At 40.7% G+C, this 63,428-nt stretch overlaps 2 protein-coding genes across 6 annotated transcripts; both read left to right on the top strand.

Moving 5' to 3' along the window:
• Positions 1 to 3,579: 3,579 nt before the first annotated feature.
• Positions 3,580 to 11,118, top strand: LOC120307905. Of its 5 annotated transcripts, none has more exons than XM_039343159.1 (3): positions 3,580 to 3,767; positions 7,032 to 7,089; positions 9,812 to 11,118. In XM_039343159.1, the coding sequence occupies exon 3, from the start codon at positions 9,832 to 9,834 to the stop codon at positions 10,981 to 10,983; it is 1,152 nt and encodes a 383-aa protein (XP_039199093.1). In that variant the 5' UTR covers positions 3,580 to 3,767; positions 7,032 to 7,089; positions 9,812 to 9,831; the 3' UTR covers positions 10,984 to 11,118. The 5 variants fall into 5 exon arrangements, with proteins under 5 accessions (XP_039199093.1, XP_039199092.1, XP_039199090.1 ...); XM_039343158.1 differs by having other exon boundaries at positions 3,580 to 3,856; positions 9,929 to 11,118; XM_039343156.1 differs by having other exon boundaries at positions 3,580 to 3,856.
• Positions 11,119 to 19,447: 8,329 nt separating this feature from the next.
• RBM38 (RNA binding motif protein 38) lies at positions 19,448 to 59,322 on the top strand. The gene is made up of 4 exons (XM_039343249.1): positions 19,448 to 20,065; positions 29,051 to 29,174; positions 34,789 to 34,843; positions 57,895 to 59,322. The coding sequence occupies exons 1-4, from the start codon at positions 19,898 to 19,900 to the stop codon at positions 58,196 to 58,198; spliced, it is 651 nt and encodes a 216-aa protein (XP_039199183.1). The 5' UTR covers positions 19,448 to 19,897; the 3' UTR covers positions 58,199 to 59,322.
• The last annotated feature ends 4,106 nt before the right edge of the window (positions 59,323 to 63,428 follow it).

The raw sequence follows: 63,428 nt of genomic DNA, 5'->3' as shown, positions 1-63,428 counted from the left end.
GAGGTTTGAAGACTTCCAAGGTCCCTTCCAACTTTGTTGTTGTCTATTCTGCCATGTTCGCATGCCTTCTGCAGACTCGGGTGCCATTTGCCTGGCCATTGTCTAATACAAGGATCTTTCTCCTGTTTCTCAAGTCATTCCCACACGTTATTACATTCCTCCAACACAGAGACGAGAGAGAGAGAGAGAGAGAGAGAGAGAGAGAGAGAGAGAGAGAGAGAGAGAGAGAGAGAGAGAGAGAGTTGGAAGGGACCTGGAAGGTCTTCTAGTCCACACAGAACTGCCCCCAGGTCACCCAGGGAGCTTCTTTTCCAAGTAACCAATTTAATTAAAAGGCGAAAGCTTTCATGTTCTGCAGCCGACTTCATCAGATGGCTAGTGTGGCTAGGTTGATGTTGAATCCTAAAGTACCACCATAGATTAACTTGGCTGTCCTACTACTAAAAGCTGTGATGGCTCAAGCAGACTTAAACATTGGGATTTCCAATTCCTTAACTGCCATATCTCCTGCAGCTCTTTGTATTATGTGAGATGTATGTGGGGTATGCATTATAAACTCTAAAACAGGACTTGGTTTTGAAGGAACACAGTTTAAAGCAGTGTCTTTCAAACTTGGGAACTTTAAGATATGTGGACTTCAATTCAACATTGTGGGAGTTGAGGACCACACATCTTAAAAGTTCCCAAGTTTGAGAATCACTGTTCTAAAGGAATTGAAAGACAAAGGAGCATTCTACATAAGCGCTGAATAATTAATGTCTCCTGGAGCTGGATGCACATGCTAAGTAATTAATCATGAGGAGAAAATCTGTTCCCTTTAGGAAGGCAACAATGCCAGCTGTTGCATTTTGTGCCTGACTTACAAATGATATTGCAAGCCCCATAATATATACCATATGTTACAAGCTTGGGAGGGTAAGAATTGCTGATCTATGTTGGTGGCCTTTTCAAGCAACTACATTATTTTTGTAGGCATGCCCTACCTCAATTGCAAACCCCTAAATGCCCATAAGATGGCAGCAAGGGGACACTAAAACACTCTTTGGGGCCATTCAGAATTTCCCAGCTTTTTGTAGCCCAAATATGCTATGCTTATTTTTTCAAAGCGTATATTTATGATATGTAAACTGACTTTGAACTTGATATGTACTTGACTTTGAAATGTATATGTAAATTGACTTAAAATGACTTTGATGCCATTGTAACTTTGAATGTTCACTAAATGAATGGTTATAAGTTGACTTAAAACCATTTATTGATCATTCAAAGTTACTATGGAATTGCAAAAGGTAATTTATAATCATTTTTTTACACTGATGACCATTGCAGCTTCCCCTAGTCACATGATCAAAGTTTGGACACTTGGCAACTGGTGTGGATTTATGACAGTTGCAGTGTTCAGGGACCCTTTTGCAACCTTCTGACCAGCAAAATCAATGGGGAAGCCAGATTCACTTAACAACTGTGTTACTAACTTAACAACTGCAGTGATTCACTTAACAACTACAGCGATAAAGGCTGTAAAATGGGGCAAAACCTATTTAAGACTTGCTTAACAACAGAAATTTTGGGCTCCATTGTGGTTGTAAGTTGAGAGTTACCTGTACAAACTCCTAAAAAGCAGAACATAAAATGCAACAAACCTGGGATCAATATGTAGGATATTTCTATGCAGACAGTTGGGGCAAATTTCAGCTTGATTCACTACGATCCTTGGAAAGATATTTATAAGGCTGGTTTCACTGTTCACGATCAAATCATTTTAAAGAGGTCTACAGATTTGCTTGGGCATCAGAAGCACCTTGAAATTCATGTTTTAATGTGCCACAGTGATTTTCAGTGGTTTCTCAAGATGATTTATTGAGCCTAGTTTTATACACACAGTTAATTATTCAAGCCATGGAATAAGGATTTTAAATCCTTTAATAATAGAACATTCTTTCTTTTATTTACTGATATTTACCATCCACTATGTCCTTTTTCTGTTTTCTTTTATGTAGTCATTCATTTTGTTCCTTAATTTTTTTTTTAAATAAGTGAAAAAAAAATGTTTAAAAGCACATAGGCACACATAAAGAACAAAGGAATTGTGGAAATCAGCAGAACCCATTTAAAAAGCTATTCTGGTAAAGATCTAAAAACTCAGCAGGAATAACAGTTGCTTTACATCTTTAGCATCTCCCATTGAAAAGGGCTCCAGCTGGGGCGCTGGCTGATTAATAATTCTGGAAATCTCTAGCCAAAATGATTGGAGCAGAATCTAAGGCTAATAAATAATGAGGCAGAGGATGGGAGAGAATTACTGAGGAAGCCAGTCTCACTGTTCCCAGTCATTTTTCCTCCATGTAAGGTAAGGCAGAATAAGGAAATCAAAAGAAATCTGAGCACTCTTTACACATAGACTGGATGGCATGCATAATAAGCAGATCCTGTAAAGAAATGGAGAGCTAACCTTGGGGACGATATGAAAGGAGGGAAGAGGGAAGAAGCTTTTCAGGAGGGATTTGAAGATGAGATTATAACCTCCAGAGCAGTAGTTCTCAATGTGGCAACTTGAAGATGTGTGGACTTCAACTCCCAGAATTCCCCAGCCAGAATGCTGGCTGAGGACTTCTGGGAGTTGAAATCCACACATGAGAACTACTGGTCCGGAGATTGAAGTAAGGGTGAGGAAAATAAACTAACTCTGCCTTGATTTTGTTTTGTATAACATGGGACAGAAAGAAGTTTGGGCAAGCGTTCAAGATTCTGTTAATATATTTTACAATAATGCAGCATTCCTAGAATCTTTGCAATGTCTGTTTCTTGACCTGCCCTACCTCAAAGGGCTGGTGTCAATCCTGAAAGCCCATCCAAGGCTTGTTCCTCCCTGTTATGTCCTCCTCTACCAGGTTCTGTGGCTAACCATCTGAATTATATTTAAAATCAATGGGAAGCATGAATATAAGGAAAGCTGCTCTCTCAGAAAGAAAATGTCAAAAGCCTCACTGCTCAGAGAAATTTTTCTGGCACTTCAGGAGATAATAGCATCCCTCTGGCTTTTGGGCAAAAATAATAAAAAAAAATCCCAATTTGTGATAACATCTTCTTCTTCCAATGAGTTTAGGATGTTAAGAAGAGTCATTAGGCCAGATGTAGGCAACCTTGGCTCTTTTATGACTCGTGGAATTCAATTCCCAGAATTCCTGAGCTAGCTATGACTCATAAAAGAACCAAGGTTGCCTACTCCTGCATTAGGCTAAACAGGGATTGACCCCAAAGATCTATTCCTCCAGTAAGATCTTGGAATAAATAGGTGAACATGATGCTTCCTCCTGACCTCAGTGGTTCACACGATAGGCTTCTTGGCTGAGTATGGGACCTTAACACAGCCTCTACAGCTTACCATGATGTGAAAACAAGGTCACAGTAGGTTGTCCATCAAACTCTAGGTTTCCAAGACTTATATGGTGTGACATCTATCCAATGGGTGAAGTCCTCTTGTAGCCTTGTAGAAGACATCTGATTGGCCCAACCAAGACAATTCTAGCTTGACTCACCAGTGATGAATAACACAGGGATTCTGTCACAAAGGCTTGTGCAGAGGCTTGGACTAGACCACCCTTTGGAGATCGTCCACAGCTGCAGCTGGCGCTGTGGCTGCAGCTGGCAACACAGCCATGACAGGGAAGATGCTCTTCTGATTCTCAGCTTGCACGTTTTTCTTTTTCCCTTACCAACCATGGCTGTGCCAGGGGACAAGATGTACAACAGTTGCCTCCCTTTTGGTGAGACCCATCAGAAACTCTTAGCCACCATTCTGATTGTGTTGGGCCTTTTTGCTTTACTGGAATATGCCGTTAAACTGATTGCCTTGGTAAGCAAAATGAATCAGGTGGGTGTTACACATGTCCTCACAAGCTGGATGGGCTGCAGGGGATATTTGGCCTTCCCAATTGTGGTCATTGGGTCAGCATCACTGGGCATTAAGGCACTGAGGCTTATATGAGCTTCTCTACTGAATCTAAGCGCCTCTTCTGGATATAAGCCTTTCTGCTGAGATGCTTCTTCTCCAAGCAAATGATCATAAGGTTTGTTCTTTCCTGGGTGTTAGTGGTCAAAGCATGAACTGGGTCTAAGCCAGGGGTCTTGAAGTCCACAAGTCATAAAAGGGCCAAGTTTGAAGACCCCTAGTCTAGGCTTACAAAAGAAGTAAATAGCAAGCACTAACAATGATCAAGCTGCAGCATGTTACACAACAGCAAGCCAATTTGGCTAATCCCAGAAAAACTAAGTGGGCTCAACCCAATTGGTACTGGGATAAGATACCATTAGGGCAGTGTTTCCCAAACTTGACAATTTTAAGGCATGTGGACTTCAACTCCCAGAATTCCACAGCCAGCGTTGCTGGCTGTGGAATTCTGGAAGTTGAAGTCCTCATGCCTTAAAATTGTTAAGTTTGGGAAACACTGCATTAGGGGATCAGCACAGTAGACTAGAATGGGGAGCTAAAGAAACTTTTGGCAAGATGGCAATGCAAACCACTTCTAAATATGACTACCAAGAAGACAAAATGGACTTGAAGTCTCAGGTGTCAAGTTGACCAAACAAAGGTTTACTTTTTAAACAAACAAGGAGAAAAAAAGGTTCTGGTAAGAAAGCCTCTTATAAAGGTTTTCCCTACAAAGAAAATCCTGAGGTACTGCCTCAGAATCAAAAGAAATGAGACATAGAGGAGATACATACACAGATCGTCCAATAATTCAATTTTCTAAAAAAAAAAAAAAAGCCACTCAGGACTGATTGACTATTAACTTACCTATTACACTTTGCTTCTTCCTATGAGAGTCAGAGGAATGTACTTTTTTTTTCAACAATCACTTTAATAATAGTGAAAATATGTTAGCCTTTCAGCAATTACAAAAACGTCATTCCTTTAACCCACAAAACGCTTCTAACTCTTAACCAACACAACAGGCTTCTATTTGCCACCTTTTTGGTCCTGCAAAAAAAATGTGAATCTGAATTAAAGTGACAAAAAGCAGATCCAGATAAGGGAGAGGAATATAAATTGATTGATTGCATTTACACAGCTGCCGAACTCAGAGACAAATAGCAAATCCAGGAAAGGGAAAAGAATATATACAGTATTTGTTTTATTTGTTTGTTTGTTTATTTATTTATTTTATTGCAGGGATTTACACAGTTGCTGAACTCAAGCAGCATGGGCAGCATACAAAAATTAAACAAGAAAATATTCAAAAGCATACATCATTTGTAAAAATAACTCAAATATGCAAAATGACGAACTGACAGAATAGATTAAAACAACTGATGCTATAGGGCACGAGTATCCAACCTTTTGGCTTGCCTAGGCCACATTAAGTGAAGAGGAATAGCCGTGGGCCACACATAAAATACATAATATAGTTTTATAATATAAAATCACATGTTAAAACTTTATGATCTTGTGAGGGTCACATTACTAGCTGTCCATGGCTGCATGTAGCCTGCGAGTTGTGGGTTGGCCATGCCTGCTGTAGGGAATTCTACTGATCTAGATCCAAATGTCTGGGAAGACCCCAGTCTTCATTACCTTGTTAACAGGCAGCAAAGTTGGAACCAGTTGTACATTGGGGAGAAGACAGTTCCATTGGAAGGTGGCAACCACAGAAAATGCACATCGCTTTGGTATCATGAGATGGCAACCCTTAAATAAGGGGACCAGCACCATGGCCTCCCTATGGGAATTTGTAATTCGGGCAGATCGGCCCAACTTTGTGAACAGGTGGTCCCACAGTTATCCCAGTCCTGTATCATGGACGGCTTTAATGTGATACCAGCACCTTGAATTGCATCCTACTGAAATGTAGCTCTCGGAGCAATCGTGTCACATGGGTGTGATGACCTCTGCCCATAACTACCCAGGCTGATGCATATGAACCAATGGAGGATTCTAGTTGGCCTTCAAGAGCAGTCCCACCTAGAGAACATTGCAATAATCCAATCAGGAGGTAATTAAGACATGAGTCACCATGAATCAGGTCTCCTGATGTTATTTATTTATTTGTAAAATGTATTATACAGATAACTCTTATCCAGGTGCAACTGGACCCAGACTGACCCAGCTGGATCTCTTCTCCAAACTACTGCACTGACCCAATTCTAGGAAGCCTACAGTTGTTGAAAAACTAAAAGCAGAAATGTGGGAGAATCCAAGCTGTGATCTCCTGAATTTTCTAAGTTTGAAACTAGATAATGACTCTTGTTAATGACATTTTTGATAAGTAAAACAGGTTATGAGAATGTTCATTCAGTAGGAAGATATGAGGAACTTTATTGTCCCAAATGCTGGAACAGCCACTGACACTCAGAACACCAGTGTCAAGCAGAGGGATTAAACAGGCCAACTGCAAGCCATGCATTGGGTTTAAAAAGAAATATATACAGAGAGGCATCCTGCCCCCGAACTATACTTTTCAGCATCTCTTCTTATATACTATATTGTTGGGGAAACTGCGGATTGTAGCTGGATCCCCAATAGTTGGCTCCCCAGTCCTACTCTGGGCACATGCGGATGTGGTAATTATGTCTATGCAATAACTAATGTCTCTATGACTCTGTATTGGTTACTTAGTCTGGTATCCAAAAGCATCTACATTTTGTCCTTTTGTTAGAAGACAGTATTTACTTTCCATCCAGGCAATAAATAGGCGGAAGCCTTCAGGAATGTCCAGCCAAAGCATGGAAAGCATCCTCTGCTATGCCACCCATAGAACAGCAAAAGCCTGTTCCCTGGGTTGCCAATTCTTCCTATTGCAGCTAATTCTCATGTTATAATTGCAGGAGTTCTGGGTGGACACCTAAATGGAAAATAACCACAGCATCGTACCGTATAATTTGACTTACGTTCTTCCAATTTCACCCAAGAGCATCAGAAAAGTTGGTTGGAGGGTCTGTTGAGCAATGAACCATTGGGGGAGAGCAAACTATTTCAGTACATTAAGTTACTGTACTTAATTTAATGCCACATTTTTTTTCTCTTTCTTCAGTTGTGGATCACCTTTCCCCCATTCCTGAGGAAAATATATGATTCTTTCTTCAAGAAAGGTATTTTATAGATGCATAACAAGTAGGGTGTGGAAACAACAAAATTCCCTTTTCCTTTCCTACAGCCAATTCTTTTCTCTTCAGCCTTCAGACAACAAAAAACATCAACTAAAGTCACACATGGCACCAAGTTGTAATGAACTCTAGTTGGTTTTGCTTTAACATGCTCCACACAACCACCATAAACCATTCAATAAACATGGCTTAATGCAAGCTATGAACTAGGCCACAGAAAACTGGGGTAATTCATAATCAAAAATACCAAAAGATCCTAGTCAAAGAAACAGCGGAGGAGTGAAAAGCCTACATAAAATGTAACATTACTTTAACCATGGGTAAAGCTAAGGAAAATCCAAGATGAAGTGTCCTTGGTGCATTGAGTTTGGTTGTTTTGTTGCAGACATTTCATTTCCCAAACTAAGAAACATTAGCGCTAGTAGTCCAGCTGTCCATATCCACTGCAGAACACAGAATTCTACAGAAAGCCCTTAAGTATAACAACAGGTGCTGCCAATGACCTGAAAGTCTTAGAACAGGGGTGTCAAACTTGCAACGTCACGTGACGTGTCGCGACGTAGTGCGACTTTTTTGCCATTGCCGGCAATGGGGTGGGCACGGTTTCACTATGATGCATCCAGCCCACGGGCCACAAGTTTGACACCCCTGCCTTAGAAGGAGCATTTAAAACTGCTGAACCTCCCACAGAGGTCCAAGAAAAAATCAGACAAACCATCATTTCACAGACCAGAAGAAGACAAGAACAGCAGAGGATGGAGCAGCTCTCAGAAACCTTAAAAAGGGTCAGACCCTCATTACCCTACCAGCAAAGGCTGAACCACGGTTATTGTGAACGGATCACAATATTTACAAAAAACAAAAGAATTAAGACTACTATCACTGGCGCTGTTACCTAGTTTGGGTAATGAAACATCTGCAAGAAAACGAGCAAGCTCAGAGACAGCATCCTCATTTCAATCCTGAGCTGAAAATATTCTCCTTTATTGAAAACCTAAGACTATCTCACCTTTGAATTGACAACAAAACTGAGGCATCATGGGGAACTTGGCAGAAAACGATTGCCAACCCATGTTTGTGTCACCATTAGGTATAACACGTTAGGGAAAATGACTTGAGGGCCTTTATCTACTGATATAAAGGGCTGTTCCTTGAAATGGCAAAAAACAGCGGGAAACACGCTATCCCTATTGCTGATCCACATCCTGCCTCTGCCCTGACACTGCTGAACTCTGCCATCTTGATTTTGTCTCTGCGTGTGATAAGCAGTAACTGGTTGATTCCTCAGGCTTTGCTCTTCTCCTCCTGCTTATGTCCACCAATCATGGTGCTGCAGTAGAAAAGGAGAAATGTGGCTGCAGGACCCTGTCATCCTCTGTTTCTTTTTTATGCCCCTCCACTCCATTCTGGAATAAAGTTGGTTTGTTTAAAAGAAGAACAAAAATCAGTCAGAGTATAATGAAAGCAGCTGAGTCATAGAAACACTTATTTATAATAGTTCCATTCCCACACAAACACACACACACACCTTTCTTCATATAGGCACAAATGCCAGACTCCTTTATATTTTGGCAAGGGGGGGGGCAGGATAGTTTGGCCCTGTCGTTCCATTGTTACTATTTTAGCAATGTCCTAAAATGGTAAAGGCTGTAGATTTAAAGCACTTATCACACAGCCAGCCGAACAATGTAATGCTACTAACATCATCAGTGTTTCTACTATCTGGAAGAAGAATACTGGGGCAGATGCGGCTGGTCAGAGAGGGGGAGAGCTCCCCCATTAGTCTGAAAGAGTCAAGTTTAATTTCAATCCCACCCACAGTTGTTCACCTTTGACAGTTACTGGTGACAAAGTGTAATAGATCATGCACAACTTCTATCTGAATAGGGGAAATATTATTTTTCGCACAGCTAAGGGTGGCATAGAGCTGTCTCACTCATGACTGGAAAAGTTGTAGGGGATAAAGCCAGAAAAAAAGAGGATGCTTGGCAATGTTGGCATTATGGTTAGGTGCAAATGACTAACTGCCTTAAGATTAGATTTTGAACTAATTGTTAAGATCCACTTTTGCCACACTTGATGCCTTGCAGATGCTTAGACTACAATGCCCATCACATCCTAGCCAGATGACTGGTTAGGATAATAGAAAGAGCATACGAGTGATTCAGAGAGAGTGAATAAGGAAGTATCCACATTGTACTTGCTAATTTCCAATGGTGGCTCATAGCCACTTTCCACAGTCAGCAATTACCCCCATAGCTAGGGGTCATTAGTATAGGAGGTGGCTTAGCACATGATCCCGGGCCCAGGGAGATCGCTTTGCTGAGCCTATGGATCAGCTGTGGATTTGTTTCATGTTCTCTTCACTGCTTTTCCAGAGAGTTCTAGGAAACTGATCTTTCCTTCTCCCCCGCATCTCGCATTCATTGCTTCCATAATAGGTAAAATAATATGACTAGCTCTTGACTTTTGCTCAGTCAAGAATTCAATAAATTGTAGGTACAAAGCATTGAATGAGCCACAGCTCTAACCGGCAAACTCCCAGAGACTCTGGGAGATGTAACTCAGTAAGGATGTTGCCGAATTATACCTCTAGCATCCTTACATTAAAAAAAAAAAACCCTCTGCAGCCTCAGGCTGTGAGCAGCTTTTCATGGTTTTGTTGCCCCTTTTCAAGTTTTTTAGGCTGCTTCTCCTTGGTTTGCAGGCAGTCGACTGCTCAAAACCATGAAGATTCTCTCTAGCAGCAAGAGGCTATGGAAAGAATCGGCCCTTTTCAGGAGCCAGAGAAAGCCCTCAACCCTGCGCTTCCGTTGCATTGTAGATCCCGTGAAAGTGACTGTGAAAATCGGCAACCCCCACGAGTCCAAAGCCTTCTGCACTCAGCTGGGCAGGAAAAATAAGGCCTACTATTCTGGGGAATGGTCAAGCCACCATGACACAGACGACAAGAAAGCCAGTTGGTGCAAGAACCGCCAACACATCCAGGACAGCCAAGGAAGCTCCCACCTGTCTGACCCTGAGACCCCCCAGCCAGCTTGTCCTGTGGGATCCGTTGCTTCCTGGGTCCGCTTCAGCTTCAGCTCACCAGTACGCACCCCTGACACAGGATACAGTTCAGCCAACTATGGTGTTCTGGCAAGGAACCACCAAAGGGCCACGGGTGATAAGCTGCAGAGTTCAGAAGTGACAGGAGGTAGCTCCCAAGGGCAACGCTTCTTGACACGCTCGGTGGGCCTGAACACAGAGGGGCCTGCTCCCCACCATTTAGCTCAGCCCCATGAGCCCTTTCATCATCCATCCAGTGAGACCAATTTCATCCCCAGCCCAATCTTACCTGGTCCCCGGAGGGTGCTATATTCTACCTTTGCTCCAGATATGGCATCTAGAACCCATCTTAATGCTGAGGAAAATGTCTACCCACATTCTCCCAGAGGTCATCAGCCCCGTCTTGGCCTAGAGTGGCATCAGCACTTGCCAGCAGCACAGCAGGCAGAAGTCTATGTCTATCTGGTCAGTCCACCCCACCCTAGACCAGAACACCGTCCTGAGCAACCAAACCAAGCATTCCCAACCTCTCAGACCGTCTCCAGGAAGGAAATGTTGGAGAACAGAATCTCCCTTAACCAGAGCAGGGGCAGTAGTAATCAAGGACCTGCTGTCCAAGGGGGCAGCGATTCCAATAAGCCACGTAAAAGCATCTGGGAGAGAAAGCGCCAGAGAAGATCACTGCAGCCAACCCCAGACCATGAGAAGTTAGTAGGGAGCTGTGGTGGAGTTAACATCGGGAGCCATGAGCCGTTTTCTCATAGCCCGTCTCTCTTGGCGGATAGAGGGAAGGAAAGCCTTGACGCAACTCCACCCAACATTGCCAGCTGAAGATACCCAACTGTCCTTTTAGACCCTGGAGATCAGATAGAATTCTTGAGAAAGGAAGAAACAGCCTTTCCTGCTGCTTCCTTCAAAACCTTGCAGCATATCTGGGGGGTCATTAAAATAAAGGCAAAGCACAAAGCATCTATGGAGTGTAATTCATAAAGCACCATGTTGGTGTGATAAAGATACAGAACCTGTCCTGTTGATAGGCTAATCCAAAATGATAGCCCAGATCCTCAGCAACTAGGTCCTTTGTTGCAGAAGTTATTTGAGGGAAAGGGAGATTCTGATGGCTTTAAAGAAAAAAACAATAATCTCCCCTCCAACTTCTAAGAACATATAGAGTCCTGCTGTATTAGGCTAACAGACAATCTAATTCAGACTTGTGTCTCACACTAGTCAACCAGATGCTTTCAGAAAGCTCATAAACATGGGCAGGAGGGTTAAAAACTTTTCTTCCATGGGTGCTTCACAGCTGCTGGTGTTCAGGAGATGCTTATTTTTCTAGTGATAACAAACAGTTGTCAAGATGAATAGCATGCAGCCCCATCTCGCTATAAAGTCAGCAGATTCCACAACTTGACCATAGAATTTTAGCTTCTCTTTATTGATCCTACAACTGTCCAAATTGCCAACAATCCCAACTTCTAACTTTGTGTGTGTGTGGAGGGGGGAATCTATCCACATTTTCCACAGCACGGGCCATTTTGTCCTAATGTAGAGCTGCTCACATCACCAAATATAGATGTTTTCTAATGGATGTCACACATTGCTGAACCATTAGGATTGAAGCTTTTTTTTTTACCAGAACAAGAAAAAGGAAGTTCTGTACAGTAGTCTTGGTTTATCAGTTTTTGAATACAGCAAAACTTATAATCACACTTGAACCCAGAATTTATGTTGCTAAGTGAGAAATTTGTTGAGTTTTGCCCCATTTGCCCCATTTTCTTGACACATTTGTTAAGTGAATCACTGCAGTTGTTAAATTAGTCACACAGTTGTTAAGTGAAGCTGGCTACCCCACTGTCTTTGCTTGACAGCAGGTCGCAAAAAGGTGATCACATCACTCCAGGACATAGCAACTGTCATTAATATGAACCAGTTGTCAAGCATCTGAATGTAAATCACGTCACTATGGGGATGCTCCAATAGTCACAAGTGTGAAAAATGGTCATGTCACTTTTTGCAATGTCATTGTAACTTCAAACGGTCACTAAATGAACTGTTGTAAGTCGAAGACTACCTGTAACACACATATGTTTAAAGATCTGCATTGAGAAGAGTCTCAATTGCCAGATTAAAATTACTTAACTGAGCCATATATTTAGCTGTCAGAAGTTGGCAGTTATAAAATGAGGTTGTGGAATGAAGCCAAAGAGATTCTCAGCTGGATACTCCTAAGTTAATTGTTTCTTCATAATGGACTGCTGAAATCACCTGCTTCTCTTATGTTAAGGCCAGCAAGAAAAGAAACTATAGGGGCCTCTGGTTTTCAAATGAAGACATCTCAAATTTCAGGAACTGTTATGGGTCCTTTGTGAAATGGCTCTTAGTGGCACGCTCCCATTCCGATAATGACAGATCTAGTTTGTTATAATCCTACTACTCTCCCCTCCCGACTGTCTATACTTATATTCTACAACACCTGCTCATCTGTCTTTTTTCTAGGTAAGTAGACATAGCCAACTAAGCAGTAGATTGCATCCATCCATCCATTTTTATTTATTCAGAAAGCTTATGAAATTCACCTGGAGCCTAATGGGGTCCTTGGAAATGCAGAGTGTTCTAGAGATTTTTTATTTTTTACATTTTTATCCCACCTTTCTTTTCATATACAATTCAAGATGGTGAATATATCTAATACCCCTTCCTCTCCTATTTCCCCACAGTAATCCTGTCATATGAATTAGGCTGAGTGTGACTAGCCCAAAGTCACCCAGATGTTTTTTCATGCCTAAGGTGGGACTTGAACTCAAAGGCTTCTAGGCTGGGATCTTAAATCACTACACCAAACCAACTCTCATTTTGCAGAATGCCCGCTTGCCAATTTGTTAAAGTAACTTAAAGAAATAAAAAAAAAGCGAAGGAGGGGGTCCAAGGGAGATATGGGACACCAGACATAATCAGTCAATTCTTCCATATATTCAATATAATTTATTTTTCCTAGTGTCTTTCCTCCATCTTTAGAGGACTTCAGTCTTCTCCAAGAATCTACAAGGAAGCTTCACATGTTCACAGCCCCAAATTCTAATACCAGATCTCTTTCCTAAAAAGGAATGTAAGACTATAATGATGTAATAATCCCAGGGGCAGCAGTTATGAACTCTACTACTAGATTTAGTAGAAAGAACATAAGATCTAGATGGATGCTACTCTCCAGGCTATGAGGCATCTTGAAAAAAAAAAGTATTCTAAATCCTTTTTAGTTTAAAGCAGCAGCCACGCTATATCCAAGGGATTTTTTTCTTTTTGTCTCTGCTTTTCTGATCGCCTTGAATGCACTATGCCCTTTGAAATATCAATGCTGCTGCTATAAATAATGATAAAAAAAATCTGGTTTGTGAACTAGAAAGAGAAAAAAGCAATAAAGAGATCTTAACTTGATTCAGCTATGCTTCTTCTGAAGAAAGTTGGAAAGTTCATCCAAACACAGTCATTTCAGGCTATAAATCCCAGGAAGGCAGATTTAAAGGAAGAATTATAAAGATTTGCAACCATGAATGTAAGTAAATTATAACCACTCTTTTCTGCAGAGCACAAAGTCCTAGATTTCTGCCACACAAACAGTGCATTATACAGATGTGTAAAACTAAGAACTAATTTTCACATGATTTTTAGCCTGTCTCAAAAGTCCTTGATCTCCAACAAAACACTGTTCTGGTAAAAAAAAAAGATCTCCAACGAAACACTGGAGCCTGTCCGTCCCATGTCAGAGGAGTTAAAAATAAAACTCTATCAAGCTACATATGACACAAACACACCCCACATTGGGATCTTGACAAAATATAGAGTTTATTTTCTTCTGAGATGTTCCCCCATAAACTCACTCACCCACCCAACTCTGATTACCTAACAATGTCCCATATTCAAGTCCTAATCAAGATTTTGTTGAAAGAAAAACCTTCAGGGTCCAGTCCAAACCGGGAATAAACAAAATGGAGGCTGCTTTAGAAAGAATGTTCTAGTTTACTTAGTTGCTAGAAACTTCAATGACAGCAGCGTTTCTGGGGTGACTGACCACATATTGCTGGGAGTGGTGGGTTTTTATACCTTTTGTATTTGGAGTTGTTCCTATGGCATGAACTTTGATCTGAGGTTCAGTGTGCCCTTTTAGTATTCTGATGGTGGTGGGTTAATCCTATTTTGTCCTAAAGGTCATGTCCTGCTTCCCTGGGGCTGTGGCTGATGGCTATGTCCTGTGCTGGATTTTTTGGATAAGAAGTTGTTGGTTCTAGTGATCTTTGTCTTTCTAATTCCATCAGCTCTAAGCTTCCTGGCTCCAGTCTTTCTGAAAGGATTATCAGATCTGCATTTCTACAGACCTGGTTTCTGCTTGGGGTAGAGAGATCTGTGTGTGGGGGTTGCTTTTTAAGATCTTCTCCATTATTCCTTTGGGGAAATATAGTATTTTGCCTTTTTAAATATTCTCCCAAATAATATTTCTTTCTCTGGGGGGAGGGGGTGTGTGCTGTCTTTCTACAATTTGAAGCTGTGCCTGATGTTTACTTAGGTTTCATCCATATTCCAGATCCCATAACAGTCATTTCATAACATGCATAATAGCAGAATCATCCCAGGCCTTCAATCTAGTCTTCTTGCTTGCAAATTAGATTTTTTTAATGAGTTATCCAAGGCACTAACTAACCAAAGCCTCCATATTAAGTTAGTTGGTTAGTTAGTTGTGCTGTAAGTTTGGTTCATAAACATCTGATGGCTGCAACCTTTCTTCAAGCTAGAGAAAAGAAATAAGTTTGAAAAGTGTCCCCCACAACTATTGCAAATGGTTCCAGGCAGCAAGCCAACTATCACACTAAGCCATGGTTTCTTAATCATAGGTTTTAATTAAGCAAAAATGAGTTCACACAAATGACTGAGTGAAAAGGTGAGTCAGAAGTAAGTCTTCATCCTGGTTCATCCAAGCCGGGGATAAATAAGCAACATGGCGACTGCTTTGGGAAGAAGGTTACAGTTTATTGAAGAAGCAGAAAGATGGTCCTTGCAAGAAAGAGCAGAGGAGAGGAAAGAGGAGTTGAGCATATGAGCAGTAGGTTCTTATACCCCTTCTAGCCTTGTTTGGAATAGTGTCCTGTTTCTGTGGCATAAACCTTGAGGCTATTTCTGAGTGTTTTTCTAGGCCTTGATATCTGTGGTTTAATCCTATTATCATATTCTGCTTCCTAGGTAATGGGGCTAATGACTCCTAGATTTTGGGTGGGGCATGTAGATTTTTGTCTTCTTGATTGCTCTGGCTTCAACTTTCTGATGGTTTTACATCTGCATTTGTATGGGGCTAGCTCTTGCTTGGGGCAGAGAGATAGATTTGGGGCCAGGTTTGGTTTTTAAAAAATCCTTTTGAAGAAAAAATATATTTTTCTGCCCTTTTAATATTTCCTTCTCTGGGCTAACTTCCCTCAGGTGTAATTTACAAAAATGGCTGAACAAGCCGAACAGGCTAAGCTAAAACTAAATGTGTTCTGTTACTGAGTTCATACAGCAAGCTAAGCCACACAGCAGCTTGGTTTTACGCAATCAACCACATCAGTTAGCAATGCTAAAGATTAGTTAGTGCTCAACTTTGTCCTATTTTTCCCTGCCAGATGTGTGGACTTAGGTCACGATTACCTTGTGGGTTAGAGTACCGTGTCAACTCAAAGAAAATTAAAAAGAGGTGCTATTCTCTTAAAATAGTTTCGTTTTTTCTCCCTCATCTCACTATGTGTTTCTTAAAGTTCACGTGATATAACACAGTAAGTATATAAATAGTTCCGGCTCTTTAGTATCAAACCCTGTAAGAAAAATACGGTTTGGGTAGCTCCTCCCTTTCTCTCCTGCCTTTATAAAAATTAATGTATAGTTAAAAAGGCAAATAAAAAAGGGGGCAGAAGGCAGCTTCTCCTCGCGACCCCCGCCAAAATCTCCTCTGACCTTCTCCAAACGCCAGCGTTCGCTTGCAGTTGTTCGGCATCGTGATTTCCGCAAAAAAATTCCCCCCATCTTTCATCCATTTTATTTAAAAAGAAATGATTTCAAACAAAGCCTTTCATGAGGCGGTTTCCACCGGCGGGCTTCTCTACACAAACGTTTGCTTTGCAAAAGGTACATTTCTTAGTCAAATTAGCCGCTCCTTCCCGTCTCCTCTTCTCCCGCCTCCTCCGCCCCGAATGCAAATTGCTCGCTTGATTTCTTTGCTTGTAAAGCGACATTACACATTCGCGAAGGGGGAAGGAGAAGAGCCACTCCCGCGGTGGCTGTTGGGGAATGTAGTTTCAGAGAGAGAGTCCCAGATCCGCACGCGCGAAAATCCAACAGTTTAAATCGTTTTCCGTTTTAAGGTGTAGATTGGAAAAATGTTTCACTACCTTTCAACGTGGGGGTATCTGGCATGCATAGAAGCCAATTATCTCCTATTTTTTTTCTGTTTACATAGTTCCACAAACGGGAGCTCCTTTTCAATGTTATAAAACGCGTGTCTGCTCAGAAGGGTTTTCTTGTCATGGCCGCTTCTTGCACCCCTCCTTACCCTACATTGTGAAGTAGGCAAGGCTCAAACAGCACAGGGTGACTTTGGGAGGTTTGATGGGGGGGGGGGAATGATATGAAATTACCAAATCTGGCTTAAGTTTTCTGGGTTTTTTTTCCTGTTTATTCCCCCCCCCCCCATTTTTTCTGAATCAGTTCTATTTTAGAGCATACAGTCTGATTTACCAGGGAACCCCTGCTTCAAATTCAAATGATTCAGCTGCCACAAGGTCATGCAGAGTGGATATTGGGAATCATTCTCTCCTCCCCTTCACTTTTATTTTTTCTATTTTACACTTCTCAGGGCCTCAGCAGTTTGTAGGGACATCACTTTTGTTTCTGAAAAACAACTGAGCCTCCTCTTATAGTCCAATTCCTTAACGACAGTACCACGTTGCCTATCATTAATACACTTGCACTGTTTACTGAGTAATCCATCTTTTGGGTTTGTGTACACCTCATTGACACATGTCAGTGGAGATTCTGAGTGCCCAAGTAGAGTTGTCTAAACTTCAGGCTTGGCAATTGAACTTTTCTTTCACTCTGACAAATCAGCCATTAATAGACACATAGACATTAACATCTATAGATTATGCAAAAAAGACAATCAACTAGCCCCAAACAGAAAAAGACTCCAGCACCTTCCCAGCAGAAATCAGCACTCAGATCAGCATAGATTAACTCCAAAGTCAATTTCAGACCAACAATCAAGTAAACAATACCCCAATCAAGTAAACAATACCCCAAGCAATGAAACTGCCATAGTGCCATTAGTAAACAGCCCAACCAAAGAATCCCTAAGACTGCCCCCACCCACCCAGACAGGCAAGACACCAGAATATAAACTGACAGCAAACAGCACTCTTTACTAGCACTGATGATGTTACCTAGTTAGGGTAATGAAATGTCTGCAAGAAAACAAGCAAGCTTGCAACATTTTGCTGTTTATCCAAGTAGTTTCTTCAGCCTGAACAAGTTGGTTAGGGGCACCCTATATAAATCCTCCAGGATTTAATTTGCCACCTAATCTGTATAGGCTTAATCATTAAGAGTCATCACTCCTAAATCCTTTATCCTAGGTGTGTCCTCCCTAGTGAACCTGTCGTCTTAATCTTCCTGGGGAATGATAAAAGAACAGCATAAAAAAGGGTTGTGTCTGAGGCCCTCACCTCTATTGGGGGAAGGATTTTTCACTTTGGGATAAACGGATTCCTTCACTCCTCTCTTAAACCATCTAACTTTCATGTCCAAAATATGAAGATTATTGTCCTCAAAAGAGTGTCCTTTTCTTTTAAATAAAGGTACACTGCTGATTCTGGTCTTATTTATGAGACTTATATATTTATTTATGAGACTTATATACCGCTTTAAGTGCAAGCACTCTCTAAGCAGTGTACACCAGTAAGCAATGTATATATATATATTTACATTGCCCCCAACAATCTGGGTCCTCATTTTACCTACCCCGGAAGGATGGAAGGCTGAGTCAACCTTGAGCCGGTGAGATTTGAACCGCTGACCTGCTGAACACAGTCTTGTGGTATTGCTTCTCTGATCCACCTAGGAGAAAGGATTTAGGAGCAAGGACTCTTGAGGACTCTCTGCCTACTCACCTGATGAGCCTATTCAGATTAGGTGAGAAATGAAACCACCCTGGAGGAAATATATGGGGTTTTCCTAACTAACTTGCTCAGACTGAAGAAGCTATATCAGTGGTTCTCAACCTTTTTAATGCCGCGACCCCCAACCGGTCGTAAATCGAGGACTACTCAACCCGGTCATAAGTTGAGGACTACTCAACTGGTGCAGCACCGTTTGCAGAATGGGACTTTTGGCGGGCTCAGCAGGGCAGAGACAGCCTGGACAATTCCTATTGGCTTTTGAAAGCCAACAGAATTAGACTCTGTTCAAGAGAGTCTATTCTATTGGCTTTCAAAAGCCAATAGAATAAAAGGGAGTAGCACAGCTAAGAAAAAGGGGGAAAAAATGGCGGACAGCGTTGTTTGGCGACCCCCGTGAAATGGTCGTTTGACCCCAAATGGGGTCCCGACCCACAGGTTGAGAACCACTGAGCTATATGGATAAGCACAGAAACATTTCAAACCAAAAAGAAAAGAAGTCCAATTGCTGTGACTCAACTGCACTGAAACCCAAGCATTTGAATAAAAGTGTTTTTACACATCAGACCAAGCCAGTGTTTCCCAATCTTGAGAGCTTTAAGATAAATGGCCTTCGACTCCCAGAATTCCCCAGCCAGCATACTACATACTTTAGTATACCTTTCAACCTTAGTAATTTTAAGATGGGTGAACTTCAATTCCCAGAATTCCCCAGTCAGCTTGAAGTCCACCCATCTTAAAACTGTCAAGGTTAAATAACACCAGTTTAAGTACGCAACATTGCGGCAGCGAGGAACGTACTAAGTAAAAAATAATTACCCCTCACCTTTGAGCAGAACCCTAGCAACTACCTTAGAAAGCCCAATTACATTTTCTGAGAACTCAAACGGGGAACAGGAGTTGGGCAAATTCCCCCGAGTCAACCCGGGGAACACCACGGGAGGGAATCGGGCTGCTGTCCAGGAATGATTCCCTGAAATCTGAAAGGACCTATGCCCATTATCCTTGACCGACAGCGGCGAACTACGAAACCCAGAGTCCTCTGCGGCTACCCCCCCCCCGGCCAGAGGCGTGGTTGGATCTTGGGTGGAAGCGGGCGGGGGGCGGGGGAGAAGAAGGATGGGTACAAAGCCCGGTGGTTGCATCCGCCAGAAATTACTTTCGTCTTCGGCGGCGGCTCGGAGCGGCGATCTTGGCGCGCGAGTGGTGCGCTTTTGCAAAGGGCGTCGATGCTGCTGTTGCTGCCACAGTCGCAGCCTGTGCATGGGACGCGGGGCTGCAGGTCCGCTCCGTAAGCCGTGCGCCCGATCGCCCGGGGGAGCAGCTTTGCTCTCCCCGCCGTGGCCCGCCTGCTCGACAGCCACGAGCCGGGTTGCGTAGCGCCTCTTCTCCACCCTGGAACTTTTCCCTCGCGTCACGGCTTCCCCGCGCCTCTTTTGGATGCTTTTTTCAGCCTCTCCTCTTGCCCAGCACCCCCCGCCGCCGGCGGCGCTTTCTCTTCCCCGAGCAACAGCCTCCGTTGCCCCCGCCGCCGGGCTTGCTCCGCCAGAGGCAGCGCCATGCACACGGTGCAAAAGGACACCACCTTCACCAAGATCTTCGTCGGGGGGCTGCCCTACCACACCACGGACTCGTCGCTGAGGAAGTACTTCGAGGTGTTTGGGGACATCGAGGAAGCCGTGGTCATCACGGACCGGCAGACGGGCAAATCCCGAGGATATGGCTTTGTAAGTGCGCGAGGGCGGAGGGTGGACTGGGATCGTTCGCGAGGAGTCTGTCCCGAAACTGTCGGACTGGCCCCGTAATCGCCGGACACTTCTAACAAAGGGTCCGGTAAAGCCTGTGGCGACATTACTGAGCCGCCTTTCCCGGCCGGGTCCTGTAGGATGATTTGGGCTATAACCTATAATCCCCAGCTGCATATCAGGTTCGCTCCCTTTTGCATTTCTGTACCACCTGGCCTTTTTTTTGGGGTGGGGGGGAGAGGAACAATTGAAGGATTGGAAGAGGATCTGAATCTCCTCTTCAATTCCCCTCTGGCTTTAAGCAACTGCTTTCTTACTTCTTCACCCCAACTTGGCTCACTCTCTTTCTTCTCACTCTCTTTCCTCCATCCTGGATTTGAAGCAAACAGCATTTTCATTGTGACAGGCTTGTTCAAGAGACCCTTAGCTGCTTTCTCACAGCTCGTTTAACTGGACCACATTTTCAGCCCAATTATTGCTAACTTTAATCTGTTTTGCTGTAGCTTAGTTGTGTGTTTATTTGTGGCTTCCTTTTGCGAACCCACCCACTATAACTAGATATAACATCTAAGGTGTTAAATGAATGCAGACAGTGAATGAAATCTGTACTTGGATTAAATATATTGTCTGAACAGACACTCTCCAGTTCATTTGTATGGCCCCTGATTGAGTTGTGTTTCTTGTTCTGGACTTGAAGCAGGTGGGAAGAAACTGGGGAATGAGGAATGGACCGTAGTAAAACATGAGAAAGAATACATCGTGCATTAAGCATCCCCAATAGCAGCAACCGTCCTTTTCAAGTTTTCTGAAACGGATTGAGATGAGTCTCTAGGGACTGAGTTTCAAACGTGCTTGTGGTTGGCAGAACAGAGGCAGGATGAATCATTGATGATGGGTGGGGTGGAGAAGAGAATTGGTGAAGATAGTTGACTGTATTTTAAACAGAATAGAAAGTGAATAGTTAGATTCAACTATTGCTGTTCTTGAAAATTCTTTGGAGATTGTAAATCAGAATTATGGTCCATAATAATAGGAGACTTGAAGACAGTGTTGGGGCAGTTTGCTGGGCTAGCAAGTTTCTGAATAATTAGAAATATTTGGCTCATTGCTGTATCATCTAAAATCTGAATATGCAGCCTGAGGAGCACTTTCTACCCTCTGTGGGGAAGTTGTCTTTTGAAATAAGGTCTTATGAAGAAATTCCTTCTAATACTTCCAAGTTAGCAGCTAAACTCATTTTGCAGAATGGCAGGATGATGGATCGACGGGCCTCAAAAATGGACAAAGAGATGGGATAACACCAAATGTGGATTCTTTGTGGTGATATTCTCTTGAAAATTGGTACATTCTTTCGCTTGAAAAAAAAAGATGCAACTGTAAATTGGTGGTTGCTTTCCCTGATCCCTGAACAATTGAAAGACATGGTTTTGTGAGATGGGATGACTTTATATCTTCCTTGATGCAATTATATTCCAATTTTCTATACGTTGATGATGTCATTCTTTCATATCCCACAATTCTAAGCCATGAAGATTTTGTGGGTACAATACAGTACTGAAGATAGGTTCCTTGCCTCTAGTTGCTCCTAACCATTTTCCACTACTGTTTCAAAAAATTACAGGATAGGAAATAAGTGTCTCCAAAATGAGTTCCGGATCATTCAAAATGGTGGAGAGATTGGACAGGAACTCCTTATTTATTACTGTTCTATCTCTACATTATTGAGCTGCCAAGGAATTAATATCAGGAAGGCACTTAGACATGATGGTGAGGGAGAAACTATATGCCATGAGATGTTAATTTGGGGAAAGAGATATGTCTATCCTTTCAAGTATATAAGTAAGTACAGGAAAGTCTTATTGAATAAACTTCCTTTGGGGGCTACAGGCATATTGCTATTTTCACCTTCTCGAAGAATCTAACAGTCTCCCACGCAAATACTATCTGACTCTCTTTTTGAGATTGGCCAAAATAGTCAGATATTCATTCTCACCTAGCTGGATAATAAGAAAAATGGACACTTAATAGGCACTGAGTATTAGAACAAAGGTTTCTGCTGAAAGTTTCTCTCTCTTTCTCTCTGGGAAGAAGGAAACAAAAATAGTCAACCATCTGAAGGGAGGAAGATGCTAAAACTGATTATTAGAGGAGGAAGTGTAGGAAACCATAAACAGCCAGTAACAAAAGTTTGTTTGAGAGGAAGGAACATATACCATACTTCAGTTTAATTCCAAAGAAACAGTAACAATGACAATTGTTGACTATTTTTTGATAATTAAACCATGGCTAAGGAAGCACTGAGATATCCTAAAATCAATTTGCAAATTAAAATGCATCACCAATAGGCACAAACACATGTAAAACATGTTTAAGCTCTTTTTCCCTTAAGTGCACTAGACTAGGTAAAACAATTGCAGACAGCCAACACAAATGCTGTCACTTGCTTTTGATCCAATCCAGGGTAGTAGTATGAAATCTGTTAATTGGGTTTAACTATACAGAGAAACTGAATGAAAAGGAGCCATATTACAGCATTGGCCTCTAATATTATCTTTATTTACAAGAATGCTTTTGGACTTCTCCTAAGCATTCCTAGAATTTTTTTTAAAAGTTAGGTTTTCTTTGCCCTGTGATTTCTTTGGAAGGGTGCCATCTAGCAAACTCGCCTTACTCTCTAATCTTACTTTGATCTTTTTGCCTAGCAAAGGCAAAAAGATCAAGGTAAGATTAGCTAGTGAAGAGAATGGCAGGAAGTAACTTTGGCAGTTTACTTTCTTGGTAAATCAGTGTTTTGTGACTGGACATGTCCACCTTGATAGTGGACATGTTTTAAACAGGCAGCCCCCCTGCAACAGCCATTTTGTGAGCACACCTGTGACATTCTCTCAAACTTCCAAATTTGCCTATAGAAATGGCCACAAAGTTCACCCCTTCTTCCTTGATCAGATGTAAGTCTATAACTTTACCTTCCTTGACATAATAACACCCAAAACATCAGAACTTATATGATGCTGCTGTCATTATATTTCCATATAATTATTAGCAGTGACCAAACTTACCTTTATTGTGAGTATTGTAGCCAAAGGCCAAGCTAAAGAATGTCTTATTGACAGACTTACCAGAATGTGGAAAACAAGAATGAAATTCTCCAGAACATGGATCTTGATAAGAGATCTTTCAGTGATGCTAAATGTGCAGAGTGTTGGCTGAGTTTCTGGGGAAAACTCAAAAGCAGGAAGGCATGAAATGTGTGATTCCATGGAATATCCTAGGCTAGAACAGAAATGTTTTGCGAGCAGCACTTGCAAAGAATGTGCCCCACTATGCTGCATTGTGACTGTCCTGGAATCTTTTTATATAGCAAATGCTCTCAGACAGTCATCAGTGTCAAAGGACAAGATACTGGTTCTTTCATGCATGAGGAGGGTACAAATTATGATGATGTATTATCCCAGGTTCAGAAATAGCACACCTGTAGGTATGAGTTGTTTGGAACGTGCAGCAGGAGACAGACTGTAGCCTTGGCTGCTGCTGTTGGGCTTCTTAGAGAGCTGTTATTACTGGAAAGAAGATGCAGTTACTATGGATGAGCCTTATTCAAGAAAGCATGCTGAATTAGGAAGGTGGAGCACACTGCACCATCCTTATTGATTACTGTTCCATGTTATTCTATATTTTCTCTGTTGACCTTATCCAACATAGTATGTAACCTGGTCAAATGTCCTAGCTTATAGTCCCAATAACTGGGTCAACAGTTGACATTGTGGGACTACAGAGCTCTCATCTGTTTTCTTCAGGAAATGCCTGCTAACCTATCCAATGTTGTGCTTGTTCATTATTGGCAAAATTTTATTACTCATCATCAAACACCTCTTCTCAATAGGCATGGCTTGACCATGATCACTGAGTCAATCAGTGCTTGAGAGAGGTGACCCTTGGCTGTTCTCTGGTCTTGACAGAAAGTTCAGTAACATAAAAGCTTCTTTGTGTTCAGCCAGTACGTATTGCCAACTCTTTTCCTTATCATAGTGTTTCTCAGCCTTGGCAACTTTAAGATGCGTGGACTTCAACTCCCAGAATTCCCCCAGCTAGCATGCTGTCTTAGAGGAATGCCTCGATAAGGCTTGGAAAGTAGCCTATTTTTGATCAAGCAATACTGTTCATACAGTGTAACTAATCAAATGAATGTAGCTTAACCCTGACAAACTGTTGAGGATTAAAATAAACTCTCTCCGGCCCCACCGCTGACTGAGGTTCAGTGATTGTGTGACTCATCCTGCAACTGATTCGATTTGAGTGTGTTCTGCAGAGAGCGCCAGTTTGCTAGGCATTCAGAAAGGAACGTTATCCCCACACGCCTTCTTAAAGATGCTGGGGATTGTAGCTAAAGGCTTTTTGTACAGTTCATCCCTTCCCCTTGTTTTGATTGTTTTCTTAAAACTCCTGACAAAAAAAGATTGTGAAGAGGAAATCTATTGTTAAGAGCAACAGGTGAGGCTCAGTTTCCTGACCAACAAATGAACTCTTACCTCACCCCATGCAACTGTAAAGGTCCAACGAATAAAGTTTCACTTTATTGGGGAACTTGTAGTTTAAAATAAACAATGAAGCAATTTGGTGTTCTTCAAACCTACCCATTGGAGGATACTTAATCTACTACAGTAGGGGAGGGCTGTGTGTTCTGAGTCTGTGCTGACTCTTTGTGACTTCCGGGACTACTATTCTTGGCAAGATTTTAGAAGTGATTTTCCCTCACTATCTTCTTTCTAAGGCTGAGAGAGGGGGACTAGCTTTGTCCCTAAGGTGGGACTAGAACTCACAGTCTCCTGGTTTCTAACTTGGTGCCTTAACTATTATGCCAAATTGGCTGTCATACCTAAATAGCAATAGCATGTAGACTTATATACCATTTCACAGTGCTTTACAGCCCTCTCTAAGCAATTTACAGAGACAGCATATTGCCCCCAACAACCTGGGTCCTCATTTTACCTACCTTGGAAGGATGGAAGGCGGAGTCAACCTTGAGCCAATCAGGATCGAAGTCTGGCAGAGAGCAGAGTCAGCCTTTAGGACTGCATTCTAACCAGTACACCACCATGGCTTTTCTAACCATTAATGTCTTATTGATATAATTGGCATTTCAGCAACAGCTTATGTCTTGTTTGTGCAGGACTAGTCATAAATCATGGTTTATAAATGTAATGGTTAAGTGATCCATTGTGCTTAGCTCAGATCAATGATACACATATTAGAGCAATATGGGAGCCCAGCCTAGGTATTGTGCTTTAAATGTCCTTTTTTTTAATTTCAGTTCTAGGAGCAGACCATATGGTTTTACCTTCTAATTTATTCAAATTTTACTTGGATTTCTCAAAAACAAAATTTAGCAGATTAGACTTCCCTTATTTGCTTCATCGGAATCTTTATTTAGTATATTATAATAATCTTATAGACATAGTATATCTTGATTTCCACAGACTATTTGACAAAGTAACCCATGACATTCTGATTAGCAAGCCAGTTAAAGTGTGGGCCGAAGGGCTTAACAAATAAATAGATGCATACTTGCCTTTAAAAGCATCAGAGAGAACTCATGAATGGTTCCTCATCAAACTGGATTGAAACATTGACTAATGTCACAAGGTACCAATCAGGTTTCACTCTATTTTACTTCTTCAGATCAGCCAAATCAGGCTCAAAATAAGCTTTTAAGACATATTTGTACTGTTTTAATAAATCATAGTTTAGCCACCACAGTTGAAGATTTGAAAATAATTTTGAGCTGGGTAATAAATTACATTGGGCAAACCATGATAAAGGTAGTCCCCAGCTTAGGACCATAACTGAGCCCGGAATTACTGGCGTAAGTCATTGTTGTCAAAAGTCAAAACATCACATGAATGGATCCAATTTTTTGACATTTTTGTGGTGATTAAGCAAATGCCATAGTCATTAAGTGATTCAGTTTTACATAATGGGCGATTTTTGTTGGAAACCAGAAATAAATGCCCAAAATCAGCCACCCCAAAAGTCATAAATCATGGTCATATGACCGCAGGATTGCAAATGGCCATAAAGGTGAGCTGATTACTAAGCACCCAAATCACAAGGGGTGCATCCATTATAACCTCAAAAACAGGTCATAAATAGCTTTGGGGAGGGTCCATTGTAAACTTTGAACAGTCATGAAGTGACCAGTTCTAAGTTGAAAAATACCTGAAGCCCAAAAGCGTGAATAGGTTTTCAAGCTACAAAATGATATTGTGAGTAATTAAAAATTGAAAAAGCTTTCACTTTCCTGAAGGTCATACCTACTGAATTAAAAAACCCTGATCTATATTAGATGATTACTGGTAAACAGTGTCCAAACCAAGCTGATATTTACATGCATGGGGGATAATCAGGTTAAGATAATTTAAAAAACAAACTGTGATGGGTATATGAAGACCTGTCTGATTACAGTACTGTACTCTGTCAAAATGACAGCTGTTTGACATTGATGAATATAAATCACCTGGACCTGATGGATTACATCCCAGAGTTCTGAAAGAGCTGGCGATATTATCTCAGAACCATTGTATCATATCTTTAAAAAATCTTGGAGCACTAGGGAACTACCAGAGGATTGGAAAAGAGCTGATGTGGTTCCCATCTTCAAAAAAGGGGGGAAAAACAGACCCAGGAAACTACAGAACAATCAGCCTGACATCAGATACTGGAAAAAATAATCAAAAAACAGATCTATGAACATCTAGAAACAAATAAAGTTATAACTAATAGCCAGCACAGGTTTGTTGAAAACAGATCATGCCAAACCAATCTTATTTCATTCTTTGACAAAGTGACTAAATGTCCACGAAATGCTTTGGACATAGTATATTTAAACTTCAGCAAGGCATTTGACAGAGTAGACCACAACCTACTTCTTGGTAAGCTAGAAAAATGTGGAATAGACAGCATCACCATTAGATGGATTTGTAAATGGCTTACAAACCATACTCAATGAGTATTCCTTAATGGTACTACATCTAATGGGGGGAAGTAAGCAGTGGGGTACCATATGGTTCCATCGAAGGCCCAGTACTCTTCAATATCTTCATGAGGGAATAGAAGGCGATCTTATCAGATTTGCAGATAACACTAAGCTGGCAGGAATAGCCAACACCCCAGAAGACAAGCTCATAATCCAAAAAGTTCTTGACAGATTTGAACAATGGGCCCTATTTAACAAAATTATATTTAATGTGGAGAAAAGTAAGGTTTTGCACTTGGGCAGAAAAAAACCAAAGATACAAGTACAGATTAGGTGAAACCTGGCTCAAAAACAGTAACTGTGAGAGGACCTTGGAGTCCTAGTGGATGATCACTTAAACATGAGTCAACAGTGTACAGCAGCAGCCACAAAAGCTAATACAATCCTGGGTTGTATAAACAGAGGCATAGAATCAAGCTCACGTGAGGTATTAGTACCGCTTTATAAAACCCTAGTAAAACCGCACCTGTAATACTGCAGCCAATTTTGGTCACATCACAAAAAAGATGTTGAGAGTTTGGAAAAAATTCAGAGAAGAGCAACAAAGATGATCAAAGGCCTAGAGCAGTGGTTCTCAACCTTTTTAATGCCGTGATCCCCAACCGGTCGTAAGTTGAGAACTACTCAACCGGTCGTAAGTCGAGGACTACTCAACTGGTGCAGCACCATTTGCAGAATGGGACTTTTGGCGGGCTCAGCAGGGCAGAGACAGCCTGGACAATTCCTATTGGCTTTTGAAAGCCAATAGAATTAGACTCTATTCAAGAAGTCTATTCTATTGGCTTTCAAAAGCCAATAGAATAAAAGGGAGTAGCACAGCTAAGGAAAAGGGGGGAAAAATGGTGGACTGTGTTGTTTGGCGACCCCCGTGAAATGGTCGTTCGACCCCAAATGGGGTCCCGACCCACAGGTTGAGAACCACTGGCCTAGAGACTAAAACATATGAAGAACAGCTGCGGGACTTGGGTTTGGTTAGTCTAAAGAAAAGAAGAAATAGGAGAGACATGATAGCAGTATTCCAGTATTTGAGGGGCTGCCACAAAGAAGAGGGGGTCACATTATTCACTAAAGAATCAAAGGGCAGGACAAGAAACAATGGTTGGAAACTAAATCAAGGAGAGAAGTAACCTGGAATTAAGGAGAAACTTCCTAACACTGAGAACAATTAAACAGTGGAACAGCTTGCCTTCTGACGATGTAGGTGCTCCATCACTCGAGGTTTTTAAGAAGAGACTGGACAGCCACTTATTTGAAATGATATATATATATATATATATATATATATATATATATATATATATATATATATATATATATATGGACTCCTGCTTGAGCAGTGGGCTGGACTAGAAGACCTCCAAGGTCCCTTCCAACTCCATTCTGATTGATTGATTAATGGACTGCTCTGTTGACTGTCTTTGATCTTTGCATGGTTTTTGAAATTGACTCATTGCCACAACACTACAGTGAACAGATAAGTTTGATCTGGGGAGATCTGAAAAAATCAAGGTGGTAGGTACAAAAATGGGCAGGGCTTTGATCACCCATCACCTTGGCTTTGATTTTCTTTTATTATATATGAGTATATAGTTTGCAAGAATACTCACCCAACATACACACATACTCCTCCTGTGGACTCTCTGTTTTGATCTTATTTGATGGGAGAAACAGTAATGCCATGCTGACAGTGTATGTGGAAAAAAATGTAAATTTTACATTTATGTAATGTAAAACCAATTTTTAAGACAATGCATGTAATTTTAATGTTCCTGATTATGCTTTAATTTTAAGGTTGTTTTTCTTACATCTTGTTTTTAATTGTTACAAACATCCCTGTCGGATCCATTTGGAGTGAAGTCGTGCTACACATTTCTAAAACAAAATCTGTGCTTGATCTGTATTTCTACAAAGGGAAATTGTCTGCTTCTTTCCAGGTCACCATGACTGACAGAGCAGCAGCTGAAAGAGCCTGTAAAGATCCCAATCCCATCATTGATGGGCGGAAAGCAAATGTCAACCTAGCGTATCTGGGAGCAAAGCCAAGGAGTATTCAAACTGGTGAGACCAATAGCTCTTCTCTTACCGTCTGCTCCTCCTACTTCCTTCACTTAAATTATTTCCTGTTCCATGCCGGTGCTTCTCAACCTTGACAGCTTTAAGATGGGTGAACTTCAACTCCCAGAATTCCCTAACTTAAAGCTGCCAAGATTGAGAAACACTGTTTTATATGGACTTCAGTAGGGATAATCCAGTTCCAATATACAGCTCTAAGTGATTATTCCACTTTCATGCTTTATGCAGCATTCAAGTAAATCCTGCAGTCTTTTCTTCCTGTTTTCTACTGCTAAGCTTAGAGTATCCAAAGCCATGAACAGTCTCCTGGCTATCAGTGGAGGTGCTATTATGCAGTGCACTGCAGCAGAAGCCCCAATAAATAGCTACAGATTAGGTTCGGACATTGCACTAAGCCACTGTTTCTCAACCCCAGCAGCCTTAAGCCATATGGCCTTCAGCTCTTAGAATTTCCCACCAGTATACATTCAATACAGCTTAAAAGTGCTAAGGTTGGGAAACTTTGGGCTAAGTCAGGGGTCCCCAAGTCCTGGGCCATGGACCGGTACTTGTCCATGGCCTGTTAGGAATTGGGCCACACAGGTGGAGGTGGGCGGCAGGCAAGCGAGGCTTCATCTGCATTTGCTGCCGTTCCCCAGGGCTAGCATCACCACCTCGCTTCCACTTCAGATCATCAGACATTAGATTCTCATAGGAGAGCAAGCCCTACTGTAAACTGCACATATGAGGGATCCAGGTTCCACATTCTTTCTTCCCACCCCCACCCCCTCATGGAAAAATTGTCTTTCACAAAACTGGTCCTTGGTGCTAAAAAAGGTTGGGGCCCATTGCACTAAATCATTATGGGATTTCCCTGTTTTCTGGCCTAACTTTATGGATTTATTCAAATATTTATAACCTGCCATTCCATGTAAGAAGTTTCAAAGTGATGTACAAGAGGATTCAAAATGCAATCTTTATCTACAACCATGCTTTGCAAAACAAAATATAATTGAAAAATATCAAGCAGACCACTGTGGGTTGTTCAGTAAACATGGTTAATAATCTTGGTTTAGTTTGTGCATTACTGACTGGGTTTATACACTGTCCTAAGCCATGGTTTAAGTAATCCAAAGTAGTTGGATCTCCATATGTACATACATACCTATTGTTCCTTCTGGGATAGGTAACATTATTCCATGCATAGAAAAAAGAGTAAAAAGTAATAAACAACAAAATTAAAGACAGAAATAAAAGAAAAAATAACTAAATCCAAATTATACCTTTATATTTTTCTATTCTTGCAAGCCAGCCTTATACCCATCACACCTGTATATTCATTTAAACATTCACTTTTGTACCTCAAACATCATCCTGCTATCTTTTTGAGGATCTCATCAGCTCTATCCCATCATATAACTTCCTCTATCTTCCCTTTCATCTTGACTCATTAATTTTTCATACATTGTTTTGCAATTGGATTCTTATGCATTATTTTTTGCATTTCCTGCCTGGGACATGTGCAACAATATGTTCGCTCATAAGGTGGCCTGTAAGTGAGAAATTCTAGCTTGCATAGATTAGTATGTGCGTGCTTGGGATAAATGAGCATTGTTTTCACTTGTGCAACAAGCACTTGTTCACCATCCAGAGTCACTGGGTTGAGTTGGGCAGCTATAGAAATTAAGTTTAAATAAAATACTTAGCAAAATTGACATGCACTGTCCTTACTGATAGTAGGGAAAGTTGCCTGCTGTAAGGAATGAAGCTGGTACAGCTTAAGAAACATTTCTCAGATGATAACATCAGATCAGGAGCCTTCCAGGCCATCAAGAGAACAGCCAGCATCTTTTGAATCAGAAAGTTCAGGGTCAAAAGCCTGGAATTTAAATCCTGAAGCATAAGATTTATACATATTTATTGACTTCTGAGTTTTGAAGTGGACTTATCTTTTGTTTATATGTGACTTTGTTCTTATTGAAAAAAAAGAAGCTCATTCATCCAAATCATGTCTTAATACTTTCTCCTGAGTAAGCTGTTTCCTGAATAAGGGGTTACCTATCTGGAGATCTGAATTTTATAGTTGAGCCTGGCACAAAGCTTAACGGACATAGGACAGGAATGATTAAGGCTGGTAATTTAGTATGTAGCTTTTTCTCTGTTTTACTAACAGGCTTTAAAATGAAAGCTCAGTTGACTAAAATCATGATGAGGAATAAAGAACAAAACACAAAACAATGCCTGGAATTTATACTTAAATATAAAAGCTGATCAAGCTTTTGTTGCAGCTGACCAGCGTCAAACGGGGATGGGAATGTTCCCCTTTTTCATTTTTATCCCAGCTTTATACTTTTTTGCTTCGTTTTGTTTTCCTAAATCGTAATTGGTCATGCCATCCAAAATAGGCACATTCAAAGCAAAGCAGGAATTTTAATTTGTTCACCATCCCCATGAGCTCATCAATTTGATGCTTTAAAAGGTTTGCCTTTAGATATAGTGTTCTTGCTAGGTATAGGCCAGGGGTAGACAAACATTTCAATTTTAAATAATCTCTCTCTTTTTAAGAATACACAACATGCGTCAAGATCAATTGTTCTGAGCGCGAAACTCTCAGTGGCAAACTCAAATGTTTCCAAAATACTTGAAAAGGTTGCTTTGTGCTCAATTTGGGACAGTTCAGTTTGCAATGTTTTGCCCATCCTTCATCTGCTGTTCAAGAGAAATTAAAAAACCCCACAAAATTCCATGGGGATACATATTTTAAAATAATTGATTTTTCACAACTTGCAGAGTTAGTGTGCAAATTGAAACTGGTGAGAGCATGTCACAAGCACTTTCACAAAATGGCTGCCACGGTGAGTGAAACCAATCGCCTGTCACTCATTCCTTGGAAGGCAAACTGTCTGGATTGCTTCCCATCAAGTTAGGTAATTTCCCAGAATCCTCTGCACCACTTCCTCTTCTGTCTTCTTTCTCCTAGTGGGGAGAGCAGGCACACTTCCAAACAGGTGTCCTTTTAATTTATTTTCCAAGAAAGATTGCGAGCCAGAAACATTGCTGGAAAAAAATGATAATGCTTGACTTGGCACTTTGCTTTGATGCATGTCAGCTTCTCACTTAATTTCTTAAAATTAAAACAATCTTTGACTTTTCCCTCACCAGTAGATGAACACACTTCCAAGCACAGTGTTGGGCTGCAACCAAGCTACTATTTTAATTTCTTGGAATGCCCCTTGAAAGGTAGGAGCTTATTTGGGCTCTGGTCAAAAATTCAGAAAATACCTATTTTGGCTGCTGGCGTATCACCCCCTCTCCCCTTGAACAAAATAGAAACAATTCTTTGTATGTTCATTTATTTAAAAAATACAGTCCAATCATACATGGTGCTATGTACTGTATAAAGAAATGTCAAGTAATTACAAAAATAAAATACAAGTTAAAATAAACTCATTTTTGGAAACACCACTGACCATGCAAAAGTATACCCCATTCTCAAGTGGCCTCTGCAGCCTCGAAAGGTTGTATTGAGAACAAGGCATGCTTCTGAAAATAATTGTTGGGTGTTGGGGAATGCTGGTGTGTCGCCCAAAACAGCATGGCATATCACTTTTGACACATGTGTCACAGATTCACCATCACTGGCCTAGGAACATTAAGATGAGAACCCATGGGATTGAAGGAACTGGGTATGGTTAACCTCAAGAGTGAAGGGGGATATAATGCGTTCTTCAAATGCTTCAATGGATGTGAGATAGAAGAACATCAGAACCTGTTTTTTGTTGTTTCGAATGCAGGACACAAAATAATAGATTTAAATTTCAGAGGTTTCAACTGAAGGTTAGAAATATCTTCCTTGAAGAAAGTGCATTGGAGCGGTGCTGACTTTCTCTTTCTTGATGTGATCATGAAGGAGACTTTAATTTGGATTCTTGCATGAAGCTGAGGGTGGAATTTTGTGGATTCAATATCCCATTCCCATCCAACTCTGTTTTTGTGTCCCATAGGGTATATGCAGCTGTATTACTGCCTCGTTAATAAAAAGTTCCCTCCTATGTAGAATGCTAAATTGTGCAGTTCCTGAAAACAAGAGGATTGCTGAAAATTTCACAAATAATGCCAAAATGAGGGGAAACGATAGAATTTCATGGGTGCAGATGGGAATCAGCAACAGAAATCTTGAGCCCTGCACTTCAATTTACATTCTGTTTCCTCAGTTTCTAGAACTGCGTAAGACATGAAATAGAAACTACAAAGATGCAAGCTGAAGAGCTTAATTTTTTTAAAAAATAAAACAAATAGAAAATATATTCAAACATACTGCGGCATGAATATATATCTGCAATTTTGAAGATGCACTGAAAATAAATGCATTGTAAAAACAGAAATTGCTGCACAAATATGGACATGATTTCAATTTATATAGAGTTGAAAAACTACAGCCAAATATTTTCCAATTAGGTAGGAGTGGATTTGTATAAATCAGGTTCATGTCAGTGCTGCATTTGTCTACCAAAGAGTTGTTTATCTGCATAATACTCTGTTCTGTACATTTTTTTCTTTAATCATCTTTTTAAAAAACTTACAAAAAATAACATTAGGCAGATTTTGAATATGATTTTCTGCAATACATGGATTTTTCTACAAAATCTAACCAGCTCTTCTCACGATACACATTAGTTAAGTTCACAAAATACAAAACATACTAAACCTGATTATTGAATTAAACTATTTTTGTTGATGTGCATAGTTTATAGAAGTATGAGTTAACTCAGTGGATGGAGTTCACAATATGGTAAATAATTAAGGATAACCTAATCAAAATTGAGACTAATAAAGCCTAGGATGTGATTTAAGTGCATCTTCCACAATATATACTACTTCAGCCGGGGATGATTTTTTTAAAAAAACTTTCTTTGCCAAAAATAGAGAAGATTAAGGAGACCCTATTTTGAGTTAAAACACTTCAATATTTTATACTGAAGTTATTTTTAAATATTTATTACTCTGCTTCCAGAAAGTGTACCAAAAGGAAATAAAGATATAAATGTAATACTATTTCAGGATGAACATTAAGAGAATTGAATTTAATCATAATCTAAATAAGCAAATAAACTGGAGGCAAAAGCAATAGCAGGCTTATATACCCCTTCACAGTGCATTACAGCCCTCTCTAAGCGGTTTACAGAGTCAGCATATGGCCCTCAACAATCTAAGTCCTCATTTTACCGACCTCGGAAGGATGGAAGACTGAGTCAGTTTTGAGCTGCTCAGAATCAAACTCCTGGAGTGAGCAGTGAGTTAGCCTGCAGTATTGCATTCTAACCACTATGTCACCACAATAAAAGTTGCAAATGTGAGCACCAATATAGACATTTGGGGAGGATTGATCAACTGCAGTACCATTATTGCCCTCAAGTCATATTGTGTAAGAGAGAATGGAAAGTTTTAAAGAAAGGGAAGACATGCAGTATTATTATACATCTTTTCGCATAGCCCAAAATAGCTTAGTGGATACTAACAGTTGAACAAGTGAAAGCGATAAGATCTTATAGTTGCACTGTTGAAGAAGCAACCAAGTTGCATGATTTAGTTTAACTTTGCTTCAATCATTTTCCCCTAGGTTTTACCTTAGGGGCGCAGCAGTTACATCCAGCTCTTATTCAGAGACCCTATGGGTAAGTGGAACTTTTCTTTTTAATTGTGTTAACAACCAATCTGGATATGAATTAATAAAGCATCAAGGAAAGAGGAAACAAGCTCTAGGTTACAGCCTTAAGTATGGCTATAACATCTGAAAGAAGAATTTCTGGTCCTCACTTAGAATATGAAGCAAACATTTTGAAAACTTGCTTGGATTGGGTGATTTATTTGTTTGCTTGTTCATTCATTCGATTTGTATGGCTGCCTATCTCAGCAACTGACTATGGGCAGTGAATAATCTTAAAGATTACATTAAGAATAAATTTACTTCCTGATAAAGATCAAGGACACCATTTCTATTTATCTGGTCCTCTTCATTATGTCCCAGAATTGTTAAGGGGATGGATCATCTGTAAGCCCGTTCCATAATCTCCACTTTCGCTAAATTAAGTTCCTCTATTTCATGATTGTAGGTGGAGATGAAACAGAGCAGTGGTTTTTATCCTATCCTGGGAAGGAGAGCAGCTAGATTCATACATTTTTATTTGTTTATCAAATTTATTGGCTGGCTATCTTACTACAGGGTAATTCTACATACATACACTATGCTAAGCTCAAATGGGATTGAGTGGTCTAAAAATGTTTTGAGACTATGATATTAAGTTCTAATAAGTTGTGTTATTTAGGCAGAATGTGTAGTGGGTACCCAACATTTGTGCGATTTATGCTAAAGATTTAATGGTTGTGTATACCCATCCAATCTCCCCGTAATTCTTCCCACATTATGAGTCTAAGTTTGATCAGAGCCTAAAGACACTGTTTAACTATTGTTTATCTAAATGAGCCATGGTTGGCTGGATTTATACAGAAAAAAATAAAGCCATTTACATTATGGCTTAGCATAGTTCAGTCTTTATGCCTACATATCTCATGCAAAATGATTGCATTTACATAAAATGCTAACCCAAAATGTGGCTTGCTCTATTTTAGCTTAACATGCTACATCTTCCCAACATGAAAAACCTAACCGATTGAGGTGTTTTCAGCCTACTCATGACTTAGCCTGACGTGTGAACTCATGCATTTGAACTTCTATCTTGTCCCTAGAGTTGAAACAATCCTTAATATGATTCTCTGAGTTTGTATTCTTATGGACTACAAGACCTTGGGCAGGTCCCTTGCCCAAGGCGCTTATACTGTAGGACTGTCGTCTCTCTGGGCTTGAGGCACCTAAAGATCTCTTACAAAGACATGCCGTATGAGTTTTATAAAATCCAAGAAAAGCTTTGTTGTTTGTTTGTTTGAGTTCTAATTAAAATGGTGCTGATGCAGGAGGCCTTGGCAGCGGGTTGCATCTCATTGCTTTGGGCCTCATGTGGCAATTCCAGGCCAGAGAATAAATTGCATTCAAATACTAAATCTAATATTCGGTGAAAGAAACATTAGGTCAAAGACAGATGTTCTACAGGACTTGAGTAGTTTATAGAAATCAGCTATTGTCTCTACTTTTCAATAGAATATCCCAGTTCGCTTTGGTCTAAAGCATCCTCTTTTTATACATCTAATAGGATCTGGCAGCTGCTTTGGAAAAGCCAAGAGTGCTTAGAGACAACAATAGCAACTGTCATCCTAACTTCATTTAACTGTTTAATGATTGATGTAATTCTCTGAATCGCTCTCTTTCGGTCTCCAGCACTGCTTTCTGAAAATGAAAGCTTGTGTGTATGTGCCTGTTTTTTAAAGAATTTGGGAAAATTCGATTCTCGGGTGGGGAGGGGGGAGAAAATTTTGGGGAAGGTTGATGGTTTAAGAAACAATGGACCATTTTTTTCTTTGCCAAGAGGAATTAATATTTAATCTCCTCTGTGTCTCTCCCTCCCCCCCTTCCCAGAAGCCCACACATAGACTGTCTTTCTTTAGAGTTTCCCTCTCCAACTTTCCTACTCTGGATTATTCAACTGTTCTGATTTCATGATTCCAGTGGTGGTGGTGTTTTGTTTTTTTTTCTCTTGCTGGTCTGGTGGTGTCATAATAGGGAATTAATAGGGAGCCATAGTGGCGCAGTGCTTAGAATACAGTATTGCAGGCTAACTCTACCCACAGACAGGAGTTCGAAACTGACTGGCTCAAGGTTGAATCAGTCTTCCCTCCTTCCTAGGTTGGTAAAATGAGGGCTCAGATTGTTGGCAGCAATATGTTGACTCTGTAAACCTCTTAGAGCAGTGGTTCTCAACCTGTGGGTCGGGACCCCATTTGAGGTCGAACGACCATTTCACGGGGGTCGCCAAACAAGGCTGTCTGCCATTTTTTCCCCCTTTTCTTTGGCCACGCCCCTGGCACCCAGTGATGCATAAGTGGTTGGGGGTCACCACAACATGGAGAACTGTATTATGGGGTCGCGGCATTAGAAAGGTTGAGAACCACTGTCTTAGAGAGTGCTGTAAAGCACGATTAAGCATTATAGAAATGTAAGAGCTATTGCTACTGCTAACATCTGTATGGTTTTTGTATAAGGGCTCAAACAAGTTTTTCCACACCATTCTTAATACTAATTTTGGAATGCTCGTTTTATTCTGGAAGAAAAGTAAGAAATCTTTTTTCTTAATAGCCAAGTGCAAAAATACTCAAATTTCTGACGTGTCTTCTTATTGTCATCAGCAGCAACAGCAGCAATTTCGTTCAGTAAAATCTGTTACAACCTAAAACTAAGGAGAAATTTCCTGACAATGAGAACACTTAATCAGTGGAACAACTTGCCTCCATAAATTGTTGGGGCTCCAAATCTGGAAGTTGTTAAAAAGAAATTGGACAGCTATTTGTCTGAAATGGTAAGGGTTTCCTGCTTGAGGGGGGGATTGACTAGAAGACCTCCAAGGTCCCTCCCAACTCTGTTATTCTGTTATGGTGAAAAGATTGTTTAAAATTATAACAAGAGCCCTGCTCAATTCACTTGGTGCTTTCTGTAGCTGCGTTTTTGATAGCAACATTTCTCAATTGTTGATGTTTTCTAATTCTGCAGTTCCTCTGAAGAAGCCCAGATAGGCATTTGCACAATGACTTTGAGATGTTGAATCCTGACCTGTATATGAGTATATGTTTTAAATTTACAGTGCCCAGGAAAAAGAGGAACCGTAAGAGGCTATGAATATTAAACTTGCATTTGTTTAAAAATTCATTTTAGAGCAGCTTTTTATGGCATGTTTGGTACTACGTAATAATAAGAATGGTCTCACTCCCAATTTTGAGGACTTTGTTATGTAGCTGATAAAGCAGCGGTAGCAAGAAGGACATGCAGAATTAGAATTGTAGTCAGAGGAGAAAAGACAGGCCAAAAATCACTGTCATTTCCAGTCCACCCTGAAATCGTCTAGAAATTAGGCGCTGCAGGTGGATTTGTTGATGGGTAAACAGAGAAGAGCTGAAAAAGTATTTTGATGTTGGTGAGAAGAGTGCTTACAGAGGTAGCTTGCATGACCGGAAAAACTTGGAGAATTCTTTAGCGGACCTAACTTGATTTAATGAAAATAATGCAAATCTATTCGTCGGCAGCAAGAGTAGGAAGGCTAGCCTTCCCTTCCTTGTGTGACCTCCATGGGTAAAAGCAAAGGTGGCATCATGGAGAGCTTCTTCTGAACGCTGAAAACCTACCACCTCCAATCCCACTGAGAGTCTCTAGAGATGACAAGGAAGAGTAGCATGCTTACCTTTGGTCTTCCTGGATTGGAAAATTTCTGTAACTTGACAGTCTAGTTAACCATTTGCAAGCAGACGTTTCTTTCCCTTCCTGCAAGCATTTTGAATCTGTTCAGTGAGGCTCTCTTTCTCTCTCTCTCTCTCTCTCTCTCTCTCTCTCTCTCTCTCTCTCTCTCTCTCTCTCTCTCTCTCTCTCTCTCTCTCTCTCTCTCTCTCGCTGTGTGTGTGTGTGTGTGTGTGTGTGTGTGTGTGTATGTGTGTAATGCACTTGGTGTTCAGTTTCTTTCTAGAGTTCCTGAGACTTGTTTCCTTTTTGGCTTCTTCTTTCCTCACCTGACATTCTGTGATTTTGCTTGTTCCCATTTTCCAGCTTTACCCTTTACAGGTAGTCCTCCACTTATGACCACAACTGAGCCCAAAATTTCGTGTTGCTAAGCAAGACAGTTGTTAAGTGAGTTTTGCCCGGTTTTACGACCTTTATTGCCATAGTCGTTTAATGAATCGCTGCAATTGTTTAAGTTAGTAACATGGTTGTTAAGTGAATCTGGCTTCCCCATTGACCTTGCTTGTCGGAAAGTTGCAAAAGGGGATCACATGACCCCAAGACACTGCAGCCATCGTAAATACGAGTCAGTTGCCAAATGTCTGAATTTTGATCACATGGCTGTGGGGATGCTGCAACTGTCTTAAGTGTGAAAACAGTTGTAAGTCACTTTTTTCAGTGGCGTTGTAATTTCAGACACTCATTAAATGAATGGTTGTAAGACTAGGATTATCTGTATATAATTTTGCAACTGAATCCAAGATGGATTTAGTAAAAGAGTCTGCATTTTGCTTTTTCCATCAGGCCTTAATAAAATAGTACTGTATTTAGTTATAACAATAGAGCATGTAACTTGATCCATAAACTGGGATGTTCCATGAGCTTTATAGTGCACCATGCACACCAATTCCAGTGTAGATATCCATGTTACATATTATCACTTTAAAATGCAGTCATTTGTGAGAGTCTGAGAAGAACAGCAACTGTTTAGCAAGTTTCCATTTTTAACTGTAGTATATACAAGCTACGACTAAATAGACTGTGGGATGAATAGCTTTAACACTGCTCCTTGTTTCTATTGATTAATGGTATGACAGTGTGATATGGGTGACTCTGAGCAAAGAGCAGGTGTAACCATTATGGAAGTCTCACAACAATCATTCCCTTCAATAGCAGCTTTCATTAGCTTCAATGTATACTTAGAACGTAAATAAATAAAGCATAATCGAGCATACTTTACAACACATTGGAGAATAGAATCAGGCAGTCATGCAAATCCTATCCCGTCGGCTGACTGAATCCCAGAAAACCAGTTCATAATTGGTCTTCCAGCATACTGCAGAAAGTTGGACCCGGTGATTGTTGTGGGTCTTTTCATCTCTATGACTATATGCATCTTCAAAGTGCCAAGAGTGGCTTAGATTTAATTTGTCACATTTCTAGGTCACTCAGCTCTCAAACAACTCCTTGGATGCTTTCAAAGCACAAGCTCCTATATCAGTGGTTCTCAACCTTTTTAATGCCGCGACCCCCAACCGGTCGTAAGCCGAGGACTACTCAACCAGTCGTAAGTCGAGGACTACTCAACTGGTGCAGCCCCCTTTGCAGAATGGGACTTTTGGCGGGCTCAGCAGGGCAGAGACAGCCTGGACAATTCCTATTGGCTTTTGAAAGCCAATAGAATTAGACTCTATTCAAGAGAGTCTATTCTATTGGCTTTCAAAAGCCAATAGAATAAAAGGGAGTAGCACAGCTAAGGAAAAGGGGGGAAAAATGGCGGACTGCGTTGTTTGGCGACCCCCGTGAAACGGTCATTCGACCCCAAATGGGGTCCCGACCCACAGGTTGAGAACCACTGTCCTATATACTAGTTATTGTGGCCACCCCAAAGGGTTAAATAACAGCAGCCAACCTAAGCCATTCTTGCAGAAGGCTCCTTGCCATGAATCTCCGAAGGATGGCAGGGAGAAAGGGACTGGGGAGGACGAAGACTTTGGAAAAATAGCTGAGTTGAATCCCTGCAGATTGGCTGGGCTGCCCTGACAAATGGCTTTAAGATAAGAAGAGCCATTTTAGCTGAGGACTGAAAAGGAACAGCTGAGAGGAAGTACTTACGTAAGAAAAATGTGACAAGTAACTACCAATAGCTGTATCTTCCCCAAAATGTATGTTATTTCTCTTTAAAGCTGTCCTACTTTTTAAGTACGATATATAGTAGCACATAGATTGTGCAGTGCTTCAGATTAGTTTCCAAAAAGGTCCTTTGTAGCCTATGGGGCCCAAACATAGCACCTGTCTGCGTCATCTTAAGTCATCTGTAGGATTGCACAGCTACCAGGTGATTCCAGGAAAAAAGCACAACTGCTGTAACAAGTTGCAGACCGATACTACATTTGCATTCCTGTGGGAATGACTCTGAACCATAATGACAAAGCCATAGTAGCAAATACCGTAATATACTTATTCACTGTAAAAAAAGCTTCTCTGCCCTTCACTTCACTGGATGACACAGGATGACAATTCATCACTTGATACTTTTTTTTAAAAAAATCACATCCAACTACAATATACTTACCATAGCAGAAATTGCATCTGTCCCTTGATCTTTTTTTCCCCAGTTTCTGTTTAAAACTCTTTGTCTCTTTATTTCCAAGCACCATTTGGCTTCAAGCACGAGTAGACCCAGTATGTTCTAAAGCAGCTGCTGCTAGGATACCATTGCACATGGTTGCACAGATTGTTCAGTGTGAACAGCAGTCAGCCTAAAAAAGACCATCCTAGAACATGATGAGAATTCATACATGGTTGTGAACAGATCTCTGCACCCAGATCTTTCTGCTCACAGGTTCAAGATTAAGACTGAAAAGAAAAACAAATGTCTTTTGAAGGAAAAGTGCACCAGCCTTCACGTGGAGCTTATCACCTGTGGATATGCTTGGACATATAGATAGACCCCCAACTTACAACCACAATTAAGCCCAAAGGTGCTTTTTATTTTTTTTCTTCAAAAAAGCAACTGGAGTTTGTTGGAAAAACAAAGTCCAATTGCCTTTTGAAAAAAAGCACCTTTGAGACAACCATGACCTGGGTGACTGAGAATCTCCATAGACAATTGAGCCCAAAATTTCTGTGGCTATACAATACAGTTAAGTGAGTTTTGCCCCTTTTTCTTACCACAGTTGTTAAATGAAGCATTGCTGTTGTTAAGTTAGTAACATGGTTATCTGGCTTCTCCATTGACTGTGCTGGTCAAAAGGTCACAAAAAGGTGATCACATGACCCTATCATAAATACATGCCGGGAGCCAGGCATCCAAATTTTAATCCTGTGGCCATGGGGAGACTGCAGTGATCATAAGTGTGAAAAATGGTCATACTTTTTTCTTCAGTATTGTTGTAACTTTGAACAGTCACTAAAATCGTTGTAAGTTGAGGATTTCCTGTATTCTTTCTTTTATTGAAAAGTTTTATACAAATTTATTAGTACAAAACAATAACCCTCCCTCCCTCCCCCCCACCCCAACCCTCCCCCCCTCACTTCCCAGAGCTGATTACAGCAGTGGTTCTCAACCTTTTTAATGCCGTGACCCCCAGCCGGTCGTAAGCCAAGGACTACTCAACCAGTCGTAAGTCGAGGACTACTCAACTGGTGCAGCCCGTTTGCAGAATGGGACTTTTGGCGGGCTCAGCAGGGCAGAGACAGCCTGGACAATTCCTATTGGCTTTTGAAAGCCAATAGAATTAGACTCTATTCAAGAGAGTCTATTCTATTGGCTTTCAAAAGCCAATAGAATAAAAGGGAGTAGCACAGCTAAGGAAAAGGGGAAAAAAATGGCAGACTGCGTTGTTTGGCGACCCCTGTGAAAAGAACCACTGGATTACAGGGTTAAAAATAAGCAAACAAATTCTAACTAAACTTATCCAACTATACCAATAACCAAATCCCTAAAATACTTTAACTCAAATACAAACAAATCCCAATTTAAACTATAAGTTAATCAAAAATTAAATGATACTTTCTAATCCCATATTTATTCTATACAAAATTTATCCATCTTCTCCACACCGAGATGTATAAGATTTCCTGTATTCTTGTAAGGGAGCTTGGCATGTTCTGGAAATGATTTGTGACTTCCTTCTTGGATGTGTTTTGACTTTCCAGTTGAGCCAACAAGCTTGGGGTTCCCAGGCAATCTTCTTTTCAAGTACTAACTGCTTTTTTTCTTTTTATTCTTAAGCTGCTTCTTAGGCCAGCCAACATTGGCTAAATATGGCCACCTTCTCAAGTACATTTGTCTGTTTATACACTTTTTAAGTTTACTAACCAAGCATGTAATTGAGGATTTTTGCAACTTTTTTCTATTCCTGTATACAGAGAACTTTAGTCCATGAATAAGAATTGTTCAGGCATGTATTTATGTCTGCATAAGGGTGTGCACACAGACACAAATACCCATACGGTACCTATGCCTTTAGCAATTACCTTTCTAGATTTTAGACAACCACTTCCCCAATAAAAACCATCCCAGCTAATCCTTGGTCTACTTGATAGTGTTTGTTATAAATTATTTATTGGTTGCTGAGAGATGAGTGGAGGTAAGAAAGTTGTGGATATACCATTAGTATATATCATTTGGATCAGTAAACAAGAATTTCACCACATTCTGTTCCAGCAGTGGTTTAATTGTGAGAAATGCCGATTGGCAAGAAGACCCATGCCATTTGCTTGAGCAATCTCGGTTACTATGGTGCCTCTTTTCCCTAGCAAAGCATCAAACACTCGCCTAGCAACATAGGCTTGGCAACTGGCTCTCTTCTTGTCCAGTTGGGACAATTGGTAATATAGTCTTCAACATTAAACTAACATTCCTTGAACACTCAAGGCTTCTCCAATCTAAAAAAAAAAAAAGATCAAAATTTTTAAGCATTGTGTGGTTACAGATCTTTTAAAACAACCGTTCAGACAAATTTGCTAAAGCAATGCTTTCATAAATGATCACCAAGAGAATATCTATCAAAAATAGAATTTAATCCACCAAGCTTTTGTCAAATACATTTGACACCGTCAGGGTTAAAAGGCAAATGCCGGGGAAAGTCTTATATACAGTTGTTTAATGCCTGTTTCCGGCTCCTGGAGCGTGTCATCGGCCCCAGCTGATCGAGTTGAGTCCCAAGCACACGCCCCACATCAGCACCTATCCTCTTTCCATTGTTAATTTGCATTCTGTCATACGTTACTCCATTAGCTGTTTCAGGGTTGGTCCGGTTGGGGGTCAGGATCTTTTCTCCTCCCCTGCTCATAACTCCCCCACCATCCCACACACGGCTTCCCTTAGGGAGCGGGGGTGGGCAATTATTTAAATTGCTTCCAATATCCCTGCAAGCCCCAAGACCACTTTGATCTTGTTTATCTATCCCTCGGGGTTGTAACGCAAGCTCATAGTCACAGCCCATGCTATTCCTCCTCCCCTCCTGTGGGGCGTGTGCTTGGACTCAACTCGATCAGCTGGGGCCGATGACACATTCCGGGAGCCGGAAACAGGCATTAAACAACTGTATATAAGACTTCCCCCCGGTGTTTGCCTTTTAACTCTGACGATGTCAAATGTATTTGACGAAAGCTTGGTGGATTAAATTCTATTTTTGATAGATATTCTCTTGGTGATCATTATTTTGACAATATGAATACTCCCAAGAGTCGCATTTTTGTTTTTATTTCTAATCATATATATATATATATATATATATATATATATATATATATATATATATATATATATATATATATAATGTGTTGTGTGTGTGTGTGTGTGTGTGTGTGTGTGTGTGTGTGTGTGTGTTTTCTGAGGTTTTTGCGGGTGTTTGTATGTAGGTCTTTGGTTGTTCAGGTTTTCTCCCGCGTAAGACACTTCCAATTTTACGCGGGAGAAAACCCGAACAACCAAAGACATATATATATATATGGTTAAAGGAACCAGATTTTGTCTCTTCGGTGTCTACTTACTGATCCCATTAAACTGACAAATTTGTATAATATATGTGCATATATTTTCTCTTCTCTTTTGAGAGTCCCTCCGATGCTTGTTTTAAAACAAGGGTTCAACGCATTCATGATTCCAAAGGAATACAAATGTGTGTGAAGGCGGAGAGCTGACTTGACAGAAGAGAGTGGTCGCAATAGCCGGATCTTTTGTCAGTTGGTAGATTTATTTGCTGCATAAAATTGTTGCAATTGTTTTATCAATAACCAGTAGGAAATAGAATTATTGGAGATGGAGCTCTTAACTAGGTGATCTTAATTCTGAAGGAGATTAGTAAGTTGGTCCCCTAGCAGTTAACACTTATTAGCTCCTAGTAGATTCCGGTTACATGTTAGGAAAAAAACTTACTTAAGAATAATGTGATGATGAAGCCAATTACTAACAATGGGGCCCATCTTTCTTTCATTAGGTATCTCCAAGCAAAGACTGTACAGTCATTTTCCAGAAATGCTTTCATTTGAATTCTTGTAGTGATCAGAGACTTGGGCTTGATAATATTACGACCTTATTCCAGCTATGATTCCACAAAAACTAACTATTTTAACTTGCCTCTCCCAATCTCCACATGTGTTGGTCTCTATTGTCCCATTTTCCCTGCTAGTGTAATTGAGTGGTTGTGTTTCTTGAGAGATTCTGAGCATTGTTGTCCAATATTTTAGAAATGGTTCATCTAGCTTCTCTAGACAGGATTACTCATAAGGGTAACGTCTTAGGGTTGCAGGTTCAAAGAAAAACTTGCTACTAACAGTTTTGATTGAACTCTGTGGTTATGTTCATTTTTGTTGTTGTTCAAATGTGAAAGTTCTTTCTGAAGTGCAACAGACATAAAATAATGAGTGAATATTTGCTTTTTGCTATTCATATAATGTAGATAAACTGTAGAAGGGGCTGTAGCTCTGTGGAGAGGCAGGTATAAAATAATAGATTAAAAATTCTAGGAAGTAATGTGAGGGAGGGAGGAAAGAAGGAAGGAAGGAAGGAAAGAAAAAAGAAAGAAAGAAAGAAAAAGAAAGAAAGAAAGACAGCAGGAAGGAAGGAAATAAATTACAATTAACTTACTCTCGAAGTAAAAGTATTGTAAGAGAAGAACTTTACCTATTTGCCTTCTGGCAAATGGGTATTTTGTCCAAATATATGCCTCCTTGCCCAGAAAAGGTACACCATTTGAACAGATACTTTTTCCTCTCACATCCACACGAACCATTTTGTTGCACAACAGTTAACATGTTCTCAGCAGTCAAAAAAGGATTGTTGTCTCTTCAGAAGATCCAGTGGTGCTAAATGCCCAATAGAATCCCAACCTTAGAAATGGAAGATGGGATTGTACTACGCACACAAGTTGTTTTGAAAGAAGCTATAGCAACCATCAAGATAATGCACAATGAACCCAAGTAAAACATCATAAAACCTAAAAAAAAACTTGCTAGCTAGCCAACATAAAATATTAAAAATGGCAATCAAGCCACTAAAAGCTATTAAAAGGACATTCTTAATACCTTTTCTGAAAACTTAAGAAAAAGTCTTTCTGATGTAGACTTCCATAAATTTTCATTTTCAAAGCAGATATTGAAAGTTGAAGGAGATGTAAACTAAATATGAGGGAGAAAATAAAGAGTTGCAGGATTGGAAGAATTGGTCCAGTCTGAGGATGTATTAGGTCTTCAGTCAGAATGGCCAATTGCTGAAATGTGTAAGCTACTAAATCTTGAGCTCACCAGTTTAGGAAACTGAATTTAGCTGAACTAAATCACTTCTACAACTTATAGAGGAGCTCCCAGAAGGACAGAGATGGATGCCGAGCCCTCATAAACCAGAGTATACAAAACTTTTTCAGACTTCTGTGCCCTACTGACATTCAGGGCCATGCCCAGGGTGGTACACCAAATCAGAAGTAGATTCAGAATGAACTAATGGGAGTAATCAGAGCACATATTAGCTTTAATTCTGTAATACAGATCAAATGATTTAATAATTTTCTACCTCTAGCTCACAAAAAATGAAATTATGTGACAGCTTTTGGAGGGAGATTGGTGATTTTATTTTATTTTTTCAATTAAACAAAAAAAGCAGACGGGACATAGAAACTGGAACTTGGCAAGGGAAGTCCTTCTGGATCAGTTAGTGAAACAAATTATAATTTTGTTCACGAGTTCCTGTGTTTGGGGGTGGATTCTCTTTGCATGCATACAAGAGCATGTGTGTGTGTGTGTTTGTGTGTGTGTGTGTGTGTGTGTCAAAAAAGTCAGAATGGTGACTACAATCACAAAATCAAAACTACCATCTTGACTTTCTGATGTACCACCTCCTCACTCACCGATAATCAGGTTGCACAGGTCAATTGAACACTGGAAATAGAAGGAGTGATGATGATAATGCTACATTGATAGACATGGCAAGTGAAAACTTTTTTCATCTGTTTGTTCCTCCCTCTCCTTTTTTTCTCTTCTGTGTTGTAACTTTGGTTTGGTTGCAGTGTTACACGATCAGCTTCCTCCCTCTGTATGATGTTTTCTCTTGAACTCTTTCCTTTGCTCCGCCCCATCCACTTCCTGTTTAAGTTTACCTTAAAAAAAAGGCCCAGCTATGGATTAAAGGGAAGGTTTAAAGTCATGTGCAACTCTTTTTTCAGAGATGTTGTAATTAACCATTCAATAGTCACAGAGAAATGGATAGTTCTTCCACTAGTATCAGCTACGAAAATGTCTGGTTTCATAACTATCTTCTTAACTGTATGGTGGTGTCCACATATGAACATTATTTTTTCTGCCTCTGCAGACTGGAAAAGTCAGCCCTATTTATTTATTCTCTTCCTTCTTGGAAAAAGGGAACAAGCTCCTTCCTTCCCTCCCTCTCTTTCTTTCTTTCTTTCTCTTTCTTTCTTTCTCTTTCTTTCTCTCTCTCACACACAGACACACAATATTTCTCTTTCTTTCTTTCTTTCTTTCTTTCTTTCTTTCTTTCTTTCTTTCTTTCTTTCTTTCTTTCTTTCTTTCTTTCTTTCTTACCACTTGGCTGACAAGCTGTCTCTTTTTGCCTTTATATTTTGTTGTTTCATGCCGATTGTATCGTCCCTTTGGTTGCCTAACAACCTTTTGTAGACTTCCTAGAATCATTTCTGATTCTTCCAGCTTTTAATGGGTCTCACTGCTGCAGTGGATAACCTGCATCTAGAAATGAACCGTTGAAACGTCTGGCTGGAGGGAAGGGAATGGATCTGTTGATGAACTGACCTTTTAAATATACACTGTGGCCCTTCTGGGTTCATACTGGTTGGCATAGCCTTGCACATGTTGGATTTCCTAGTAGAAAAAGCTGGTTGGAAAGGTTAAAGGTTGGAGAAAGGGTGGGGGAGTGTTTCTAGGATTAAATGGATGGCTTTTGGGTGCCCATGAAGAAGAATGAGAAATTGGAAACTGCACAAATTGTATGATGCCCTGATGAGTCACAGGCACTTCAGGGCCCTGTTACAGGTCAACAAAAGAATCAAAGCTGGACACAAATCAAGGTTGCAGTGGCACCCTCTGTCCTTTGTAGAGAACTTCAGGTCCTTAAACCAGAGTTTTCATTTTAAAGCCCACACATCTCTCCCTGCCTTCTCAGACTGGTGCCCTTCCTGTGCATTGAATCCTATGCAATTCTCATCCTTTCAGGATTTGAAGAGACAAGTATCTAGCAAAGGGCTGACTCCAGATGTCTGTGTAGCCTGTGGCAAAGAAGCAAATGCCACCCACTGTTTATTCATGTCTTTGCCTAATCCTGGCAATAAATTAACTACAGGTAGCCCTCAACTTTCAACCATGGGTTCCCATGGAAGCTTCATGACCCTGCAGAGAGTAGGGCTGATATGAGAAACAGCAGCACTCCTGCATTTAGAAGAACCCTAAGAATTGTCCAAGACTGTTGACTTTCTTGGAACTCTTGAGAACATAACATCTTAGTAATTATCACATTTACTACACCCAGTCTCTCTTTCAGAGTGATAAATGTAGTGTTCCTTAAACACAATTCACAGAACAGCCCAAAACACGTATTTCAGCAGAGCAAAATTCCTGAAGATGGGCTCCAGCATGAATCCAAAAGCCCAGAAGAGTAAATCTCTGGTCCCAGTGACTGACCTGGATTTGATTCCGCATCATTCTAGTGGGACACGTATATCATAGTGTTCCTTCTTCCTATTTTTCATGGCAACAACTTCCCTGTGAAGTAGGTTAGGCTGATAGGATCAGTAACTGATCCATAGTCACCAGTGAATTTGCATAGTCTGGACCTTCCCACTTCTAGTCTATTGCTGAACCATTGCATCACATCTCCTCGATGGACTTGAGCCCATTTGATCAGGTGCACAAAACGATCAGAGTTGTATCATATATATGCATGTGGTTGCAAAGAAATGGTAAACAGTATGGTTGTAGGCCAATGAAATGCAAAAAGCACATGGGGTGACTTTGGGCCAGTTACTGCCAGACCAACCTGCCTCACAGGGTGGTTGTGATGAAAAAATAAGAGAAAGAATCATTCGTATATGTAAAATGGGATAGAAATCAAATAAGCTGACAACATCTCCAGGTGATCACTAAGCTAATGGTTGTAAAGGATCAACCTATTTTTTCAAAGCACCAGAATCCAATAGAAGAAACAATGGATAGAAACTAATTAAGGAGAGAAGTAACCTAGAACTAAGGAGAAACTTCCTAACAGTGAGAACAATTAACCAGTGGAACAGCTTGCCTTCAAAAGTTGTGGGTGCTCCATCATTGAAGGCTTTTAAGAAGAAACTGGACTTGTCTGAAATGGTATAGGGTCAGAGGGTTGGACTAGAAGACCTCCAAGGTCCCTTCCAACTCTGTTATTCTGTTTAGTTATGCACTGTGGCTTTTGGCTAAAACTAGCAGGTATACAGCAAGAAAGTTGAGGAGAAGAGAGGGGAGGGGAGGGGAGGCAAGGAAGGAAGGAAAGAAAGGAGAGAAAAACATGCCAGAAGGACTTATATATTCCACTTCTTCAATTAGATGCTTGGAGAGTTTATGTACTGGTTATTTTAGAAATGGAGTTAAATTTTCTGTAAAATTAACTGATCTTAAATTAAAACTAGGTATGTCTTATTTTTACAGGTATTGCAAATTTCCATGAATGTGTATATACCGCATTTGTGTCTTGATAATTTTTTGTGTGTCATCCGGCCCTGTAACTCCTGTCTCACCTTGATTGTGGCCATATTCTGCCTTCCTCATCTTGGTAGCAAGAGAAACCTGGCATGAGTCTCTAGTCTACAACAAGCCTCAATGGTTCTAATTTTAGGTTTGAGTTTGTTTCTCGGTATGTGCAGAAACTGTTTGTGGTCTTGGCCAAGAGTTAATCAGTAATGCTGTGAAAAGCTCCCAAGCTACCATTCAGAGGGGAGATCTGATGTGTGATGACTGTTTCAAGATGGATGTTTTTCATAACAGTGTTTCAGATGAAATGTTCTTCTGGCATTTAGAGTTGTTATCTAGGGCTGTCCTGGATTCCCATACTTTTTAAACAGAATTGCAAAACAGAGGAAGTTCACTTTTTCATTTTTAAAACATGAAAAATCAAAGAACAGCTTTTTCAGGTTTCGGTCTTGTACTTTTAACACATTCTGATGCATCTTTAATAATTTAGCCAGAAGATCATTTCTTCACATAGTTGGTGTGTTCTTTTAGTCCAGCGGTTCTCAACCTATGGGTCGCGACCCCATTTGGGGTCGATCGACCATTTCACGGGGGTCGCCAAGCAAGGCTGTCCACCATTTTTTTCCCTTTTTCCGGCGGGTGCCTTACCTCCCTTGGGCTGGGCCAGCTGGTGGTCGGCCTGCTCCGTCTCTGCCGCTTGCCAGCTACGCCTCGGCCGGCGCAGGGGGCGGCACAACGCATGCGTGGCGCTCCTGGGCAGGGAAAGTCCTCGACTTACGACCAGTTGGGTAGTCCTCGACTTACAACCGGTTTAGTCCTCGACTTATGACCGGTTTAGTCCTCGACATAACGACCGGTTGGAGGTTGCGGCATTAAAAAGATTGAGAACCGCTGTTTTAGTCAGAAAAAAAATAAAATAAAACTCAATGATCTTAGCATATCAATGTATTTTCTTTCACCCACTTAATTCAAATAATGGTTCTTACTCTAGGAAAATTTTAGCTTGCCATTTCTGTTTGATAATTTACTTTCTTCAGTTTAAGGCTTCCATCAACCCATTTTTAAATCAGGAAAGGTTTGAGATTTGGGTCATATTAAATTAATATGTATGCGTGATGTAAAAGGAATTGTAAGATTTATTCTAAGCATAGGCATTGGAGATAACATCCATTATTCCTAAGAAGCTTAGCCAGTGGTAAGAGATGCCAGGGTTTTGTAATACAGTAACATTTGAAGTTCTGCAAATTATTTAACTTGGTTATAATGTTTGCTTGATTAGAGAAAAAGATATGCAGTCATGTTGGAACAGTATGTGAATTTTTATGGTTAGGCGTGTAAAACAGAAGTTAGATTCAAAATGCTAAAACAAAACGGACACACATCTAAGAAACAGGAGGTGCGGGAGCTTTCAGACACATAAAAATATGTTTATTATGTTGAATATAATTCTAATGTCTATGGAGACATTCGTGGGCACAAATAGCTTCTACCTTTGGCTCTCTCTGCCTTTTCTATTCCCCTGGCAGGCTAAATATAAACTTGTTTAAGTACAAACCATATTAAACCAGCTGTCTCTAAAGGATGAATAAAGGAATTGTTTCTCTGTCTGGTCTAAATTAAGTCTCCCACTACTCCATTCCTTAACAGTATTTATGGCTTAATTGCCAACATTGGTTATTCATGGCTAAGGGCCGATACCAAATAAGATATGGAAACCACTTTTGAAGCTACTATATTTAACAGAATAACAGAGTTGGAAGGGACCTTGGAGGTGTTCTAGTCCAACTCCCTGCTCAAGCAGGAGACCCTATAACATGTCACACAAATGGTTGACTAGACCAGTGGTTCTCAACCGTTTTAATGCCGCGACCCCCAACCGGTCGTAAGTCGAGGACTACTCAACCGGTCGTAAGTCGAGGACTACTCAACTGGTGCAGCACCGTTTGCAGAATGGGACTTTTGGCGGGCTCAGAACGGCAGAGACAGCCTGGACAATTCCTATTGGCTTTTGAAAGCCAATAGAATTAGACTCTATTCAAGAGAGTCTATTCTATTGGCTTTCAAAAGCCAATAGAATAAAAGGGAGTAGCACAGCTAAGGAAAAAGGTGGGAAATGGTGGACTGCGTTGTTTGGCGACCCCCGTGAAATGATCGTTCGACCCCAAATGGGGTCCCAACCCACAGGTTGAGAACCACTGGACTAGACAAATCTCTTTTTAGAAACATCCAGTGTTGGAACACCCACAACTTATGGAGACAACTTAGCAACAATTCCAGGTCATTCCTTTCTATCATTTAGGACAGTGGCAGAATCAATTTCAGATTTTTTTTTTGTGGGGAGAGGTTGTAGGTGTGAGGAGAAATATTATAATCCAGTAGTGTAGTTGCAAATAGTTGTCCATGATGAAAAAAATCTAAACCAGCCTACCAAATTCTGGTTGTCCATCAGATATTAGTTTATTAGAAAGTTCTCTTGGGCAGTCCCAAATCCTTGAGGAAAGCCATTTATACAAAAATTTGTAGAACTGAAAAAGTGTGTTCCCTGATCTTATGATTCTGACGCTATTGCATTAATATTATCACCATAGCTGACAACTTCAAAAAAAGGGGAAAAATAGATCCAGGAAATTACAGACCTATCAACCTTGACCTCAATACCTGGGAAGATTCTGGAAAAGATAATCAAGTAACGAATGAGTGAAAACCTAGCGGCAAACAAAGTCATAACCAAAAGCCAACATGGGTTTGTTAAAAACAGATCATTCCAGACAAATCTTGTTGCATTCTTTGACCAGGTGACAAAATTAGTGGACCAGCGGAATGCTGTGGATATAATTTACTTGGACTTCAGGAAGGTATTTGATAAAATAAGCCACAACCTACTACTTGATAAGATAGAAAAATGTGGGTTAGACAGAATCACCACCAGATGGATTTGTAGCTGGCTGACCAACTGCACTCAATATGTAATCCTCAGTGGAACTGCATCTACATGGAGGGAAATATGCAGTGGGGTACCCCAAGGCTCTGTTTAGGCCCAGTACTCTTCAACATCTTCATCAATGATTTGGATGAGGGGATAGATGGGAATTCATCAAATTTGCAGATGGTATCAAGCTGGCAGGAATAGCCAACACTCCAGAAGACAGGCTTAAGATATAGAAGGATCCTGACAGACTTGAACATTGGGCATTATCTAACAAAATGAAATTCAATGGTGAAAAAAGTAAAGTTCTACATTTAGGCAAGAAAACCAAACGTACAGGTACAATTGGGGGGAGTACCTCGCACCATAGTAGTAACTATGGGAGGGATCTTGGAGTCCTAGTGGACAATCACTTAAATATGAGCCAGCAGTGTGCTGCAGCTGCCAAAAAAGCCAACACAGGCTAGGCTGCATTAACAGAGGGTTAATGCAGATTAATCAAGATCACGTGAAGTATTAATACCACTTTTCAATGCCTTGGTAAGGCCACACTTGGAATATTGCATCCAGTTTTGGTCATCACGATGTAAAAAAGATGTTGAGACTCTAGAAAGAGTACAGAGAAGAGCAACAAAGATGATTAGGGGACTGGAGGCTAAAACATATAAAGAACGGTTGCTGGAATTGGGTTTGTCTAGTTTAATGAGAAGGACTAGGGGTGACATGATAGTAGTGTTCCAATATCTCAGGGGTTGCCACAAAGAAGAGAGAGTCAAGCTATTCTCCAAAGCACCTGAAGGCAGGACAAGAAGCAATGGATGGAAACTAATCAAGGAAAGAATCAGCCTAGAACTAAGGAGAAATTTCCTGGCAGTTAGAACAATTAATCAGTGGAACGGCTTGCCTCTAGAAGTTGTGGGTAGTCCATCCCTGGAGGCTTTTAAGAAGAGACTGGACAGTCATTTGTCCAAATTGGTACAGGGTCTCTTGCTTGAGAGGGGTTGAACAAGAAGACCTCCAAGGACTTTTCCAACTCTGTTACCGTGTATTATCACTTTAGTTATCAAATACTGAAGAAGCAGATAGGATTTCAGACAATCAAAGTAGTATTTTAAGATCTGTGTAATAATTGCATGTGCAGTACAAAGAGTTTGGTACAGATAAGCCACCATTTGAGGGCATTTGGAAATCTGAAAATAGTTGGGTCTTGCCCTCAGAATGGCCACTTGGAGAGAAGAGCTAAATTAGTCAAAACATACCGTTTAACCAGAAAACCTACAAGTGAAGATGTTCTAGCCCCCTGGGATGCCCCCACCTCCTCCAGCCTATTTTTAGCTATTTCTTCTAAAAAGGAATTAATAGAGCATAGCGCTAAATGCTTAGTTACACTCGGTTACCTCTCTCTCTCTCTCTCTCTCTCTCTCTCTCTCTCTCTCTCTCTCTCTCTTCCTCTCTCTCTCTCCTCCTCCCTCCCTCCCTCCCTCCCTCCCTCCCTCCCTCCCTCCCTCTCTCTCTCTCTCTCTCTCTCTCATGCCCTTTCAGCTGAAACCTGTACATGTCTCAGCCTGTAGAGGAAGTAAGAAGGGTGTTTGTTTGGTGATTTCATGGAAATAAGAATGGGGGGGGGGCAGGAGGAAGAAAATTGACTAGAATAAGCATTTTATGCTTGACAACAGATGATCCCTGAAGTCATTGCTGTCCTGCAAAAAAAAAAAAAAGCTTTCAACGTTGTGCCAGTACATGTTTAAACATGGAATCCTTAACAACAGCCTGACATGGTACATAAACTTGAAAAAGACCCTCCTATCATTTAAGGCAGAATAAATGGAAGCTGTGCCTATCAGAGAACAGCCTGCATTGGACCCTTTGCTATTACTCATAAGTTAGGGGTTCCCAACCTTGGCCACTTTATGACTTGTGGACTTCAACTCCCAGAATTCCTCAGCCAGCCATGCTGTCATAGGTATTGTAGGAAGAAAATAGAAGAGGCCATTTGGACAGAAACCTCAATATCAAAGGCATTGTGCTTTTTCCTCTTTTTAAAATATAGTGTTCCAATATACACTTATACCTCTTTTTAAAATATAGTATTCTAATACACACACACACACACACACACACACACACACACACACACACACACAGGTCTTTGGTTATTCGGGTTTTCTCCCGCGTAAAATTGAAAATGTCTTGGCGACGTTTCGACGAAGTCTCATTCGTCATCTTCAGGCTGGTGTTTTCAGCTTCGTACTTCGTGCATGGCTGGCTCAGGAATTCTGGGAGTTGAAGTCCACGAGTCATAAAAGAGCCAAGGTTGCCTACCCCTGTGCTAGATGAATAGAAGCTGAGGCAAGTGATGGGAGCCCACCTCACAGTGCTAGGACTTGAACTTGAGGTCATATGATTGCTATTTGCAACCTTCCCAGCCAGCTTCTGACAAACAAAGTCAATGCTGGATTCACTTAATAACAGTATGGATTCACTTAACAATTGCAATGATCCGCTTAACAACTATGGCAAAGCAAGATCATAAAGTCAGGCACAATTCACTTAACCACCACCTTGCTTAGCATTGGAAATTTTGGTCCCAATTGTGGTCATAAAGAAAAATTACCTGTACTCACATAGCACACTGCATAATCCAATGTACTACATACTTATCAGATGGGTTGGGTTTGTCCATCTTGTTAAGCCATCCCAAAAAATCAGGGATTAACAGTGAAACTTCCCTTGTTCAGTATATTGAGCAAATGGGCTTGCAAAGTCATTACTAATCCAAGTGTGTTGGCGTTTCCTAAGCAAGGAAGCAATAAATAAAATATTTCCAAAATGTTGCAAAAGAACAGATGGCCATTTCATTGTTTTAAATAAGCTATTAACATCCACCTCATTAAAGCAAGATTCAATTAGAAAGAAGATCAAAGCCAACAGAAGAGGGCCTTCCTTAGCATAACTCACTGATACAAATCTTTTGGAATAGAATGGCCTTTTAATTATTCCTTTTTTCCTTGCAGTAATTCTGCCTAATCAGACTTCGTAGAAGAACTTTATTGTCTTGGTTGTGGGCTGCTGTGTGAGACTTAACACTAAATGTGTTGTGCATGTGGGAAAAGGGGACGCTTATCCTATAAATCTACTATCATAATTGTGATAGAAATACAAACAAGAGTTTGTATGAAAAATAAGGCATGCTTTTTGTTTGTCCTCCAGCAGAAAAATGTAGCCTGTTTGGGGGGTGAATTAAAGAGTAAAACAGGGTAAGCCTTGCAGATACTCAAAACATACATTTTACTACACATTCCTATGAAAATCAGGCCTATTTTTATTCCCATCCCTGTTTACTTCTGGAGTGCTGCCAAGAACATGCCACACAAGGCTAGCATGGGCCTCAAACCAACAGAAATTTGAGCCCATATAAACCATATAAACCTGAATTAATCAACAAGAATTTCCCTTCCTTTTTAGCCGCTCAGAGTTTCCTCAAACCATGAGATGGGCAGCAAATAAATTTAGTGTTCCCAAACATCCAAAAACAAATGTCAGGAACCCATGTATGCTTTCTAGTGCAGTGGTTCTCAACCTTTTTAATGCCGTGACCCCCCACCCGGTCGTAAGTCGAGGACTACTCAACTGGTCGTAAGTCGAGGACTACTCAACTGGTGCAGCACCGTTTGCAGAATGGGACTTTTGGCGGGCTCAGCAGGGCAGAGACAGCCTGGACAATTCCTATTGGCTTTTGAAAGCCAATAGAATTAGACTCTATTCAAGAGAGTCTATTCTATTGGCTTTCAAAAGCCAATAGAATAAAAGGGAGTAGCACAGCTAAGGAAAAGGGGGGAAAAAATGGCGGACTGCATTGTTTGGCAACCCCGGTGAAATGGTCGTTGGACCCCAAATGGGGTCCCGACCCACAGGTTGAGAACCACTGTTCTAGTGCCATCATCTGCAGCACAGAAGAACAGTAATTAAACACCCTCTTCTTGCATGTGTTAATGATGATCACTAGGACCCCCATTTGAATAAAACTCACCTAAAATGAAGGATAGGCTGAAGGAAACGCCAAAGTTTGAAGAAATCCATGTGGCATCCTTGTTAAAGAGTAGCCCTTTTTGGTGAACATGTGAGGAATACTATATCCATCCATCCATCCATCCATCCATCCATCCATCTATCTATCTATCTATCTTCTGTGCCGCCCATCTTGCCAAGGCGACTTTAAGCAGCTAACTATCCTGCAATTAAAATACTGTATAAAACATTAAAATATTAAAAACAATAAATAAGAACATACATTCAAACATTCAGAAAAATGAATTTTTACTCGCTTTCACAAATGTTGTGAAAGTGAATGACGTAGAGCAAGGGTCCTCAACCCCCAAGGCCGTAGCCTATTACTGGGCCGTGGCCTATTCCAAGGTGGACCGGTGTACGTGCACACTTGCAGTCCACTCACACAAGTGGTGCCTCAAATGCTTGTTTCTTGTATGAGTGGAGCTGTGTGGCACATATGCACACCAGCCTGCTGCTCGCACAGCCTGGTTCCCTTCTCCCCACTCCCCAAGCTGGGCTGCCAAGCTGCCTGCTCTCGTTGCTTCAAAAGTGGAGCAGTGAGAGCAAACGCTGAGTGGAACGGGCACGCCCGGCTCAGCTTTGCTGACTCATTGAGGCTGCCTGCATAGGACACCCAATCCGTGTTTGGAGGGTTGGGTAGCCTCTGTGAGTCTGAAGGACCATGAGACTGCTCCCCCAAAGGCTTCTCCGCGCCAAAAGCTTTTGCAAATGGACGAAAGGCTTTGGGGGAGCGATCTCATTCTGCTTCAGGCCTTCCATCCCTTTGCAAAAGCTTTTGGCATGGAGAAGCCCGAAGGAATGGGAAATTGTACCCCAAAGGATTCTCTTCTCTTTTGCATGAGTGGAGTTGTGAGTACATGGCCCTTTTCTCTCCCCCCCCCCCCAGCCAGGCCGTCAAGCCGCAAAGGTTGGGGACCACTGACGGAGAGTACTTCTGAAGCCATTGGCTGATTGTAAATGGGAACAGGAGTTTTTGTGTTGCATTACTCATGATTCATGTATTCTTACGAATATATCAGTCTTCCTTATTACTTAATTTCAGTCCTCCTTATTACTTAATTAAACCGCAGCTGTATTGTTGCTTACCCATATCGCAATTATGACTCGACTCACTATTTAGTGAAACAATCTGATTGTACCTCTTTCTCTCTCCTCTACAGGCTGGCCCATCACTTTATCTACCCTCAAGCAATTGTTCAGCCCAGCATGGTGATCCCAACTCCTGTCCAGTCCATCACTTCTCCTTACATAGACTACACAACTGCAAGCCAGGCCTATTCGCAGTTCACCACTGCTGCCTACGACCAGTATCCCTATGCTCCTTCTCCTGCTGCTGGCTTTGTGGGATACGGGTACACGGGTGCCATTCCTCAACATGCCACGGCTGCCGGTCTACCAATAGCAGCACCCACAACTTTTGTGCAGTATCCACCGACACAGCTGCAACCAGACCGTATGCAATAGAAACCCATCTTCAGAAAGACCTTTCTAGCTATGAAGGAATGCAAAGACATGGATGCCGAAAAAACAAAGGAAAACAATAATATTTTTTTTTTAAAATCAAGCTTTTGTAAAAAAGAAAAATTGATCATATTAGGAAGGATGCATATCAATACCTAAGCTATTTATAGTGTTACAGACTTTTTAAAACATCCTTGCCAAAAAAAAGACTTATACTTACAATGAACGTTAGAAAGCTCTTTTTTCCATCTTTCCCTCTCTTTCTTTTTATCAAGACAGATATTATTGCAAAGATAGACTAAAATGATCCCCCTGTGCTTAAAGTGAAAACTTGCAAACTCTTGAACACTTCCTAGCAGTTTACTTCATCACCAGCCATTTTCTGCTTTATTACTTAAGTTGCTATGCGCCATCAGACTGTTGCCATCTGTTATTTAGCCTTTTGCAAAACGTATTTGGAGAATACATAGATGGGGGGGGAGAGGAGAGAGCAAGTTTTGGGGGTCAAGGGATGGGAGGATCCTTCTATTGAAAACTTTGTAATAATCAAATGCCTTACAGGAAAAAAAGGGCCTATTTTAATATTTATTGTGATCTCTCTTTATTCACAGGAGCTGTGAATTGCAGGTGAAAACTATAGTAATATCTGCCTTGTCTAATATTCACACCTAAATTATTGTATGTTGGGGAGTTCTAAATTGCTTTCAACATGCAAAAGTAATATTGGCTTTAAGGACGGTGCAATATTCAAGTCGATGCACTGCATTTTTTCTTATTGTAATTGTTACTCTTTTAAGATTATCTCAAAGTTTTAGGTATATTTTTAAAAGCAAGAAAAAATATTGAGCATATTGTCTACTTTAATAGATCTTTTGTTTATGATACTGCAGGTCTAGAGAAATTTTACAGTATTTATATAAAAGCTAAGCGGGGTCTTAGACCAGCACTGTTTAGGAGAGCGTCAGGAATAAATAAGAGCTCTATCATGGTGTTACACACTTGAACAAGAAGAGTTGAAAAAGTTACATTTTGACACCCAGTGGTACAAAGTGCTGATTAGGTAAAAGGCAGTGTAGGAAGTGCATTTTTACAAGGAAGAGCAATAAACTATTTTGAATTTTAAGACATCATTGTGTTGTGCTTGGCTATCTTATGAGATAAACTGGGAGACAACTGTGGGTTGCCACATCAATGGACTCTATATCCTGACGGCCTTGAATTAGAGTGCTCTGCTTTGTGCATCCTCAACTATGTTAGTTACTAAGGTACAAAATTTTACTGAAGGTCAGCCTTTGTTGGGTGTAACAATATAACAGTGACACTATTCACATTTTTCCTCTTTACATTGTAGGGGGTGGGGTGGAGGGGAGATGGCCTTTTGCAAAACAGGACCATCTACCAGCCAATGATAGCTTATGAAGCCTTAGTAAGGCCACACCTGGAATACTGCATCCAGTTTTGGTCACCACATTACAAAAAAGATGTTGAAACTTTGGGAAAAGTGCAGAGAAGAGCAACTAAGATGATTAGGGGCCTGGAGACTAAAACGTATGAAGAACAGTTGCAATAACTGGGTATGGCCAGTCTAAAGAAAAGAAGGACTATGAGTTACACGATAGCGATATTCCAGTATTTGAGAGGCTGTCACAAAGGAGGTGGCGCAGCAGTTAGAGTGCAGTACTGCAGGCCACTTTAGCTGACTGTGTTCAGCAGGTCAGCGGTTCAAATCTCACCCGCTCAAGGTTGACTCAGCCTTCCATCCCTCCGGGGTAGGTAAAATGAGGACCCAGATTGTTGGGGGCAATGTAAATATATATACATTGCTTACTGGTATACACCGCTTAGAGAGTGCTTGCACTTAAAGCGGTATATAAGTCTCATAAATAAATAAATAAAGGAGGGGATCAACTTATTTTCCAAAGTGCCACATGGGAAGAGAAGAAACAATAGATGGAAACTAATCAAAGAGAGAAGCCACCTAGAATTAAGGAGAAACTTCCTAACAATGGGAACAATTAACCAGTGGAACAGCTTGCCTTCAGAAGTTGTGGGTGCTTCATCAGTGGAGGCTTTTCAGAAGAAACTGGACATTTACTTGTCTGAAATGGTAGGGTCTCTTGTTTGAGCAGAGGGCTGAACTAGAAGACCTCCAAGGTCTCTTCCAGCTCTATTCTGATTGATTGAATGATTGAAAGACCAGTAGACCTATCTGAAACCTAACCCACTTGCCCTGTTTATCTATAATGAAGACAGGCCAACCACGGAAAGTCAGAAAAACACCTGCCTCCATTACAAACTTCTCCAAGAAACTGAAGGAAATCCGTTTTAAAGTTACCTGATTTATATCCCACTTTTCCTGTAAAAGCTCAAGGTGGCATATCTCCTTTTTGTCCTCGTAACAACAACCCTGTGAAATAGGTTGGAGTGAAAGAAAAAAATGTAAAGTAACTTGTCCAGAGAGTTTCTATGGCTGAGAATCTACTTGCACTTGAGTTTCTCCAGTCCCAGCCCAATATCTTAATAACGACATGAATGAAGGGGAAACGTCCTTCAAAAATTAATGAGATTAGTTTACACAGCCCAAAACATGTGGCTTTTGCTTTCAGATAAGTAGAGGAAAACTGAACAAGGTAAATGCATTTTGCATTCTGCCGCCAGATTTTCATTGCATTTGTAGGATTGCTGCAGTGGCAGGAAGGCAGAGAAGAAACCATGACTTAGTGTAATATGTGAGCAATTTAGGATATAAGCAGATTGGTCTCAGATAGTAGGCAACAGGCTATGCGTGGCTGCCAGAGGATGCAAGCAATATATTAATGGCAGGTAGGATGTCCTTGGCTAAGCCAGGAGGAAATTCTTGCAGTCCTGCTTGGGTTCAGGCATTGCAAAGAGCCATAATGTGGTTTTACCTTAGTGTGTTATATGAAACTACCAACAGTCAATGTGTGGTACTAGCTATGATTTATGGTTTCATGCAGAAAAGCACAATTGGAGGGCCCAGACAGGTATCTGCTTGGTGGTGGACACCATCTTGGCTTTTTTGAAGTCCACCCCTACAGATACCCCTGGTCCCCAGGCTGCATGTATCCCCCAGTTATCCAACTGTAATTGTCATTATGACAAGGTGAACATGGTTAAATACCTGAGTGGAGATAATCATCTTAATATATTTAATTTTAAATCCGCAGACTCAAATTTAATTTTTTTGTTGACTCATCGCTTGCTTTTGGAAATCAGTTTCTTAGTACATCATATCAAACCTTAACTTAGAAAAAGTTAATGACTTCTGATTTTAGAGCAAAGCATCAATTCAGCTAATGATTTGTTTGGTATCTTTGGTTGCTGGCTGGCTCATCGCAACCCAATTTCTGAGAATGTGCTTTATGCTACCTTCAGCTACTTGGTAGAAGGACAGGCTACAAAGTAAGAGGCAACATGAACATTATTCCCTGGCATTGTGGAGCTCAATCATTTAACCCCCCCCCCAAATGTTTGATCACAAAAATCCTGTAAAATACATCAGCAACAGTAGCCCCAAATGCTCGCTAAATTTCTGGGGCTCAAGTTCCCCAATTCTGGGTGGTGCAGTGCCTCAGCGATTTAAGATGCTGGATTTGTCAGCTGGAAAGTTGGTAACCAGATTTGAGAGCCAAGTGCCACACAACAGGTTGAATTCCCGTCCTTGTCCAGCTTCTGCCAACCTAGCTGTTTGAAAGCATGCAAGTGTGAGTAGATAAATAGATACTGCTTTGGTGGGAAGGTAACAGTGCTCCATGCTGGCCACACGACCGTGGAAATGTCTTCAGACAGTGCTGGCTCAATGGCCTTAAAACAGAGATGAGCACCAACCCCTATAGTGGGCAACGACTAGTAGAGTCACTTACTCCCCAATCCTTGTCTATTTAGCCATTACAGGTATTCCTTAGCTTATAATCATTCATTTAGTAATTGTTTGAAGTTATAACAGCACTGACCAGTATTCAGCCTCTTTAATTCAATGCAGAAACAGACCAACAATTAGAACAGAGCATCATTAACAGGCTGTAAAGTTCATCCCGCTTATTAAAAAAAACATTTAAAAAGAATCTTTGTAGCTTGGTTGGGGGGTTCAGTGAATTTGGGGGAAGGCAGTTTTACAACAGGAGAGCAGTGAAGAGGGAAATTTCTCCATGCGTTTTGTTGCTGGGTTATTTTGATGGATGGGATTGTCAAAAGACCATTCATGATGAACAGGAAGATTATGCTGAAATGAAGAGAACAATGTAGAAGGAATGCTTATCAGGCAGTAACAGGGTATTCTGGCAAGGGCAATTCTAGCCTGAGATGGTTGGCAAGCGAGCCAGCTGGTGGCTGCAGAGGAGTCGTTGATCAGCATAGCTTCAAGCCATAACTTTTCAACAATTCCATGAAATGGAAACTCCCAGCTTCCATTTTTTTCTTTAATCAGCGTAAAATCTCCAAATCATGTTAAACTCATAGAGACTTCAAAGGCACAATCCTGCAATTTTCTTCTAGGGATATGATTTCTCATGACTATGCTTGCAGTCCTGGGATTTCCTAATAGGCTTCCAATCAAGTACTAACCCTGTTTACCTTATACATTCATTGAAGGTTATCCAGGTCCTGCCACTTGATGAGGCAATAATGTGTTATGGTTCCGGCTAATGAAACACTTCAAAGAACTTCCAGGCATATTTTCCTAAAAATCATTTATTGTTACAAAATGTCGGCACAGGCATAACGGAGGTATGCCAAGATCTAAATTCTCTTCCCCTGAGCAATTAAATTATCAGCATGTTCCCTCCCTAAATTAGCTGTCACATATCACATTATCCAATTAGTGTGAAGGTCAAAGGTTTCCTTCCTCTCTCTTTCCCGGGCTTTTCCCTCCACCCTCTTCTGCTCTGCATTAACTCTAAAAATACCAGATAGTTCTGCATATTGTCAAAGCAAGAATATACAGTATTTGCAGTGTTGACATCATGTTTTATAGTGGATCTTTAGAATGAATATTAATAGATCTGCTTAATTGACACGGAGGGGAGGAATTGCTAATACTTTAGAAGAGAGGCTCAAGATTCAAAAGGATCTTGATAGACTTGAACATTGGGCCCTTTCCAATAAAAAGTGGGGAGAAATATAAGGTTCTGCACTTCGACAGGAAAAGAAACAGAGGAACAGGTACCAGCTATTACCTGGTTTAGGAGTAGCATTTGTGATCTGTGTCTCTTAA

The sequence above is a fragment of the Crotalus tigris genome, unplaced genomic scaffold (genome assembly GCF_016545835.1).
Source record: "Crotalus tigris isolate CLP2741 ecotype Arizona unplaced genomic scaffold, ASM1654583v1 scf7180000017834.3080900, whole genome shotgun sequence".
Classification (NCBI taxonomy): Eukaryota; Metazoa; Chordata; class Lepidosauria; order Squamata; family Viperidae; genus Crotalus; species Crotalus tigris.
Note: the sequence above shows the minus strand (reverse complement) of the source record. Positions and strands in the feature narration are given on the sequence as shown.

Coding starts and splice junctions, on each gene's coding strand:
- LOC120307905 (XM_039343155.1), top strand. CDS start 3,722: ATGGCTGTGCCAGGGGACAAGATGTACAACAGTTGCCTCCCTTTTGGT. Junction 3,875..7,031: donor TGGTAAGCAAAATGAATCAG/GTGGGTGTTACA, acceptor CTCTTTCTTCAG/TTGTGGATCACCTTTCCCCC. Junction 7,090..9,811: donor TGATTCTTTCTTCAAGAAAG/GTATTTTATAGA, acceptor CTTGGTTTGCAG/GCAGTCGACTGCTCAAAACC.
- RBM38 (XM_039343249.1), top strand. CDS start 19,898: ATGCACACGGTGCAAAAGGACACCACCTTCACCAAGATCTTCGTCGGG. Junction 20,066..29,050: donor AATCCCGAGGATATGGCTTT/GTAAGTGCGCGA, acceptor GCTTCTTTCCAG/GTCACCATGACTGACAGAGC. Junction 34,844..57,894: donor CTTATTCAGAGACCCTATGG/GTAAGTGGAACT, acceptor TCTCCTCTACAG/GCTGGCCCATCACTTTATCT.